Genomic DNA, 72089 nt, shown 5'->3' on the forward strand with positions numbered 1-72089 from the left:
TCTCCATACCGAGCAAAAATTTCTTCGAATAGAAAGTCTGACACAACTTGTTCTGTTGCTTTCACAACAGCCTTGTCCTCTACCCACTTTGTCACACAGTCCATGGAAACCAAAATGTGAACTTTCTGATCTGAAGGCAGATTGAATGACCCAACGAACTCAATAACCAATTTTTCTAAGGGCTCAAGAACTAGTTGAGGCTGTAGCAACATATCATCTTCCTGACCGAGCTAACCCATCCGTTGGAAACTATCGCACCCGTGAACATATTTCCTTGCATCACAAAAGATAGAGGGCCAATAGTACCCCATTTGTAACACCTTATGACCTGTCCTCTTATCTACAAAATGTCCCCCGTAGGGGCCATCATGAGCAACTTTCAGGACACCATAGATGTCATCCGCACTTATGCAGTGCCAAATTTGTTGGTTGGGTCCCATGTAAAATAGGTATCCTTCTATCCATTAATATCAGACGCTATGATGGATAATCCTTCATTTTTCTCTATAAGGTAAATGTAGAAATTGCAAAAATATGTTCATATGGAAAACTATCCTCTACATGGGTACCTTCATTACTAGTATCCATTCTAGATAGGAAATATGCAACCACATTATCTTTCCCTAGCTTATCTACAATGGTAATATCAAATTCTTGAATTAACAACAACCATCTTGTAATACGACTAGGGGTTATTGGTTTATTCATCAGATACCTGATAGCTGTATGATCAGTGTGCACAAAAATTAGGATACCATGTAATATAATGTTGAAACTTATTAATATCATAAATAACAACCAAGAACTCTTTTTCAGTTACTATATAGTTCAGTTCAACAGGAGTCAAGTTCTTGCTGACATAATAGATCGCATATAGTTTCTTATCCTCTTGTTGCCCCAGGACGGCCCCTACTATTGTTTGGGAAGAATTTGTAGAGATTTGAAATAGGAGCTTCCAGTCAGGACCTCGTAATATCAAAGATTTACAAAATAGTTCTTTGATTTATTTAAAGGCTGCTTCACATTCATCTTTCCACACAAACTCCGCATATTTAGGTAACAATTTAAAAAGTGGGAATATTATCTTAGAAAAAAATTCTTTAAACCCTCTATAATAGCCATCATAACCAATAAAGCTATGTACCTGTGTCAATGTCTTAGGTGTAGGAAAATTCAATATCACTTCTACCTTAGCAGGATCAACCTGAATTCCTGCAACTGAAAACAAGTGTCCCAACAATATTCCTTCCTCTGTCATCATATGACATTTTATTGTACTAAGAGAAACATGTGTCTGTATACATCTTTTAAGTACTTTCTCTAAGTTTTCTAGACCTTCTTCAAAAGAATCCCCATATGGGGTGAAGTCATCCATGTAAATTTCAACACTATCATTGATTAGATTAGAAAAAATTCCTACTATTTCCCTTTGAAAGGTAGCGAGTGCATTACAGAGACCAAATGGGAGGAATCGGTAGGAAAAGGTCCCCCAAGGACATGTGAAGGTGGTTTTATCCTGATCCTCAGGAGCTATTTGTATCTAGTTGTATCCATTGAATCCATCTAGAAAGGAGAAAAACTTCTTTCTAGCTAATGTATCAAGGACCTGGTCAATAAAGGGTAGGGGAAAATGATCTTTTAAAGTTGCTTTATTTAATTCCCTGTAATCCACACAAATATGCCACTTACCATTATTCTTGTGAACAATGATCATTGGGGAAACCTGTTGACTATCCAATATCGGATAAATGAAACACACATCTAATAGCTTTTGCAATTCATCTTTGACATTTTTTTAAGGAAGGATTCATTCTTCTCTAAGGATGCCTAACAGGTCAACATTCTTCTTTAATGTATATGTGATGATTTCATAAATCAGTGGGGATTCCTTTCATATCTATATACTCCCAAGAAAAGGCTCCTTTATGTTCCCGAAGGACCTTCAGTAACCGTTTAGTTTGGCAGGGAGAAAGGCCAGGATTAATATTCAATGTTTTCCCTTGTTCAATTTCTATAGAGATGTTATCACGAGGTACAATAATTACAGGAATATTTCCAACTTATGTTTCTGGTTCCATATTTTCCTAAACACCGCAAGTCATGACAAATTTGAATAGCTAGAGGGTTGGGTCAAACACAGATTTGGGACTACTGAGAAATGTGTTAATGGCTTCATTCTTCATTTCATCCTTGAAACAAAGAGACACTAATGGTAAGGATTGGTCTAACTTCTTCATTCTCGAATTCAGGCTCTTTCATAGGTAGAGATTTTTGCATCAAGGTAAATCCTGGTCTATCTGATGAACTTGGTTCAACAGAGGGGGTAGAGGATAATATTATTTATAACTTCTCCATTGGATAATACCATATTTCCAGACAGACAGCCAATGCAAGAATCTGTGGTTGCAAGCCAAGGTCTTCCTAAAATCAAAGGGTGTCCACTAGTTGGGGATTGAGTATGTAAAACCAAAATATCAACAGGGTATTTCCATGAGTCTACTGAAATGGTTATATCTTCCAGCTTCCCTACCGGTCTTATAGAAGACCGATCTGCCAAATTCTAGGATGGTGGGAGTTGGTTTAAGGTTCCACAAACCCAAGGTAATCATAGATGCAGAGGTTATAACGATAATTTCTACCCCCAAATCTACCAGTACATTTGGGATATCAACCTCATTAATCTGTACTATCAGAATCGAGTTCCATCAATCCCAATATTTAACAGGTATAGGCTTCCACAGCATTATGTCTTATAATTTTACCATAACGTGAATAGTGAGTGGATCCTTTGGTTTTCTACCAGGTTTCTTAGAGAAATATTATTTAATTGTTTTGGCATAGATCAGTATGTCCTTCATAGCTTGAAGTAACGAGATTTTGACAAATAAATTATGTAGCTCCCCTAAAAATCGAATTTAGGACGAGGACTTAGTTTTCTCAAGATAATCTCTTAGGATAGGGTGGACCAGTCTAACATCCTTTAGTAACAATCATTTGTGAAGGGGTTTCTTGTTTCATAGGAAATTATATTGACTCGTCCCTTGTTTTTCTAGTAGAATCTCTAGGTTCTGGTTCTGAGACTTCATTATCCATATGTTCTGTCAGACCAGGCAGTAACTCCTCAACCAAAATTGATTCGTGTTTATTCCTTCAGGTAGGTCTTCATTAAATACATGAGGGAGAGACTGTTCAGTTCATCTCCCGATGACTGTTCATATTACTTATTTATCTATTTACATTATATTCACCCAATCATGAGGATTAGGTGTCAACATTCCCCCCCTTAATCTGAAGGGATGTTAGTGAGTCCAAGCATCATTCTGAATCGTTCAATATTTTCTCTTCCAAGCGCTTTGGTGAAGATGTCTGCAATTTGATCATTTTTGGAACAATGATGGGGATGGATTGTTTTGGCCTCAACATGATGTCGAATCAAATGATATTTAGTATTGATGTGCTTCGTCTGATCATGGAACTTTGGGTTCTTGGCAAACTTTATTGCAGAGGTATTGTCAATCATAAGTGGAGTTCATTGTACTTGTTTTACCTACAAATCTTCAAGAATTTTCGTGAGCCACACAATTTCTTTTGCTGCTTCAGTTGCTGCCACGTATTCGGCTTCTGTTTTGGAATCTGCTGGAACTGATTGTTTGCATGATCTCCGGGAGACAACTCCTGATCCAAGACTCATAGCATATCCTAAAGTAGATACCCCAGCTTCTTTGTCTCCATCGAAGTCTGAATCAGAGTATCCAATCAAGCTGAAGTCGTCCACCTGTGTATACTTGATTCCAAAGTCTGGAGTTCCCTTCAAGTACCTTAGAACTCTTTTTGCAGCAGACCAATGTTCCTCACAAGGCTTTTGCATAAACCTGGAGAGGATTCCAACATCAAACGAAATGTCTGGTCTAGTGGTAGTTAGGTAGTTGAGACTTCCTACAAGCTGTCTATACTTTGTTGCATCCTCAAATTCTTTTCCTTCAATACATGTGAGCTTTAAGTTTTGTTCCATTGGAGTAGTAAGAGGATTGCACTCTGTCATGCCAAACCTGTTCAACAGATCTCCAATGTATTTCTTTTGAGAAAGAAATATGGACTTCGGATGTTGGGTTACTTCAATACCAAGATAGTAATGAACATAGCCCAAATCAGTCATTTCAAAACTTTTCCCCAATTCCTTCTTTATGGATCCAATGTAGCTTTCATTTTTCCCTGTCATCAAAAGATCATCTACATATACCACAAGATATACAACTGTTTTTCCAACTTTCTTGACAAATAAAGTTGCATCATCAAGATCATAATGTTTGAAATTGAGTTTCAGAAGATGCTCAGTTAGTTTTTCATACCAAGCTCGCAGTGCTTATTTGAGGCCATACAAGGACTTCACCAGTTTGCATACATTATGTTCATTTCCTTTCACAACAAATCCTTCAGGCTGGGACATAAAAACATTCTCTTTCAGATCTCCATTCAAGAAAGCAGTTTTTACATCCATTTGATGGACTTTCCAACCGTTCTGAGCTGCAAGGGCAAAGACTGTCCGGATGGTAGCATATTTTGTTGTGGGGGAAAAAGTCTCCTCATAATAGACCCCTTCCTTCTATGCAAAACCTTTTTCCACAAGCCTAGCTTTGTGCTTGTCAAGTGAGCCATCAGCTTTATACTTGTTCTTGTAGACCCACTTGCAGCCAATTGGTTTGGTTCCTAACGGAGGATCAACCAGCTTCCAAGTGTCGTTCTTTATGAGGGCATCATACTCCTTTTGCATTGCTTCTTTCCATTCATCATGAGAAGCAGCTTCTTTGAAGGAAGTTGGTTCAAAATATGTAGACAAGTTCAATTCGCAATCATAAGAAACATCCATATCAACAAGTGAATTAGAGTCATCCACATCACCTCCATTTTTCCGGTTTGAATTTCTAGTTCCTGTCTTTCCAACCTCATCAGGATGAACACTTTCAAGTGTCTTTGTCAGCCACTTTGGGGGGACCTTTCTCAGATAGTCTAAGATGCTCCGTTGATTGAATTGGGACTGAATCAATATTGAGTCTTTCAATTCTATCAATCACATCACTTAAAGCATCATTCGTTGTTGGAGTTTCATGTGGGGGAGACTGTTCTTCAGAAGAAGATTCCACATGTTGATCTAGTATAAGAATCCCCCCTTCAAGATGTGGAATCTGATTATCAAATTCTTGAAATGATTTTGCTTTTGTGAATCTATCCAAGCGATCAAGTTGCCACTCAACAACATTGTCAGTTTTTTATGATTCAAGAAAAATTACATCTCTAAATACAACAAACTTCTTATTTACTTCATCATAGAGACAGTATGCTTTGTGGGTGTTTGAATACCCCAGAAAGATACACTTATGACTTCTAGCACCAAGTTTGTTTCTATGTACCTTTGGTATCAAGGCATAACAGGTGGAACCAAAGACCCTAAGATGCTCTACCAAAGGAACATGTCCATACCACATTTCATATGGAGTCTTGTTTCTTATGCATTAGATGGACATATATTCTTTATATATGCAGCACATAGAACAACATCAGCCCAAAACATTATCTTTACATTTTTGAAGAAGAGCATGGATCGTACCATATTTAAGATTGTCCTATTCATTCTTTCAGCTACACCATTTTGTTGGGGATTATAAGGCATAGTTGTTTGATGTTTGATCCCATGTTGGCAAAGATAGTTTTCAAATTCATTTAATGTGTATTCTTTTCCATTATGAGTGTGATAAGACCCAATATGAGATTGTGCATCATTTTCAATCCATTTATGAAAATTCTTGAATGTTTGAAAAGCATCAGATTTGTTCTTCAATAAATAAACCGAACACGTTCTAGTGTAGTCATTAATAAATGTCATCATATATTTATTTCCATTTGCAGAAGGAACAGGAATTGGACCACATAAATCTGAATGAATGAGTTCAATTTTTCTATGTGCTCTTGAATGTGAATCGGGAAAAGACTGTTTGCTATGCTTTCCTAGAATATAAGCATCACATTGCTTAAATTTCCTAGGAATTGTAGGCAAACCAGCAACACCATTTTTCTTCAACAAGCAGAGGCTGTCATAGTTCAAATGTCCAAATATAGCATGCCATAATAAACTTGATGGAAGTGTACCTTCTTCATGATGAGAATTGTATGAGAAATGTTCTGCACAAGCAGAGGTTCCTTGCATCTTGAGAAGTCTTTCTTCTTCTATTCCCCTCATGACAAGTGAGTGGTCAGATGATTTTCTTACCTCAAGTTTGCCATCAAACATATGAATGGAGTGACCTTGCTGGCAGATGTGGACCAAGGACAACAAGTTTCTCTTGAGCTGTGGGAGATATAAAACATGATGCAGAAGAAAGTCTGTAAGACCAGGCAGTTTAAGCCTGATTGTGTCAAGCCCTGATGGCTTGATTTTTGATTAGTTTACAAAGTATACTGCTCCATCAACATTGTCAGTGAAATCTTAAAAAAAATATTTTCTATGAGTCATGTGGCAGGTTGCTCCTGAATCAAGCAACCAATCATTTTTCCAAGAAGAAAGTGATGCATTAAATAAATCTTCATTTACTCCAATGTTACATTGTGCCACAACATAGTGAGCAGATTTAGGTGCTTTACCTTTATCTGTATCACCAGTTTTGCCTTTCTATTGGTTTCTTTTCTACTCAATTTTGTCCCATGGTAGCTTGCATGTACAGGCATCATGTGAGCCATTTCTTTTGTAGCATATGCAGTGCAAATCTACCTTTTCTCCTTGAGAATGTCTACCCCCTTGCCTCTGAAATATCTTCCTCTTCCTCTTCGACCACCTCTTCCTCTTGTAGAATCTTGAGCAGGATGCTTTTCTTTATGAGCAAGGCACACAACCTCTTCAGAAGATTCAAGGGATGTCTTCTTTCCAAAAGCTTTCTCTCTTTTAGCAAACTTTTTCACAAGAGAGTCAAAGGTGATATCTTTGAGATTTCCATTTGCTTGCAATGACTCAAGATAATTGGAGTAAGTAGGATAAAGTGCCTTGAGAAAAGCGATAAGAGGAATATCCAATTCAAACTTAGTGGATTTGATATCATGCATTATAGACTTTACTTCAAATGCAAGAGCAAGAGGATCATTATTTTGTAGTTCAAGAGTGAAGAGTTTAATCATGAGTTGAACAACTTTAAGTGCAGAATGTGAGTCATAGAGTTCTTTCAGCTTTTGAAAGGCTTCAAAGGCAGTTGAATATGACGAAATATGGCGACTCACCTCTTCATTTACAGATGCTGTGATTAATGCATAAGCTTTGTTGTTCTTGTTTTCCCAATGACGAGCTCTTTGTCTGAGGTAGGTTGTACTGGTTCATTGTCGTCATCTCTGACACACACTCCTTTCCACAACTCATTGAAAATGAGGGTGTGTTTTATCATCCAGGAGCATTCAGGATAGTTCTCCTTGCCAGTGAGAACTATTCCCACCATGGATATGATTGAATGCATTCTATAAAAATTACTTCTACTGATAGAAAAATACTTCTGCTGGGAAAATGTGCTTCAAAAATAATACAGCCTTATTCTTCCTTCTTGAATTAATATACAAAGATCAAAACTATATTCTATGCATATAGAATATCACCATATTTTTTTATTTTTTATTTTTTTGCATTACAATATGGCTGCAATTACAAACTGGATTTTCTATAACAAGTGGTTGAGGTTGCTCAACAATGCTCCCTCGATCAAATGGCATAGATAATTCCCTCAAATCTTCTTCCTATGAACTTGCAATATCCAGTTCCTCAGATGATCTACTTGCTACTTCTTCTTCCATGAATTGCACTTCTGTTATTGGGGAAGGTTTTGGCTATGAAACTGATTTCCCTCCAAATCTCATATGAGATCTTACCCTAATAAAAACTCGCGACGATGCTCCTGAGTCAACTCTTGAAATGATCTCTTAGATGTAGGTTTTTCTTCCTAGATCTCTCCCTCTTCTTTTCGGGGGTCTTCCTCTGCCCATTTTATTTGTATCTCTGTTCATATAATCAGGAAATAGAAGGAAAACATTCAAGCAAATCGAAATCTCAAGACCTGGATTAGGGTACGAAACAAACTCCCCAAGACAAGAGAGTGGCCCTTGAAAAGAAAGAAGAAAAAATCAATCACAAAATTAAGCTCAGGACCTGAAACAGGGTGACATAAAAACTTCCTTTCCCAAGACGAGAGAGTGGTTCCTATGAAAAAGAAAACAAGATAATCAAAGAAACAAAAACAATCTAATGCTCAAGAGCTAGATCATGGTGAAAAATTCCCTCCCTAGGATGAGAGATCAGTCCTATGATCAATATTGGTCGTACTTGCACGCCCTTAATAGCCTCCCTGAAAACGTTGCCAAAATGTTGGTGTTTAGATATGAATCATGCAATTCACCCAATTCCACATTAATCGTGAACCCAGTGCTCTATGAGTTATTTCAAGGCTATCATGCAAAGTATATTCAAGCCACAGTTTCGCTACCCAGTATTGAAAATTCAACTATAAACTTAACAATGTGTGACAACAAGTGATAAATGTAACAACAAATAAGACTAACAACACTAATGACTATAACAACAACAAGAGTAACAACAAATTAGATTCACATCAACACACCGATAATGTGATGCAGGTAAATTATAAGTGCAGACACAAGCAATTCCCCTAGCCCGAGAGAGTGGGTCTAGTGACAAACAGACAATCTATGGAAGATTTCCTTAGACTAGAATCAATTAAGAGGGCCTACCTCTTAGAGCGCTATTTCGCTTGGTGATGATTCTGCTTCTTCATTCCAACTATCTTTCGTTTCCTTCCTTCGCACACCTGAAACAAGCAAACAATAAACGTAAGAGCATACAATATTGTATTCAACCTACTTAAGAGGTCAAGGAACATTAAGCCATAAAGATATAAAATGACACTTCATGTAGGAAATCAATTGATAGTTGCATTTATATAAATAAAAAAGAGATTACAACCGGTGCCTTGATGTTGTTGGTCTCCTCTGACATATCCAGGTTCCCACACTTCTGCTAGCACTTCATGGACAACCCCAACAATAGAGATTTTAAGGCCTCTTTCCCTCTAGTCTCAAATCACACCCAAGCACACTATTCTCCCTCAAACATACACTAAAAAACTTCAGACTATAGATGTCTTGCTGATTATTCTAACTCCAAACTAAAAACTAGCTTTTGCTTGGGAAAAAGAGAGGTTTTTATAGCTTGGATGGATGGGAGATGGTTCCTCTTCTCATGGGAGAAGGTTGTATCCATTGGACTAGTTCCATCCTAATAGGGGAAAGGAACCCAAATTGACCTCCTTGACTCCATCTGGCCTAACCATTTACCAGACTTCCATTACGAAGCTTCTAGAGGGTGAAGCTTCGGTTCCATATTTAAAAAACTTTCCAAAAGAGGATCGGTGCGACTGAGAAAGAGCTCAGTCGATCTGATCGATGCTAGGAACAGTTGTAATCTGTGCATATCGGTGCGAGGAGGACACAGGTCATTAGCACCAGTCTTTTAAACTTGGATAAACAGAAGATTTTTGGGAAATGATGCAAAAGGGAATTGTTTTGCTCATGAAGAGGGACACAATGGGAGTTTCTTCATGATAGGAAAGTATGTCAAGTACACTGTAGAGGTCCTCCAGGATCATGGAAGGGGAGTACAGGGACAGTGAGAAAATGTTGTGTAACAGATAATCATTCATAACGATAAATAAATTAACTAAAATAAACCTATGCACACATCTATCCAATAACACTTGGTCAGGAGAGTGCGCCCAACTCCCTGATCAAGGCTATAGCGAGGTCAAGAAGTCACGAAATGCTCAGAAGATCAGAATTTCATTAATCAAAAGGATAATACATAGTTGTTATAAACTCATAGTTAACATAATTCCTTGTGATCTTAACTATCGTCCTTCACAGCGTCGTAACTCTACTTATAAATTTGTTAACACTAACAACTCCTAGAATTATGGTAGTTGTCTGCTTACAACTACATAGTGATTTCTGAAGAGAAATAGAATCTAAAGATAGTAGTGCGTTGAATAAAATATTTTTCCACTGTTGCATCTGATGACTCAAGATAGCACTACCAGTTGGATGGTCACCATTGTAGAACCATAGTCTCGATCATACTTCCTCTAAATCTGCAAGAATAATCAAATTAGCAAGCCACTTAGGAAAAAATTGCCTATGACTATGCTTCATTGATTAATGATTCATAAAAACATGACAAGAGGTATATTTGTGCAGTTTAGAATGTAAATTGACCAACAATTGTGTAAAATGGATGCAAGAAACAAGGTAAAAAGGTGGGTAAAAACATGCAAATTTAGCCACCAACAGCAGGCACTATGATGGATAACCCTTCGCAGCTCTCTATATGGTAAGTGTTGAGGTACTTTTCCTGTAGCAAGATAGTTAGCAATATATGCATATCATGGAGTGTGAGTAGAAATTACAAAAATATGCTCATCTGGAAAACTATCCTCTACAGGTGCACCTTTATCAGTTCTATCCAGCCTAGATAGGAAATTTACAACTACATTATCTTTCCATAGCTTATCTACAATGGTAATATGAAATTATTGAATTAATAATAACCATCTCGTAATAAGACTAAGATTTATCCATTTATTTATTAGATAGCTTATGGTTGTATGATCAATGTGCACGAAAGTGGGATACCCTATCATGTAATGTCGAAACTTATTAATAGCATAAATAACAACCAAAAACTCTTTTTCAATTACTGTATAGTTCAGCTCATCAGGAGTAAAAGTCATGTTGATGTAATAAATTGTGTACGGTTTCTTGTCCTCTTGCTGTCCCAAGACTACCCCTACTACTATGTGAGAAGCACCTGTAGAGATATGAAACGGGAACTTCCAGTCAGGACCATGTAATATCGGAGCTTTGTAAACTAGTTGTTTGATTTTCACAAATGTTGTTTCACATTCATCTGTCCACACAAACTCTGCATCCTTAGGTAACAATTGAAAAAGTGGAAATGTTATCTTAGAATTTTTTTCCATAAAACGTCTATAGTAGCTAGCATAACTGATGAAAGTACGCACATGCGTCGGTTTATTAGGTGTAGGAAAATTTAATATCACCTCTACCTTGGTAGGATCAACTAGAATTCCTGCAACTGAAAGCAGATGTCCCAACACTATTCCTTCTTTCATCATTATATGGCATTTTATTGTACTAAGAGAAACATGTGTTTTCTTACATATTTTATGTACTTTCTCCAAGTTTTCTAGACCTTCCTCAAAAGAATCCCCATATGGGATGAAGTCATCCATATATATTTCAACACTATCATTGACTAGGTCAGAAAAAATTCCTAATATTTCCCGTTGAAAGGTAGTAGGTGCATTACAGAGACCAAATGGGAGGACTCAGTATGCAAAGGTTCCCCAAGGGCATGTGAAGGTAGTTTTATCTTGATCCTCGGGAGCTATTTGGATCTGGTTGTACCCACTAAATCTGTCCAGAAAGGAGAAGAACTTATTTCTGACTAATGTTTCAAGGACCTGGTCAATAAAAGGTAAGGGAAAATGATATTTTTGAGTTCCTTATTTAATTCCCTGCAATCAACACAAATCCACCACTTGCCATTCTTTTTTAGAATAATGACTAGTGGGGATACCCATTGACCATGCGAGATTGGGTAAATAAATCCGACATCTAATATTTTATGTAATTCATCTTTGGCAATGTTCTTTAAAGCAGGATTCATTCTTCTCTATGGTTGCCTAACATGTCAACATTCTTCTTTAATGTATACGTGATGAGTACATAAGTCAGCAGGGATTCCTTTCATATTTGTATATTTTCAAGTGAATGCTTCTTTTTCTTCCTCAATGACTTTCAATAACAGTTCATACTAGGAAGGTGAAAGGTCAAGATTAATGTTCAATTTTTTCCTTGGTTCAATTTCTACAGGAATACTATTACAGGGTACAATTACATGGACATTTTCAACTTTAGTCTTTAGTTCAATGGCTTCCTGAACATTGCAACTCATTAAAAATTCTAATAGTTAAAGGGTTGAATTAGAAACGGAGTTGGGGTTGCTGATAAAGGTACTAATGTCATCATCTTCTGTTTCATCCTTAAAACAAAGGACCACACCAATAATAAGAAATGGTATAATTTCTTCATTTTCAGGTTCGAGTCCTTTTGCAGGTAGAGATTTTGTATTAAGGTAAATCCTCATTTATTTGGTGAGCTCGGTTTTGTAGGGGGATAAAGGATAAGATTCTTTGTAACTTCCCCATTGTATATTACCATATTTCTCGATCGACACCCAATGTAAGCATCCATGGTCGCAAGCCAAAGTCCTCTTAAAATCAAAGGATGCCCACCGGATGGAGATTGTGTATGTAATACTAAAATATCGATAGGGTACTTCCATGAGTCTACTAAAATAGTTATATCTTCGAACTTCCATACCGGTCTTATACTAGACTGATCTACCAATTCTAGGAAGGTGGGAGTTGGTTTAAGGTTTCGTAGGCCCAAGGTAATCACAATTGCAAAAGTTATGACATTAATTTCTGCCCCCAAGTCTACTAGCTAATTTGGGATATCAACCCCATTAATCTGTACTGTAAGAATCAGGTTCCCTAGATCCCCATACTTAACAGGTGTAGACTTCCCCAACATTATATCTAAAATTTTTCCCATAACATGAATATTGAGTGGATCCTTTGATTTTCTTCTAGGTTTCTTAGAGCAATATTCTTTGATTGTTTTGGCATAAATCGATACATCCTTCATAGCCTGAAGTAACGAGATTTTGACAAATAAATTTTGCAATTCCCCTAAAAAGTCAAATTCAAGACGAGGATTCTGTTTTCTCAAGGATAGTCTCTCAAGATAAGGTGGACCAGTATGAAATCGTCTAGTAACAATTGTTTGAGAAGGGGGTTGTTGTTCCATAGGAGTTTATGTTGACTTGTCCCCATTTGTTGCAGCAAAATTCCTAGGTTCTGGTTCTGAGACTTCATCATCAGTGTGCTCAACAATTATTGGTGAAGTCTAAGTATTTACCACTCACTTAGACCGGAGATTTAATTCATTAAATTCCGCAGTGGAAATACTATATGCAGGAAGGTTAGGCGTATCAACCTCTTGAACCCCCCTATTATTTCGATTTGGGTTGGAACAATGTAAACTTTGAAACGGGAACTCATACTGTTACTCATTTCATAGAGATAGCAAAAAAGTGACCTGATTTTGAAAAGGGGTGATGCAGAACACACATGTTTTTTTTAGAGCATAGTTTTTGGCACTTTAATTTTTTTTATGTACATTGCATTTTAGAATGGTAGCAATTTTCATGCTGATTTAAAAAAGTGGTAATTCTGCATCAGACCCTTTTCTAAAAGACCTATTTTTTAACTTTAAATTTTCTAATGTATGAAATGTAAATAATTATTTTGTAATTTAATAATTTTTGAAGTGGTCATTTTCTTCATATTTTCTTGTTTTTATTTTAATTTTAATTTTTTTGTAGTGAGGTTTTTATTGTTTTGCATTTTTAAATTAGAAGGTCGATATTTTGAATTTTTAATATTCTACATATTTATACATCCTTAATTAATTTTTCAATCCACATGAAATAATTGTTTCTAAAAAACAATATTTTATAACAATGGACATAAAAATAACCATTTTTAACATAAATATAACTAAAAAACTACACGTTTTGATAATTTTTTGCTAGAATTGATATGTCAAAATCACAATTTTTATATGAAAAATTTAACTAAAAATGGTTAAATAATAGTTTTTTTTATGAATTTCAAGTCAAAAAATTATAATAATCACTTAAAAAAAAAATAATTAACTTAAAAATTAATGTGAAAATCACAGATTACAAATATTGAACGCATAACAGTATCAGTTTCCGTAATCAGAATCAAATAACCACCGCTCGACTACTCATGGGGGTGGCTATCCGATTCCAAGAATCGGATAGCCATCGCCCGCCACCCCCATGGGTAGCCGAGTGGTGGCCACTTGATTCTGAGAATCAGATAGCCACCGCCCGACCACCCCCACGGGTGGCTAGGCAGTGGCTATCCGATTCTGAGAATCGGATAGCCACCCCCATGGGCAACCGGGTGATGGCTATTTGATTCCGAAAATTTAATAGCCACCCCCACGGGTATCCGGGGGATGGCTATTCGATTCCGAGAATCGAATAGCCACCCCCACGGGTGGTCAGGCGATGGCTATTCGATTCCGAGAATCAGATAACCACCCCCAACGGCGGTTAGGCGATGGCTATCCGATTCTCGGAATTTGATAACTACCCCATGACTGCCCTTGAGGTGGATATCCGATTCTCAGAAGTGACCGAGCGGTGGCTATCCGATTCTGAGAATCAGATAACCACCACCCGGCCACCCCCACAGGCAGCTGAGTGGTGGCTATCCGATTCCGAGAATCGGATAGCCACCGCCCAACCGCTCGTGGGGGTGGCTAGGAAGTGGCTATTCGATTCTCGGAATCAAATAGCCACCGCCCGGCCACCCGTGGGGGTGGTGGCCGATAAAATTGTTTTTTTTTAATAAAAAATAAATTTTGTTAAATATGTTTATTGTATTTAATATATATACATATATATGTTAAATGTTTTTTTTTTTTTTCTATATATATATATTTGTAAAATATATATATTTTAAATATTTTAAATGTTATTTTAAAAAATATCAAAAATATATTTAGCTTTTTTTAATTTTAATGTTTTTATTTTTAAATTATTTTTTTTTAATCCAAATTTTAAATCATTTGTTGAATTGAGACTTCTGTGATCCATAACAGTTGTAAGAAGAGCTTCGGCGTAAATCACATATTGAAAGATCTTTGTCGACGCGTTTCGAACCAGCAAGTGTGGCTCATCATCAGGACAAGTTGAAGAAACAGATCCAGCTTTGCATGATAAATAGTCTGAGCAGGGCCTCCAACAGCTATCTAGATCAACGGCTAGCTATGACTTAGGGACAGTCAAAAAGTCAAATTGAATATTTTAAATCATTTTCAAATACAAATTCTAAATTTTTAATTTTTAATTTTTTAATATAAAATTTGAAATGTTTTTTTTAAATAATATATCTATATCTATATCTATATATATATATATATATATATATATATATATATATATATATTTGAAAATATGTATTTTTTTTTTAAATTTTAATTGTTTTCGGTTTTTTTATTTTATTTTTAATTTCAGCATATTTTTGTTTTTTAGGGTTTTTTGAAAATATTTTTAATTTTAATTTTTGTAGTTTTTTAATTTTTTTTCGTTTCTTTTTTGTTATTCTTCTATTTTTTTAATCTAGTTTGTTTTTAATTTTATTTTTTTTTAGTTTTTCTTAATGCTTTTTTAAAATTTCCTATTTTTACTTAATTTAATAGTTTTTTATTTATTTATTTTTTCCAAATTATTTTATGGTTTACCACATTAAAAAAAAATGTTATTTTTTTGAAAATATGTTTTTTTATTACTTATTTCTTTAATTTTTTTTAATTTTTTAATTCTTGTATTTTATAGATTAATTTTGTTGTTTTTTTTTTTTTACATTTTTATGATTGATCTTTTTTTTTAATATATATTTTTATTTACGTCTTGGTATTTTCTTTTTAATTTTTTTCATTGTTTTTATTTTTGTTTTTATTTTTAATTTTATGTTTTCATTATTTTTTTGAAATTTTAATGTTTTTCGGAGTCATAACAAAATCTTTTACACCATTATTTCAAAATGTTGAAAATTTACCCCCCCCCCCCCCCCCCCCAAAAAAAAAAAAAAAGTGTCATTCGAGCAACACTTTTTGTTTTGAGTGTGTTTTTTGCACAATTTTTGCACATAAAAATTCGGTTTTACTGGTATTTTTTAAAATGTTGAAAATTAACCCTAAACAAAAAAATCCATTATTCCATTATTAGCACTTTTCATTTTCAGACTGTTTTTTGCACAATTTTTGCACAAAAAATTCGTTCTCATTGCCATTTTTAAAACATGTTCACAATTGACCCTACAAAAAACCATCGTTCTAGTATACCCACCTTTCGTTTCTAGCACTGTTTTTCATGTTTTTTCGAGGTTTTTTGGGTAGAGTTCTTGTTTTGAGTTTATAGTTCCCGTTTCAAAGTTTACATTGTTTTGGATTGAATAGGCAGTTGTGGACGCAAAGGAGGAATACTAGTGGAGGCATTAGAGGGCACTTGTAACTACTGTTGTGGCATAGGCTAGGAGAACTATCCTGAAGGAGGAGGAGGTCCACGCCAATTATAAGACCATGAAAGCATTGGACCAGATTGAGGGAACCATGCAGGTTGTCATGGCATTGGATATTGACATGACTGCGACCATGAAGGTGACAAAGGTACACACTCACACCAAAAATTCAAATTATTAAAATACTAAGAAGGGTCTTGAGGCATACCTTGATTCATGTTATGTGGTCATGGTTGCCATGGTTTCCTTGATCCCATGAATTAAAACTAATCTACCTCTTCATTTTCTCCCTGAAAAACTACCTTCAAACCATGAAGAGATGGACAGGTGCTAGTTGAATGGATTTGTTCACATATCACACAGGTCTCGATAGTATTCAGTGGACATTCCTTCACCGGGTGATTATTGCTGCATTGAGCGCAAAAAATGGACATAGCCTTCTCTACTTCCATCTTCTTCTATTTCACCTATAAAAACGTTCAGTTGTGAGGATAGTGTGCTCAAGATATTAGTCCTCAAGTTGTCCAACAAGTTTCTAATTTCTACTTTCGTAACTCCATCGTTGGATGTCTTGAGGGTTTGGATCCCCTGCCTATGCCTCGATGATCCATGTGAACACTTAATGCACAATTTGCAGATGGTGTCGAATTATTCCTTTAATATATCTCCCTTTCCTACTACATTCGAAAGTTCCTGATCCGAGTTGACTCAACTCCCGGATTTAACCAAGATCTTTTACTTTCGTGATGTGATTAGAATTGCATTTAAAATAGCATAAAGGAACATATATGCATGTTGTAAAGAAGAATGAACATGACAATAATCAACAACATAAAACTCAAGACGTTGATAATGGAGTTTGTCCAGGAGGGACTACGTCTCCGGGCCCTAGTGTCAAGATGGTGTAGGCCATTGCATTAAGTGTTGTCAACAGTGATGATTTACATAAGAGGTGACATCGCTATCATACAAGGAAAATTCCCTCACGTAGGAGTGGCTCCACAAGATGTTACGCTATAGGAACTCTCAGTAAAAAAGGACTCCTATCAGTATGACATAAACTCATGCATGATGATAATGAGAATCCCGCCAACATGGCATCAAGGGATCTCAATGCAAACATACATGACGACACATGAGTATCTCGTCAACATGATGACAAAGGCATCTCAAATAAAACATGACAAATCGTGACATCAAGTACATCCCACAAATGATTTCGCGTCACATCAAGCTAGAATCATGAAACAAGTAAGAAAACAATATCCCACATCAAACATCAAACAGGGATCTCTGCAACACAATGCATCTCATAGCAAAACGAATTACATGAACATACTGAATATACCTCACATCCTGGGGCCATATGAAGAAAAGAATGTCAAACTATTGAATCTGGTTGTACCATCAATCTCGCGGCATCGAATCTCATGGAAATGACTGCTCGCACATTGAATGCTGACACCTACACTCCACTTTGAAAAGTGGCTGAAAAATAAAATGATCAAATGGAAAATCTGATTGTACCATCAGATTAATGGCATCGAATAGTGTAAAATCAACCGTCAAATTTCTGAGTTCTGAGAAAATGAAAATCTGGGGCTTAAGGAATCTCTTAGTTTCCCCCTAGATTCCTCAAAGATTCCCTCCTCCGAGTCATCTTAAAATCTATTGCTCAGATCAACTGACTGCACCATCAGGTTCGTGTCGCTGAGAGGTGTAGGATCGACATAAAGTTTTTCCTATTTGGACACTGGGAAAATTTTTCCCTCCTGAGAATTTTGCTCAATCATGGTTCTGCCTGTGTTTTTCCATAATCATGGTTCCACCTGCAAAACAATTAAAAAATAAAGTCTCAGTTTCTGTGCCACGCCCTTGACCTCCATAATGTGGCTTCGTTCCTCCGTTCTCAAATCCGCCTCCCCACACTGATAAAAATGGGTTTATGTATAAAAACGTGGGGAGAGTTTCTAAAGAAATCGTTGTGGCCTGTTGGAAAACTTGGCAATTTGTTAGTGGGAGGTCGGGGGATCAAATCCCGCCTCCCCATAAAACCCACATATACAAGTTTTATTTGGGCGCGGTTTGTGACCGTTTGATTTTTTTGAAACAAACCATTTCATTCATGGCACATTTTAGTTGGCGGTTTTGGGTTGTTGTATTAAACTTGGGTGCTGTATTAAATGGTGGGTGATTTATTTTTGGTCATGTTTAGTTTGGCACGGCGCCACATGGGGCCGCTGCGTGGGTAGGGCCGGTTGGAGCCATGGGTTCAACTCCAACCGGCTCCGTTCGTATGTATATGGTATTACGTTGGGGTGTTGGGATATGGGCCGGGTCCACCTGAGGTGGCCTGCCCACCCCATTAATACTTCTTATATGTGCTGCGGTGGTTGAGGGAGGGTTGGCAAGGGTCAAGGCTCATCGAACCATAATTAAAATTTTGATTTAATTATGTGTTGGTCATTGGGGAGTGGTGGGGTTGGTGGCCCACCACCCTAAAAATATATATATATTTTATTTTTTTTAACAACAAACACATTTTTCGAGTTTGTCTAATATGGGGGGTATTAGACAAATTAACGATCCAAAAAATTCTCCCACTTTTGGGTCCTAGGTTTCATGCCCCGGGGTCAGTCAAATTTTAGGACACTTAAACCTCGCCCACAATCCGACTTTGACCAAAACTTTGACTGCTCGTTCTCCCTCATACGATCTTGGATCGATGAACCGTTTGCACTGTTACAATCAAGACGACAAGATCTACGCTCTAGTCCTAGTTCGAAAGCATTCTAGTCACTTTGATTTTTGAGCTTCCATAAGCCCTCTTTGTCTTGTGTGTATCTCTGGAGCCACCTGGATCAATCCTCCCCACTAAGGAGCTTTTGGTCTTCCAAAAGCATGAAAAATAATCTGAAACTTCTCTGTACCTTGTCTGCATCACAAGCGTCCTTGAAAAGGTCTCGCTTCCATCTCCTTCACCTTTGTTCTTCGGAGCCTTAAGCGATGAGCCGACACCTACAACCTCTCCAACCTATAGTACATTGTTTTTTGCAAATTACATGCTTGTCTTACATGACCAACTAATGACCCAAGCATCCCACACTTGCCACGAGTTTATAACACATACTCAGTGGTCAAGTTTACATCGAAATGGAAACAATCCCCCAGCTAGGAAAACAAGGCCAAAATATCATTTTTTCTCCAACAAGTGATGGAAAACACATCATCATTGCAAAACATGATTTACAAAAATAAGGCCAAACACTATTTTTGTCTTGACAAGTGATGGAAACACAACATCACATTCATAGTGTAATATGTAACTCAAAATAAGACCAGACATCATTGTTGCTTAACAAGTGATGGAAAACACATCATCACTTTTACATTTTAAAATGCAACAAATGATTTAAAAAAGCATGACCATAACAAGCTAACATATCTAGAAACCATTTTTCACTTATCGATGTGAATAGGTCATCCTCCTGTGGTGGTTTTTCTTTTCAAACAATTGTTTCACCTGGTTCATGCACCGACACTTTGTCTTTAATGCGCTTCTCTGGATGGAGCCTCCAACATGTGGCTCTTTGATGGCCACTTCTATCGCAATGACTGCAATATGTCTTCTTCCTCCAGATCTGCTTTACCTGCTGCTAAGAGGGTCTTTCACACCTCATCCTTTTGTGTGTTGCTATTATTTTCCAACACTTAGAATATGTATGGTTATGTAATCCACAAAAGGTACATGTCTTTCGATTCCATGATTTATGTCCATGATTAACAACATGATTATAATTGAAATGAAAATTCGAATATCGATACTGGTTATACCTTTCCTTATTGCCTCTGGTGTCTTTATGGCGATGAGAGCTTGGGTCCGCCCTTTCCCTACAATGGGCACTGCCATCGGATGATGGGGATGTGTTCCCATCATTCTCTTTCCTCGACGATTTCAATGAGGTCTCGGAAGAATGTGACACCTTCAAGCATTCTCCTTTGGTGTATCCTAAGCCTGTAAATCGAGGTCTTTGCACAACCTCCAATGGTTGGGTTATGTCTTGGTTATTAAAACCAAGTTCTTCTTCCTCCTAATGCCTCGTCCTAGTAAGGAGCCTCATGTTTGTCCCTATAATTGGGATCTACAAATATCCAACAGAAATCATACTATGTGAAGTCAAAACTGAAAGGAAATCAACATCTTGTACCTTCCCTGTCGAGTTAGAAAGAAATGATGAGGGCTTCTCATCATCTGTTGTTGTTCATTCGCTAGCTATCTTGGCATATTCCCCAACTTTCTTTCTGACATACCCAAGTCTTGCCTGATGGGGTAATTCCTCTACCTTGATGGGGTTGACAATGCCTTGGAATTTAATGCCCAAGCCTTTTCCTTTGTACCCCATTTTATTCAACAGTTTGGAGCCAATTCCTATGGTATGATTTTCAAAAACAGTGAAATCATCATCAGGAAACATACATGAAGATGGAGAATTAATTTTTACCTCACATGGGTCATGCTGCAGCTTTTCCAAGGCCTTGTCCTTAGCTTGCAGCTGTTGTAGCAAACTCTGTTTTTCCTCTTTCTCTTAATGTAGAAGCATCTTCAAATCGATGTTCTCTGTTTGAAGATTCTTTTTGTTGTCCTTCAGTTCTTCTAGGGCCTCTTCCGTGGCTTGCAACTGAAGCTGCAATCGCTCCTTCTCCTCTGTCTCTTTTTGTAGAGCTTCATACATTATTTCCACCCTTTTGGAAATTTTGAGCATGGTCTCGTACATCGCTTTTTCATCCTTTGTCGCTTCACGTTCCATTGTTCACACTTGCAATTCACATCCACACAAAGACCGCTCCGATGCCAAACTTGATCTGAGTTGAATCAACTCCTGGATTTAACCAAGATCTTTTACTTTCGTGATGTGATTAGAATTGCATTTAAAATAGCATAAAGGAATAGATATGCATGCTGTAAAGAAGAAGGAACATGACAATAATCAGCAACATAAAACTCAAGACGTTGACAACAGAGTTCGTCCAGGAGGGACTGCGTCTCTAGGCCCCAGTGTCAAGATGGTGTAGGCCGCTGCGTCAAGTGCTGTCAATAGTGACGATGTACATAAGAGGTGACGTCGCTATCATACAAGGAAAATTCCCTCACGCAGGACTGGCTCCATGAGATGTTCCGCTACAGGAAATCTTAGTCAAAAAGGACTCCTATCAGTATGACATAAATTCATGCATGATGATAATGATAATCTCACCAACATGGCATCAAAGGGATCTCAATGCAAACATACATGAAGACACATGAGTATCTCGTCAACATGACAACAAAGAGATCTCAAACAAAACATGACAAATCATGACATCAAGTACATCTCACAAATGATTCCGCGTCACATCAAGAAGGAATCATGAAACAAGTAAGAAAACAAGATCCCACATCAAACATGAAATAGGGATCCATGCAGCACAATGCATCTCATAGAAAAAAGAAGTACATGAACACACTGCATATATCTCACATCATGGGGCCATCTGAAGAAAAGGATGTCAAAATGCTGACGCTGGTTGTACCATCAATCTCGTGGCATCGAATCTCATGGAAATGACTGCTCACACATTGAATGCTGACACCTGCACTCCACTTTGAAAAGTGGCTGAAAAATAAAATGATCAAATGGAAAATATGATTGCACCATCAGATTCGTGGCATCGAATAGTGTAAAATCGATTTTCAAATTTCTCAATTCTGAGAAAATGAAAATCTGGGGCTTAAGGAATCTTTTAGATTCCCCCTAGACTCCTCAAAGATTCCCTCCTCTGAGTCATCTGAAAATCTGTTGCTCAGATCGAAATTCTGACTGCGCCATCAAGTTGTGTCACTAAAAGGTGTAGGATCGACATAAAGTTTGTCCTATTTGGACACTGGGAAAATTTTTCCCTCTTGAGAATTTGTCTCAATCATAGTTTCGTCTGTGTTTTTCCAGAATCATGGTTCCACCTGCAAAACAATTAAAAAATATAGTCTCGGTTTCCATGTCGCGCCCTTGGTCTCCATAACGTGGCTTCGTTCCTCTATTCTCTAATCCGCCTCCCCGCACTGATAAAAAATGGGTTTATGTATAAAAACATGGGCAGAGTTTCTAAAGAAACCATTGTGGCATGTTGGCAAACTTGGCAATTTGTTAGTGGGAGGTCAGGGAATCAAATCCCGCCTCGCCATAAAATCCACATGTACAAGTTTTATTTGGGGGCTGTTTGTGACCGTTGGATTTTTTTGAAACACACTGTTTCATTCATGGCGCATTGTAGTTGGCAGTTTTGGGTTGTTGTATTAAACTTGGGCGCTGTATTAAATGGTGGGTTCCTTTTTTTTGTTGTGTTTAGTTTGCCACGACGCCACATGGGGCCTCCGCGTGGGCGGGGCCGGCAGGCCCGCCGGCCGTGGGTTCAACTCCCACTGACTATGTCCGTATGTATATGGTATTACGTTAGGGTGTTGGGGTGTGGGCTGGGTCCACCGGAGGTGGCCCGCTCACCCCATTAATATTGTTTATATGTGCTGCAATGGTTGAGGGAGGGCTGGCGGGGGTCATGGTCCGTTGGCCCATAGTTAAAATTTTGATTTAATTATGTGCTGGTTATTGGCGGGTGGCGGGGTTGGTGGCCCACCACCCTAAAAATATATTTTATAGATATATATACATATATACATATACATATATATATATATATATATATATATATATATATTTAACAACAAACACATTTTTCGAATTTGTCTAATATGGGGGATATTAGACAAATTAACGATCCAACAAATTCTCCCTCTTTCAAGTCCTAGGTTTCATGCCCTGGGGTCTGTCAAATTGTAGGACACTTAAACCTGGCCCACAGTCCAACTTTGACCAAAACTTTGACTGGCTCGTTCTCCCTCATATGAGCTCGGATCGATGAACCGTTTGCACCATTACGATCAGGACGACAAGGTCTACGCTTTGGTCCTAGTTTGAAAGCATTCTGATCATGTTGATTTTTGAGTTTCCATAAGCCCTCTTTGTCTTGTGTGTCTCTGGAGCCACCTGGATTAGTTCCAAAGGTTCTTCCCTTAGTGCTCGAAGAAAAATTATCTTCAAGATGTCCTTATCTAGATCACTATGGCCTGATCTCTACAAACTGTATTTGAAACGTTCCACAAAGTCCTCCATGTTCTCATCCTCTTTCTGCATAATCTTAAAGATTTCTTCCTTAACATCTCAGGATTTGCAGTAGTCTTGATACTTTTTGAGGAAAATCGTCTTCATATCATCCCATGTAGTAATATATTTCCCCCCTAAACCCATGAACCATCTCAAAGTTTTTCCCTTCAAAGTGGCAGGGAATATCTTCAATTTCTGGGCATCAGAAATATAGTCATACCCCCGACAGACAACGTCGAATTCAAACAAGCATGTGCCTGGATATTCAGAAGAGAGACCATGAAAGTTAGGTAATGTTGTCAAAGGAATAGGTGTCATAGGTGCATCACCCCTGATATCTCCAATTGGGAACTCGATCGAAGAAGTTGTAAGAGCCATGGATATCTTCCAATATTCTCTTGGAATCTCAACAAGTTCTAGTTCTTCTATAATGTGCAGTTGAGTCTTGTTAGAAAATTATATATTACGGAGCAATGGAACACATAAAATATTGTAGAAATATAAACACAGAAAACACATAAAACAAGAGAGACACAGATATATGTGGTTCACCCAGTTTGGGCTACGTCCATGGAGAAACAACCAGTCCTTCCTTTTATATTATCCAGCAAATTGAAGAGATACAACCTACAGTAGATCCGCTGTAACACCCTCTTTGCTCTCAATCCCCTCTCTCTTCTTCACTCAGAATACAGATATGCATAGACACAATACAATTCCCTCATATATAGTAAGGGGTTACCTTCTAGGGAAAAAAACTCTAAATTAAACATAACTTCTACCATCAGATCATCTGCCTAATGAACGGCCCAAATTGACTAGAAATTACTAGACTTTTACAGAGCAATTTTACATCTATTTTTAGCTTTTGGGGGTGTTGGCCACGAACCCCCGCCAGGGGACCGTTGGCCCCCGGATCCCTGCAGGGGGGACAAGTCCCCCCCGCACCCCCCCGCGTGGAGGGGTGTACAGTCTTCCTGGGGTATACATCTGGTTGAAACCATTGAATATAGAAGATAATCAGGCTCCACACCCAACAATCTCCCACTTGGAGACTGATTATAGCAACACCATCGCTGCTTCATTTGCTAGACAATAACTCAACTTTGGACCTGGCTGTCTCTTATATTCTTCATCATACTTGAAGACCAATTGAAACTGAGTAGATTCTCAATTTCTCCCTATTTACAACTTTTGTTAACATATCTGTAGGATTCTGGCTAGTGTGTATCTTTTCCAGCTTCAACTGTCCATATTCCGATGCTGACCGTATGAAATGGTACTTGAGCTGTATATGTTTAGTCTTGGAATGGAATGCAGAGTTCTTTGCAATATGTATGGCACTTTGGCTGTCACTGTATAACCTACCCAACTCCTACTTCTTTCCCAATTCATCCAGAAACCTTTGTAACCAAATCATTTCTTTACTAGCCTCTGTAGCAGCAACATACTCTGCTTCTGTTGTTGAAATTGCAACAACACTTTGGATTTTTGAAACCCAACTGACAGTTGTTCCACCTACAATAAACACATACCCTGTTGTGCTCCTCCTATTATCTCTATCACCTGCGATATCTGCATCAACATATCCCTGTAGAGCAATGTTTGAACCACCAAAGCATAATGCTTGATTTGTGGTAACTCTCAAATACTTGAGAATCCACTTCACTCCCATCGAATTTTCTTTTCCTGGATTGTTCATGTACCGGCTTACAAGTCCCACTGCATGTGCAATATCAGGCCTTGTGCAGACCATTGCATACATTAAGCTTCCAATTGTTGATGCATATGGAACTTTAGACATATGAGCCATTTCTTCTTGAGCCTTGGGACACGCCTCCTTACTTAATTTGAAATGGCTAGCCAAAGGTATACTAACTAGTTTTGCATTCTGCATATTAAACCTTTTCAACACCTTTTCTATGTACTCACTTTGAGACAATGTTAATTTGCGATTCTTCCCGTCTCTAGTTATTCTCATACAAAGGATTTGTTTTGTAGCACCCAAATCCTTCATTGCAAATGAGTTTGCCAATTTCCTTTTGAGCACATTTATTTCCTGCATGTTAGAACCTGCAACAAGCATGTCATCTACATACAATAACAATATAATATAGCTGCCATCATTTTTCCTTTTGAGATAAACACAATGATCAGAGTGACATCTAGTATAACCTTGTTCAGACATAAACTTGTCAAATTTTAGATACCACTGCCTTGGAGCCTGTTTTAAGCCATACAAGCTCTTCTTCAACCTGCACACTAGTTTCTCCTTCCCTTTTACCTCATATCCTTGTGGCTGCTGCATATATATCTCTTCCTCCAAATCCCCATGGAGAAAGGTTTTCTTTACATCTAACTGCTCAAGATGCAAATCTTCAGCTACTACTAGACTTAAAATAGTTCTTATTGAAGTCATTTTAACAATAGGAGAAAATATTTCATCAAAATAAATACCTTTCTTCTGTGCAAACCCCTTCACCACAAGTCTAGCTTTGTACCTCTGTTTTCCTTCATCTTCTTCCTTCAGCCTGTAAACCCATTTATTCTACAATGTTGTTTTCCCTGTAGGCAACCTGACTATGTCCCAAGTCTGGTTATGTGCTAAGGAGTCCATCTCTTCTTTCATGGCTTGCTCCCACTTCTTCCTGGTTTCTACCTACACTACTTCTTCATAACATTCTGGCTCACTAGAATCAGTCAACAATACATAATATAATGAAGGAGAGTATCGTTTAGGGGGTCTACTTATCCTGGTAGATCTTGTAACACCACTTTCAGGTGTTTGAAGTGCTTGTTGTTGTTGTGGTTGTTGTTCTAGCTGTTGATCATTATGATTTTCAGGCACCATCACTTTTCCTGTGATATCGTCAAGCACTGTCTATTCCATGTTTTCTTTTTCCTGTTTCTTTTCCTGCAACTGATTCCTATACAAGACCTTTTCATTGAATATTACATCTATGCTCTTAATGATTTTGTGATTTTCATAATCATATAAGCGATAACCAAAATCATTAACACCATATCTAATAAAGGTACATTTCTTTGATTTTGCCTCAAGCTTTGTTCTATTTTCTTTGTTAATGTGGACAAAGGCTTCACAACCAAAAGTCTTTAAAAATAAGTAGTTTACCATTTTACCTGTCCATGGTTCCTCTAGAATACCACCATCCAAGGAACTTGAAGGCCCTATGTTTATAAGATAAATAACAGTATCTACAACATCTGCCCAAAATTGTAAAGGCAATCCTGCATGCAATCTCATGCACCTTGCATGCTCCATGATTGTCCTATTCATCCTTTTTGACACACCATTTTCTTGTGGTGTCCCTGGAACTGTCTTCTCTCTGCAAATTCCATTCTCTGAACAATACCTATCCAACTCTTTGCTGCAATATTCACCTCCATTATCTGATCTGAGACACTTCAACCTTTTCCCTGTCTCATTTTCAACCAAAGCTTTCCATTTCTTGAAAGTATCAAATACATCATATTTATTTCGAATACAATAAATCCAGCTTTTTTTGGTTGCATCATCAATAAAAGTAACATAATAATGAGAGCCACCAAGAGATGATACCTAAGAAAGTCCCCATACATCTATATGCACAAGTTCTAATTTTTCGCTCTTCTTTTCTTTCCGAACTCTAAGGAATTTGACTCTCTTCTATTTTCCATAAACACAATTCTCACAGATTTTAAATCAACATGCTTCAAACCTGGTAACAAATTTCTTGAGTGAAGAATTTGCATCCCCTTCTCACTCATGTGCCCGAGCCTATGATGCCACAATGTCGTATCTTCTTCTATAGAGGTTAAAGCATTAACAAAATTAGAAATACCATTGCATAAATACAATGTACCAACCTTTTCTCCTTTCGTTATTACCAGGGATCTTTAGTAACCTTCCAGGTTTTATCTGTGAAAGTAGTTACGCAACCTTCACCTCCCAACTACCCTGTTGAAATCAGATTTTTCTTCAGATCTGGAACATGCCTTACCTTCTTCAATAGCCACTGATTTCCATTTTGATGTTTTATGAAAACTGTACCCATTCCAACGATTTTACAGGGTTTATCATCACGCAATCGAACTTGTCCAAAATCTCCTTGAACATAATCATGAAATTGTTTCTTATCAAGTGTGAGATGGAATGAGGCCCCTGAATCTATCACCCAGGCATCAATAATATTTTCTAATGAAAGAATCAAAGCATCTTGCAACACATCACCTGTTACATTCGCTTGATGATTAGTTTCTTGCTGCGCATCTCCTTCTTTTCCCTTCCGAGACTTGCAGTCTTTCTTTAGGTTTCCTTTCTTCCCGTATTTCCAACACACTATCCGCGATCTGGACTTGGATCTACCCTTTCTTGACTTACTACGACATCTTGGGCTCTTTCCTCTTTCCATTTTTCTTCCCCTAGTCTCTGCAATCAAAGCATTACCTGATGTCTCACCGGAGCTTTTCCGTCGCATTTCCTCACTAAGGATTGCACCAACAACATCATCAAACTTTAAAGTACTAGATCCAGAGACATAGTTACTAACGACCATAACTAAACCATTCCAACTTTCTGGCAATGAGCATAGAAATAACAGAGCCCTAACTTCATCATCAAAATTTACCCCTACAAAACTTAACTGACTTGTAACTATATTAAAATCATTTAAATTATCTGCAACAGATCCACCTTCTAACATCTTCATATTAAATAAACGCTTCATAAGAAATACCTTATTTGAGGTCGAGGGTTTTTCATATAGTTTGACCAATGCCGACATTAAACCCTATGTTGTCATTTCTTTTGAAATATTAAACGCTACCGACGCTGCTAGGCACAACTGTATTGTTCCAAGTGCCTTTCTATCCAAAATATCCCATTCTGTGTCTGTCATACTCATCGACTTCTTTGTCTTTCCGCTCAATGGTAGGTACAGATCTCTCTAATACAGATAATCTTCCATCTGCATCTTCCACAGTTGGTAGTTTTGGCCATTGAATTTTTCGACCCTAATCCTACCATCTTCCGCCATTGCTCCCACTCGAACTGGGAACCCTTCTCTCCTGCGAGTTTTTCAGCCAAATAGACCTTCGGCTCTGATACCAGTTGTTAGAAAATTATATATTACGGAGCAATGGAACACATAAAATATTGCAGAAATATAAACACAAAAAACGCATAAAACAAGAGAGACATAGATATACATGGTTCACCCAATTTGGGCTACGTCCACGGAGAAACAACCAGTCCTTCCTTTCATATTATCCAGCAAACTGAAGAGATACAACCTACAGTAAATCCGCTGTAACACCCTCTTTGCTCTCAATCTCCTCTCTCTTCTTCACTCAGAATACAGATATGCATAGATGCAATACAATTCCCTCATATATAATGAGGGATTGCATTCTAGGGCAAAAAACCCTAAATTAAACATAACTTCTACCATAAGAGCATCTGCCTAATGAATAACCCAAATTGACTAGAAATTACTAGACTTTTACAAGGCAATTTTACATCTATTTTTAGCTTCGGGGGTGATGCCCCCAAACCCCTTCCGAGGGACTGCTGGCCCTTGGACCCCACAGCTAGGGGGGATTAGCCCCCCCAAACCCCCGTGGGAGGGACAATTCCTCCCCACACTCCCCTGCCGTGGAGGGGTGTACAGTCTTCCTGGGGTATACATCTAGTTGAAACCTTTGAATACAGAAGATAATCAGGCTCCACACCCAACAAGTCTATTTAAAAACACTTCCTCAATGAAATGGTGCAGTGAATTCCCTCAAGTCTTCTTCTTCTTCTGAACTCATAGTGTTCAGTTCCCCCGATCCTTTGCATGCTACTTGTTCTTCTCTGAATTGTGATTCTATTATTTGGGGAGGTTCTGGTTGTGAAACTTGCTACCCTCTAGATCTCGTATGAGATCTCACCCAAACAGCAGCTTGCAACGACGCTCCCGATTCAACTTTTGAAATTATTTTTTGGATACAGGTAATTCTACCTAGATCTTTGCTTCCTCTTTTTGGGGTTCTTCCTCTACCCTATTATTTGTATCTCTGTTCATGCAATTAGAAAATAAAAGGAAAAAATTCAAGAAAATTGAAAGCTTAGGACATGTAGTAAGGTGAAAACTTCCCTCCCGAGGACAAGAGAGTGGCCCCTAAAAATAAAGCAAAAGAAGGAAAATAAAATAACCACAAAATTCTAAGCTCATGACCTGAAACAAGGTGAAAAAAATTCCCTTCCTAGGACAAGAGAGCAGTTCCTATGAAAGAAACAAAAAAATCTAATGTTTAGGACCTGGAGTAGGTGAAAACTTCCCTCCCCGGGATGAGAAAATGGTCCTATGGTCAATATTGGTCATACTTTCGCACCTTTGGTAGCCTCCCTGACAACGTTGCCAAAATGTTGGTTTTCAGATATGAATCATGAAATTCACCCACTTCCACATTAATTGTCAACTTGAGGCTCCACTGGTTATTTCATGGCTATCATGCAAGGTATATGCAGTCCATAGTTTCCCTACCCAACATTGAACATTTAATCATAACTTAACAATGTGTAACAACAAGTTATAATTGTAACAACAAGTTAAGAATCACAACAACACGGTGAAATCATTCCGCAGCAAAGAGATAACACAACAGAAAATAAACCTACACACACATCTAATCCAATAGTGCCTAGTCAGGAGAGTGGGCCCAACTCCCTGATCAGGGTTGTGGCAAGATCAAGATCTATAAAATACTCAAAAGATGAGCAACTATATTAATCAAAATATCATTATAGAGGTATGTTGTTACAACTCATAAATCTTCCATATCTCTTAGCGGTGGCTTGCCCAGCCCCGTTATCACTACTTATACATTTCATTAACAACTAATAGTGCCTAAGATTACGGCAATTGTCTGCCTGCAAATACAAATCAATTCTTGAGATATAACAGAATACAAAAATAACACTTGTGCTAGTCGATATGTTGAACTACTGTTGCAATTGATATCCAAACATAGTGCTACCAGCTCAATAGTCATCATATGTTGAATCATGCTTTTGATCATCATTCCTCCAAATCTACACGGAAACTTAAGTTAGCAAGTCGCTTTAGGCAGTGATCCCCTACGACTATGCTTCATTGATTAACAATTCACAAAGACATGGCAATAGGTGTACCTTTGTTGTTTAGAATACAATTCGAGCCACAAGGACATGAAATAAGTACAGGAAAGGGATAAAAAGGTATGTAAAAAGTGGGAAAATTTAGGAACCAACAACATTCACAATCACTAGACACCTGAATGCAAGAACCCTATGTGGGTATTGCAAGGAATAAATTAGAAAAAAATGCACGAAGTTAAATACCATTTTTCCCTATACTAAGATAATAATAAAAAATCACTATAGCTTCTAGGAGCATTCTCGAGTGATCATTGAGAGGTTATGTAGCTTGTTAGGCTGATGTTTCTTCCAAGAGGTGCAGAAATAGCCATGGTAGAAGGAAGAGTAGAATGAGCCATTCCTGTCATCTTGGGGATACAGTGGTTACCCTATAACCACCCTCCTCCAATCTTGTCCGTTGAATTGACCCTAAGAACTTTGGGTTGTCGATCTAAATGGGGTTATATTGCCAAGCAGCGAGCATATGAAGACCTCCGAGAGAATTCAATGGAAGGGAACTAATAAAGGGTTGGTAAATCTCTGTGCGTAATTGGAAAAAATCATTACCCTTTCGAATAACAACATCAATATTTAATTTCATTATTTACCAAAGGGAAAAGTCTCACACACACACACACATATACTTAAATTAGTACCATGGTAAATATTCTATGCAGTAAACACGTCGAAAAAAAATTCAATTTTTTTATTTTTTATTTTATTTTTCCTTGTCACCATATAGTTTTTATTAGAATTTATCTTCGAGATATGTTACATTTCCAAACCTACATCAAATATTTTTTATATGAAAAAAAAATATTAAAGTAAATTCGACTATATAAATGGCTTGTTTTCTCTTTATAATCTAATTTAAGTTTTTAAAGTTTTATTCTCACCATCATTTTCTATATTTTAACATGTAAATATAACCAAATTCAAATATGAATAATGTACATATAAATTTCTACTCTATTATTACATAATAACATATTTAATAAAATAAACACAAATAATAACATGCTTATTTATAGAAATAATAAATTTAAATAATATATATGTAAATTTTTATTTTATATGATAGTATATTTATTAATAAAAGATATGTTTAAATAATTCATTTTGGAACCATATGCATACAAATCAAGGTTTCTTCCCTTTGTTCATACATTTAAAAATATTATATGAGATAAATAAAAATTTTAAATTTTCCTTCACATGATTCTTTGTATGTCCTATTACATATTAAATTTATCCCTAACTGTTTGATATTCTTCTTTTAAACATGTGGATTCCTTTCACATGAAAAAATATGATTCTTATAAAAATTAAAAATACATATAAATTTGTTTTCTATTTGCTATTAGATGCTAAAGTTGTGTAAAATTGTAAGTGCCTTTGAGACATTATCAAATCAAACTTGCACTAGCATGGTTTCCATTTTATTAAATGTATTACCTATATTTAAACTAAGCATGAGGGACTAGTTCTAAAAGTAGTTAATGCTTTGGTGCTAGTTATTTATGTAATTTTAAAGATTATATAAATTAAGTTAAACCAACCTAGATCCATATTAACCCAGATCTATCAAGCATGAATAGGGGTCAAATCTCTCGATGTGAACTCCTTTCTTAAACCTCTTTACTGATTGCTTTGAGGAAATGTTTGCACCTTGAGAGATTTGATCCGTCTCTGCACTCGATATATTTAGAGTTAATATATTGACACACACAAAAATTACGGATAAAATTTACAATTTTGAAAGATGGATAAATGTAAATAGTTTACATTGTGATGAATCTTAATCTCTCTTCTTATGTTTTTCTCATAGTCACACCTACTACTTTTGCCATCTTTTGAATTATTTGCCTATAAAACACTCCAAACGCTAAGATGTTGTTGGAGGACAACAATACATAGAGGTATTTTTGATATGAGAACTTTCTTTTATTTACACAAACCATTCACAAAAGATTTAAAATATAATTTAAGGAAAGGAAATAGATAAAGAGAAAATATCGCTTCTTCTTCTTTTTTTAAATTAAGAAATTATAATTAAAAATGTTTTATAAAAAAATCCCTTTTTTTAAAAGCTTTCTTATAAGACTTTCATGTTGGAGGACAACAATAATTATACAAAAACAAAACCTATTTTTTTAGACATAAGGACCATTAGCAAAAACCTTTCAAGAAGGAAGTTAACAGACTTTAATAAAAACTCTCATACTAGAGGACAACAATAAATAGAGGTATGTTTAGTTTTAGGAATTATTTTTTTTTAAAGTAGTGTTTTTGGTTTGAGAAATATCTTTTACACAATGATAATTAATTATACAAAAATAAAACCAGAAATGTAAAATTCATTTAAAATAACATGATTCATATGAAATGAGTGTAATTATATAAAAACAAAGCATAAATTTTCAAACATAAAAACTATAAATACATATTTCAAAACCAATGAAATGAAGTTCCCTTTTTTTACTATAAAGCGCTCATACAAAAATAAATCTCTCATATGAGAGGACAACAATAAATAGAAATATTTTTAGTCTATGAAATTTCTTTTATTTAGACAAATAATGGCAAAAACTTTAAAATATAATTTAAAGAGAAAAATAAAAATAGAGAGAAAATAAATTTTGTTTTTATTTTTTGTTTTCTTAAATTAAGAAATTATAACGAAAAATGTTTTATGAAAATAATTTCCTTAATTTTTTCAAAAACTTTTTGTAACACACATAACATAAAATAAGAAAAATATTACTATAGTTAATATTTCTTTACACTTGACTTCAGTCGACATTATCATTCATATAAATGTTTGTGTTATTATTATTATAGTTGTTATAGTTGATATTTGACATTGTCATACGATAACATTGGCTTTTTAATTTAACTTGCGGTTATAGTTGTACACAACCTAAATACTAATCAAACTTTAATGTGATGATCTACTGACTTAACTTAGTTGTTCATTAGAGCTGAGTGTCACCGGGAGGAACATTCGCGAAGGGGTTATGACCTATAGTTGTCACCCCAAACTGACAGCCTTACGGAACGAGCAACAACCGTTTTAACCTAGGTAAGATCCCTGGTTGGTGACAATATTTTCTTTTTATCAGCTTAAATATGAAACATCTTATCGCTTAAATATGAAACATCTTTATCTTATCGCTTAAATATGAAACATCTGGCTTTTATCATGGTAGGGACTTTGTGTACAAAGGTGAACGCAGAGGAGGAAGGTAAAAGTTACTTTTTGAATTGGCTTGGAGGAATTATAGGTGTAAGGTCTCCCTAAAGGTCGAGGATCATACTCAGGTAGGTTCGAATCCTGTGTGTCATTAATGCGTTATTTTTTTTTTCCTTTTCTTGGTGCTTATCATTCTCAGGAAATAATCTTTCCCAATTTTGCTTGTAGGTGAGGGTTTGAAGTCATAATCCAGATTCAGAGATATATCCTTAGTGACATCACCAGGTTCTTCTGATAGAGTTTTTCTATTTCTTCTTGCTATTTTATTTGAATGTAGTTCCAGTTTGGCCAGCCTTACGACTATGGGTTCTTCCACCCGCCACTTGTCTGTAAGGGTTATCTGTTAGAGAGAAATTTTCTTAACCTTGTTGATTAAAAGGGCTTTTCTATCAACACTGTAGCTGTCGGTAGATGTCGGGGTTTTGTATTCTTCGTTTTTGAAGAAACATTTTGTTAAATACTTCAACAATAAATTGCACTTAAGTTAATATGGCTTATTTAGACAACCCAAAAGCAGGGTTTCACTGTATTATTGTTCCTTTCCAAATTTCATATCAGTAAGAATGGTGTGTTGCTGTTTTATTATGTCCCTTATTTCTTAAGATTCCTTTTCAGGGTTTTTGCTAAGTTGACTATGTTAGTTAACATAACCCACTATGGTATTTGTTTCATGCTCAACAAAATATTGTATTTTAATATAATTGTAGGGATAGAAGGGTTAAAGGGTAGGACATGACATAGGCTATCGGTTTCCGTCTTGCGGCCTAGGGCTAAACCTACCATACATTCTTATGAATTGAAATCAATTCGTATTCCAGTTCTCTACCGTAAATTAAATTCTCGTAAATTTTTATTTTCTTGGGTAAGTTTGTTCAGAGACCATTTTCTTCAAAGTGTATGAACATTTTCTTCAAAGCATTAACCACCGGGCAAAACACCGATCTGCTTCCACCGAGCAGATCACAGAGCTCTGATTCGCCACCACCGGGCAGGTCCGATCTGCTACCTCCGAGCAGATCACGGAACCCCAATTCGCCACCACCGGGCAGGTCCGATCCGAGCGGATCAAGGAACCTCAATTCGCCACCACCGGGCAAATCAAATCTGCTACCACCAAGCAGAAATCTCCACGTGCCACCACCGGGCAACTCCGATCTGCAACAAAAAATTGCAGATTTCCAGAGAGAAATAGGTTGGCTCTGTGGCGCTCTGAACAGCTACAAATCCGCGCCAATTGCTGAAAAGAAAAATTCACGGTGTCCACAGAAATTGGCACGCTTAACAGCCACGGATCCGTGCCAATTTAGTTATAATTTTACTGGCGCGCTTATCAGCCCCAAACCAGCGCCAATCTATTTTGTTCTGGATTGGCGCGACTGTCTTCAAAAAATCAGTGACAATTGCTCAACCTTTTCTCCAGCTCAGAGATGATCAGTCATCTAAGACCCTTCACTCCAGGTGTTACTGCAGTTCCACCTGATCACACAAATACATTTACATGCACTCCTAACACTACAGAAATGTAACTAATGATACATCCATAAAAAAAAAATGGGGCTATCTCTACCCTAATCTCTGATACCAAGATAAAAATTACACTTTGAATTAAATGAATGAGTTGCATCTCACAGGTGTGTACGGCACCTGGGAGACTGCACTCAAACAAAGAGGAGACTCTCTCTCACGTTCACTCTACTTTACATCAAATGAATATTACAATATTAAATACATCACTGAAAAATAGGTAGTTGTAAACAACATCCTAAACTCTAGGAACTAATCCTAAACTAAGGAGATATGTTACAACCATATAACCATTTCTCCATTATTTTTAACTTTCTTTTATGGAATTAACTTTGTATTTTCATGATTCTGGGAAAATGGTCCTCTCCGTTGGAGTTTTATCGTTTCTTTTTTTTACTATAGATCTTTACAAGGGGTCACAAGATATGCACTTTCCTAAGTGGACCTTTATCTTATCACTTAAATATGAAACATCTGACTATAGATCTTTACAAGGGCTCACAAGATATGCACTTTCCTAAGTGGACCTTTATCTTCTCGCTTAAATCTGAAACATCTGGCTTTTGTCATGGTAGGGACTTTGTGTACAAAGGTGAAGGTAGAGAGGGAAGGTAAAAGTTGCTTGGAGGAATTACAGGTGTAATGTCTTCCTAAAGTTCGAGGATCATACTCAGGTAGGTTCGAACCCTGTGTGTCATTAATGCGTTATTTTTTTTTCTTCTTTTCTTGGTGCTTATCATTCTCAGGAAATAATCTTTCCCAATTTTGCTTGTAGGCGAGGGTTTGAAGTCATAATCCAGATTCGAAATTATATCGTTCGTGACATCACCAGGTTCTTCTGATAGAGTTTTTCTATTTCTTCTTGCTATGGTTTTATTTGAATGTAGTTCCAGTTTGGACAGTCTTATGACTATGGGTTCTTCCACCTGCCACTGGTCTGTAAGGGTTATCTGTTAGAGAGAAATTTTCTTAACCTTGTTGATTAAAAGGGCTTTTCTATCAACACTGTAGCTGTCGGTCGATGTCGGGGTTTTGAATTTTTTTTTTGAAGAAACATTTTGTTAAATATTTCAACAATAAATTGGACTTAAGCTAATATGGCTTATTTAGACAACCCACAAGCAGGGTTTCACTGTATTATTGTTCCTTTCCAAATTTCATATTAGTAAGAATGGTGTGTTGTTGTTTTATTATGTCCCTTATTTCTTAAGATTCCTTTTCAGGGTTTTTGCTAAGTTGACTATGTTAGTTAACATAACCCACTATGGTATTTGTTTCATGCTCAACAAAATATTGTATTTTAATATAATTGTAAGGATAGAAGGGTTAAAGGGTAGGACATGACCTAGGCTGTCGGTTTCCGTCTTGTGGCCTAGGGCTGAACCTACCATGCACCCTTATGAATTGAAATCAATTGGTATTCCAATTCTCTACCGTAAATTAAATTCTTGTAAATTTTTATTTTCTTGGGTAAGTTTGTTCAAAGAACATTTTCTTCGAAGTGTATGAACTTGAAGTTCTTTTATGAAATTAACTTTGTATTTTCATATCTTTGGAGTTTTAGCATTTCTTTTTTTACTACAGATTTTTACAAGGGCTCACAAGATCTGCACTTTCCTAAGCAGACCTTTCTCAACCCACTGGTTACCCCTAAAACCGACAGATTCTGGACGGTTCCATGCTTGAGACTTGCCTCATAGTGGAACTGACCATCCTTCTTGTTACTTCTGCAAATCTCAGATTTCTTTCTTCAGGTCTTTTCTTTAATTTGGTTCGGAACTCGGGTAACAATTCCCATAATTCCCCACGCTAACAGGTTTAATATGACTGTAGTTGTAAATGTAGATATATATACACAATCTTTCTTGGGCCTACAACCCTCACAATTTCTTGTGACAATCATTTTTTTGTGACAATAATTTTTTTGTGACAATCACTTTTTTTTGAGTTTTGATTATTTCAGTTAAAAAAAACAGGTGGGAAGGACACAAGCTCTACACCAAAACCATTACATCAAGAAAACACAAAGTAGTTGCTACCAATTCTCATAAGCATTGGAATATAAAATTTCTTCCATTCCCTTTTCAGAAATTTCTCTATCATAACAGACTCCGGTATTAAGCAAAATTCGCATCAATTTGCATACAAAACTCATAACAGTCAATATCTATTATATTATTATTATTTTTTTAAGAAAAGAAACATTACAGTCTTGGGAAGGAATCACTTATATGTGGTTCATTTTACCTATGAATTCATATCATTATTATTTTTTTAAGAAAAGAAACATTCCAGTCTTGGGAAGGAATCACTTATATGTGGTTCATTTTATCTATGAATTCAACTGGGTAGATACCTCTCCACACAACCTTTGATAAAGGAAATTGTGTCCACTTCTCCCCCAAGCTTCCCACTCCACTCCAGAACAATAGATAACAATGACCAATTAGGATGAGTTCATAGGCATCAAGACCCACACAGTCCCACCTAGAACTTGCAGACTTCTTTCTGTATTGGAGTTCTCCATTACCTCTAGTGCAGCTCAGGACCCTCTCCATGGGAAGTGTCCTATTCAGGTTCACATACTTCCCTCTTCCTCTCTTTCTCAAGTTAGCTTTTGCTTTTCCTTCTTGGTTTTCCAAAAGAAACCCCGTTTTTCCCATTCGAGGTATTCTTTTATCTCGAGGGAAATGAGAGGGATAACGGTTTCTAATATCTCCAGGGAAATGAGAAGGATAACAGTTTCTAACTGTGTGGAGGTTGGAAATTTGTTTTGGGTCTGGAAATTTGTTTGGGTTTTTTCCTTGAATTCCAAGATTCTCATTAAATTATATAAACATTTACAAGCAATTAAATTTTTTTTACTAGACTTTCCCCTGAGCCTTTAATTACCAAAGTCAAATATTAAATTATTTAGGGTATTTATGGAAGCTCGGGGTGTTACACTTTTCCTATAATACAAAATAAATCCTAATTTATTAAACATAATGACTATAGACACATAAATTAAAATTAAGATTTTTAAAAAATAAATCTTAATTTTTCAGACATAAAGTCTATAGATACATAATCAAAGTCATTGAAATTGGCCTCCCAATTTTATTTTGAAAATTTTGCCTATAAGGAACTTTGATATGAGATTTTTTTTTTTTTTAATTTATATAAACCATTCACGAAATATTTAAAATATAGTTTAAAAAACATAAAATAAGGAGAAAATAAATCTTGTTTTATTTTATTTTTAAATTAAATTACATTGAAAAATGGTTTTATTAATTTTTTTTCTAATTTTTTCAAAAACTTTTCTTGTAAGATATTCTAATACAAAACTAAAACCTAACCTTCTTTATGGGTAGAAGGTTTACTTTTATTAATTATAGCTATTTGTAGAAGGTTTACTTTTACTAATTATAGCTACCGTGAGATTGACAACTGAAGGTCTTAATATCTAAATCACTTTATAAATATTTTGTGTCTATATATAATTCTCACACAAAAGGATTCCAATCTCAATTTTGGCACAACAAATTGACACTCTCATCGTCGAGGAAAACAATAATTACACAAAAAGTAAAGTCTAAGGAGTCTAATTTTTTAGACATAAGGACTGTAGATGCATAAATCAAAATCATTGATATCAAGTTCCTTAATTTCTTTTGAAAACATTGCCTCTAAGCCACTCTGATGCATGCAAAAATAAAGCCTAGTTTTCATATATAAGGATGATAGATACATGAATCAAAATCAATAAAGCCTCATTTTCATATATAAGGATGATAGATACATGAATCAAAATCATTGAAAAAATCACTATTGATTTTATTTTTTTAAATTAAGAAATTATAATGAAAAATAATTTATCAAAATTTCACCTTTTTTTAACTTCCTCTATAAGAGGCTTTGCTAGAGGACAATAATAAATATACAATAGTAAAACATAATTTTTTAGACATAAAGACGATATATACATAAATCAAACCATTGAAATAGGAGTCTGTTTTTTGAAAACTTTTCCTATAAGAAACTAGGATACAAAAATAAAGCCTAATTATTGAAAACTTTTCCTATAAGAAAGTAGGATGCAAAAATAAAACCTAATTCCCCTTTTGGAGGGGAAGACACATAAAGCAATACAAAAGGAAAGGCACATAAAGTGATATAAAAGGAAAACCTAAATTTGGTGTTTTGGACGGGAAGACAAATAAAGAATATAGATACATAAATCAAAATCATTAAAATGAGATTCTATAATTTTAAGGAAAACCTAAGGAAATGCACATAAAGTGAAACAAAAGGAAAACCTAAATTTGGTGTTTTAGAAGAATTTGGTGTTTTGGATGGGAAGACAAATAAAGAATATAGATACATATATCAAAATCATTGAAATGAGATTCCATAATTTTTTCGAAAACCTAAATTTAGTGTTTTGGACGGAAAACACATAAAGAATATAGATACATAAATCAAAATCCTTGAAATGAGATTCCATAATTTTTGAAATGAGATTCCATAATTTTAAGGAAAACCTAAATTTTGTGTTTTGGACTAGAAGACAAATAAAGAATATAGATACATAAATCAAAATCATTGAAATGAGATTCTCTAATTTTATTGAAAACTTTGTGTATGAGACATTCAGATATAAAAATAAAATTTAATTTGGTGTTGCAGGGAAAACTTACCTTTGTAATTAAATAATGGAAAACTTACCTTCGTAATTAAACAATGGTAATTTGGTGTCAAAAGTCAAAATACTTCACAATGGTATATTGATTATTTTATTTTAATTAAACAATTTTATTTATTTAATTTAATTTAATTTTTTAATTTTATTTTTATGTAATTTTATTTTTTATATAATTATACTGATTTAAAATGTTATATATATATATATATATATATATATATATATATATATATATATATATATATAATTTGTTTATTAAATTTTAAAATGTTATTTAGATTACAACATCTCTCCCATACTAGGGAGAGTTTTAAAATTTTATTTTATTTTTATTTTTATATAATCTGTCAAGACAAGACATTACAACAAAGCACACCCCTTGGCTCAATTATTCTCAAAATGTTTTCAAGTAGTTTGGTCGAAACCCTAACTATGACATATTTTGAAAAGAAATATAATTGTTATTATTTTTCAAACATTTGAAGTATATAAAATACATAAAATTTTAAGAAATTTATAATTTTTTAACAAGGACGGAGATCTCCCACCAACACCACCCAAACCCAATTGCATTTAGATAATATATAAATGTATTATACAAATATAACTACACATTTAAGATTTTTATATCTAACAACTAAATAAATTTACTTTTTACTAATAAATAAACCTATTTTATAAAAATAAAAATACAAATCAGGTATCAAACAAAACATAAAAGAAACCCCAAAAAAAAAACATTCCACTAATAAAAGCCTTTCGATTTGATTAACCTATCCCAGAGGTTCGTGTTTTACAAAGCACACCAAACACCAAGCGGGGTGCGCAAAACTTTAAGTCCAAGTGTACACAATGCAAAATTGCACAATGTGAATGGGATATAGGAAGGAACTTTTTTAACTAGTCATAAAACCCTGTGGGTGACTTTATGTGCCCCTTTCAGTCTCAACACTATAATGACATTCAACTTATCTTGAAGTTTCATCATGAATTTTTTTGTATTCTGAACGTTGCATAGTATGATGTTTATTATGTTTCTTCACTTTTATTTGAAATTTATTTATATATATGAAAGTTTTAAATTTATTTATTAAATCGACAGTTTTAAAAAATTAAATAAATATAATTATATGGCTAAATATGGTAACACTATGAAATAAGATAAATATGGTTAAAATACTCATCAAAATTAACTTCCAATTCTAGATAAATGAATTTAGTTGGCTCCTTAGTATTCTATATATTAATTATTTTAACAAATAGTTTTGAAAGAAAAGATTTGTAGAAGATGTTGTGAAAAGCGACATTGGGATTTTATTTTATAATATATTTTGTGGTATCCATGAGACAGTAGATATTAGGAGTCTTTTACCATGTAAACAGACGGGTTATTCATAAATATTTTGGAAAATTATGGCCAGTAACAACAACCACTTTCATAGAATGGATAATGGGGTCAGTCTATGCTTAATGCGATTAGTGTAACATAATTGTATAGGGTACTTTATTGTCTCACTCTAACTAATGCCATAAATTTGGGACAATTGTATGGGGAACTTATCGCGACTCACATTTTGCGGGTCATTGAGTTTCATTTCATACTGTTTTGGTACTTATAAATTGTCTAGTTTTTTTGTTTTGTTAAAATTCGCCAAAACCTTTTTTTTCAAGATGTTGTTTCTAAATTTGACAGAAAACACTTTTTAGGCAAAAGTAAAACTCATACTTTTTAGTAAAGATTATTAAAAAAGAAAACATTTTTAAATACCAATCCCCGGATTCATTTCTTCGACCCAAATCCTGAGAACACCTTGAAATACAAGTATGGGTAGAAAGCTCGCTAATACGGTGGATACACATATCACTACCTCGAATGTGAAATAAGCATAATATGAAAAGTCTAGAAGTAACAAACACATTTTCCTGAATCAATATATGTAGAAAGGTAGTTTTTATTTGAACTCTTTGGGTTGGCAAAGACTTTGAACCTTCCACAAGACTTTAAAATCTCAAATAGCTAAAATTTCATTGAAAAGAAACATGCCTAAAGACGAAATAATTAAAGGATGATGAGGGGGAGGATGATTAGGGGGAAAGCCATAAAACTTTGGTAGATAAAGGAGAATAAATATCATATATTCAAATAAAATGAAATAAAACGGTATGCTATGCTAATATTCATTAAAAAATGATATGGGTTATGCATTAAGAAAAGGACATGGGATATCTTGGGTTATGTTTTTAAGGTAAAGTAATATGTATTAAAATTTAGTGTTAAATTATTAGAGCTAGTAAGGATTTAGCTGCAGAATAATTGTATAAAATTGCTAGAATTGAGGAATTATCTATATTCAATAGTAATAAAAGAATCAATATATAAAGTAGATAAGTTAAGATTAACTGCATACAAGCACTAAAGTTAACTAAATCTAAGGGTGCTTTATGCTATGTTAATGTGCATGTACACCGCATGAAATCACTAAAGCTAACTAAATTTAAGTGTGTCTTATGCCATGTTAATGTGCATGTACACCAACAATGCCCCTTAAGTATAACTTAGGTGAGTATGATGCAAGATGGATGAGTCCTGACAATAAGGTCATTTTAGCTACTCATGTACAATGCACGAAAGACGAAAGAGGGAAAACCTAGTAGGAATAAAATCTCTGCTCAAAATACAATGCAAAAATAGAAAAGACAATTGCTAAGAAATTGTGTCCTTCACCCCGAGACAATCCCATGGAAAGTGAAATTTTTTCTTAGTGAAAGTCTTGGTGAATATGTCGATTGTCTGCTCAGAACTAGGACAATACTGCAAATCGATGATCTGATCATGAATCAATCCGATGATGTAAAACATGTGAATATTGATATGTTTGGTTTGTTGTCAAAGCACTAGATCTATGCAAAACTTCAGTGTACTCTGATTTTTTCACCATATGACAGTGGGATGATGGACAATGATACCAAGCTTGAGAAGGAAATGTTTCAACCAAATGGCCTCAATGGAAACATTGACTACTCCTATGTACTCAGCCTCTATTCATGATAAAGAAATGGAAACCTTCTACCTGCTTGACCAACAAATGGGGTCAGAACCCAAACTAAGTACATAGCTTGAGGTGGACTTGCGATCCACATTTCCACCAACCCAATCTAAATTTGTGAACCCAAAGAGATCTGAAGAAAAAATTAGTTCATAATTGTAAGAGTATTCTATTACTCACAATATTATGTAAAAGTACATAGAAGACCTCCATTATATAACTATGACAATTGGACAGATGTAAATCCCTATGTGAGCTTACAACTCACCATACTTAGCTCATAGGAAAATGAGGCATTGGAAAAACCAACTCTAACACCCCCCAAGCAAAATGTAAGGAGTAAATAAAGAAGAAAGAAACCAAAGAATGGGTCCCATCAACACAACCTTATTAGGTACCCATTTACAAACTCTCATAAGTGGATAAAAATAGAAAAACTCGTAGGAAAAAACTCCCCCCCAAAAGAGAGAAACATGTCAGTGCTCAAATTATCATGGAGTTGAAATTGTAGATCACATAACGATCCACTGAATGGAAAGAACATAGGCCACTCCAATCAAGAAGTATGAAATGCTGAAGTACCAAAACTCTGAAGATGAGAGCCGTGAAGCCTCAATGAGGTTGGTCGATCTCTGAGGTAAGATTGTTGCAATGACACAAGGATGGAAAACACTTTCAACTTCTCCCAAAACGCTTAAGAAAAAATGAACCAGGACAAGGCTTTAAACAAAAGCCACACCATCAACCAACAAACAAATAGTGAGGCCTATAAGTATGGAAAACTCAACTCAAACACCATAAAACAACACTCCTGAAGTTGTTTGAACACTGTCACCATCATACTGATCAAATATAAAAATTGATAACTTTCAACAAAGAAATGACAACAATATCTGTCACCATGTAACTACCCCCCCTAAGACACAACTGTGGAAGGAGAAAGAATCAATAGTATCTACTGTCAGCAAATTTGCCTCCCTAAAACACCACTGAGGGAATAAAGGAAATCAACAAAGAGAAACTAATGCAACATGATGATATGAATTTTGTAAGAATTGGTTCAATTGACACCATGACCATCCATCGATCCAACGAAAAATGATCTTGATGGTCGACTCTAGTCCATGATTCATTCTCTCATGTCTCTTATGTAACGGTATGAATGCAGGACTAGTAATTGGCGAAGAATGTTGATTCTTGGGTAATTTCTTCTGATGAGTATGTGGGGATGGTTCAGTTCTTGTAGAATCAAAGTTGAGAGAAACAACAATGTAATTTGGAATGACATTTGGAGCCATATCAACCATCTATTTATCACAATTAACAAGAGAGTTTTATTCAAACACCTCATAGTTGGATGTAGGTGATGATGCAAAAACGTGATTGTATTAAAGATCTTCTCTTGATGTCTGGACTACAGGGTTAATAGGAGAAACAATTCCCTGTCCATTCTTCCCAAGTCATCCTCTAGTATATCCCATTTTTCTCAGTAATCAAGACCTAATACCAGTGGTATGGTTTTTAAAAATGGGTGTGACAATAGCATGTGATGAGTCATGATCATCAACATCAGGCTTCTAGCATTCAACATCATCAAGTGTGGAAGAAGGAGAGCTTGGCACCTTAACATCAACTCTCTCCATCTCAAATTTTTGAAGATGACTAACTTCCAATTCAAGTTTTTGCTTCGCGTATTGCAGCTTTTGAATGACCTCATCCTTCTCAATTAGCTATTGAGACAAGGCATCATAATCTTGTCTCAAAATTTGATACTGTTACAACATTGTTTCCTTTAAACAATTAATCTTGATAACATGTGTATTATTTTTCTCTTCTCGCTGCTTCTTCAAATTTTTAGTTTTTGAGTCAAAAAAAGACTCAACATCCTCCTCCAAGTCATCAAGGAGGTCAATCTTCTCTTGGAATTCATTTGCAAGCATATGGAAATATTTCTCCATGGTTGAATCTACATGTTCAACCTTCATGATTTTTTCATCTATTGAAGTTTGCAACCTATTTTTAAGAGTTTCATTCCCTTCTTGCAATAGAATATTGTGACTCAAATATTTATTAATAACACATACTGCAATAATCGATACTGTAGCATAGAGGATGAAATTACATAACAGACTAGTCAAATAGATGTTGGAGAAGAAGTCGTGCACAATAAATGCCCAAAAAGCACTAAAACCAAAGACAAATTTCTGGTAGAAGAAGTTCAATACCAATATACCCAACCGCATCAAAAATTTGAATGTTCACTTTGCAAAATTGATGTTAGCAACCAGGTCACTCAAACAAGCCTGTGAAACCCATACATGGTGTCTCATTAAACAAAGCCAATAACAACCCTTTGGATGAGATTCTTGATATAAAGCTCAATTCCAACCAGAAAAAAAAACTAAAAGAAAGAATGATTTTTCATTTGAAGTGGCACATACATAGTTCATCTGATGGAAAATCAGTTGCCCTTGTCGAGTGTCGACATGAGAATTTCATTATAGGAAGCTCGGATGACCATTCCTAGTCCACAATGAACATGAGTTGAGACAGAGCAGTGGAGCGGAGTTCCACAATTTGCAACATATTCGACTGGTTGAACCACAAGACAAAAGTGAGTAATTCATCAGTGAGATTTAGCTCACTAACCATAACATTCTACAGGTGAAACCTATTAGTATCTTATAGTCATAGCAGTAAGAAAACAAGTTTTTTCTTTCAAATTATTTGGCAAATGTGTAAAATATTAGGCTTTTACCTTCTAGCGATCAAGATATTGGTCTTATTATAGAATAAAATTTCATTATTAAATGTAATTATGTCAAGAAGTGTGAAGGATCATGAAATAGTCATTTATATCCTAAGAGGTTGAGTTAAAACATTCTAGGGCCACGTTTCACCAAAATCATGAGTAAAGGTCTTGGTGTCATGTCTTACCATCATTGGCATAGATTTTTAGGGTCAATTGAGTTAGTTAGAATATAAAATGACAACTTTCCATGACATCATATTGGTACAACGGTTAGGAGGGTAACGTTCTGCTTCTGACAGTAGTTGCATTTTATGATTGAGGTTCAAAGATTGGCATCATCATTTTTGAAATCCGAATTTAGCCATCTTGGGAGTTTAAATGATTCGTTGACTTCCAAAAGCACCACAGAGTCATTCATTTTTCCATTGAAAGGTCATTGAGCATCACTTAAGGTTCGTTGAACAAAGGAGGCAGGGGAAGCATTGTGCTCATAGATAGGTGTTATGCGTTTGCTGCAAGAAGAAATTTTGAAGTTTGAAGGTTTGTTTTTAGCCTAGAATATCTCTCACATGTTTACAAAGTTGTATGGACCATTTCACACTAGCTCGTTGCTTTCAACATTTCAAAGGATGTTTGGCGGTAATATAAACTTGGAGCATTGCACTTTTGGAGAAACGTAGCAAATGCACTTGGCTTTAACACAGTCAACGAATTTTCACCATATATCTTAAACCTTGTACTTGTTTTCCATGAAATTTTTCTAGGAAATGCATGGGGGTCAGATGAATAAAACCAATTAAGTTCAGGTGAAAATTATTCACAGTTTTAGAGAAATAAGCCACCGCCATCTATAACCATTTTTAGATTTTCTTGAAAACCATGAGGTGGATTTATCCCATTTGTTTTGTGCAAAAGAGTTATAATGATATTAAATTTCTATAAAAATATCAACTAAATCTAGCACACCATTTAGGATATATTAAAAAAATATCAGTCGTTGCACTTCTACGCTACGTTTTCGTTGAACTAGGAGGTTCCGTAGCATCGACGTTGCACTTTCACACAATCAACCTTTTGACAAAAAATTATGTCCAAAAGCTATGTAATTTGTTTTTATGATATTTTTAATATTATGAGGCATATAAGGGCCTTGTATCTCGATTTAGGTTTTGAAATTAATCTAAATTTATTTTAGAAAGATTTGGTCAAACAATTCGTATTTTTCTGAAAAAATAGTTCTATTTTCAATGCATTAGGTAGAAATGGAAATCCTATTAGGGAATTCGGTTTCTGGAGGTGGGAACTGATTTTTTTTGTTCTATTTATATTATAATTGTAATGAAGCCAAGGGTGGGTCATGTTTTAGAATAAATAACAATGTCTGTATTGTACTTTTTTTATTTTCTAGTGAATGAAGAGACAGAGGCCAAATGTCCACGGATTCCTATGTCAGTTTCTTTGGATATGTGTTTCTTTGTTTTGTAAGTTATATTATGTTATCAATCATGCTTTGAAATGTATCTTCTTGTTTAGTTGAAAAAATATTTTTCTTAGAATTCACTTCAAAAAGTTCTTTGTTTCAGTTTATTAAACATTTATGTTTTCCACTTGAATGGAATTTAGAATTCATCCTGTTGTTTGATGCTATGCATGTCATTTTCTTCCCATTTTATACTCACCCTCCTACAACTAATTTGACTAAAAAACTCCAAAAAGACTACCCACCTTGCCATTGTAGAAGATCCTCTTTCTCTTCATCCTATCACTGGAAAATAATAAACTTATATGACCGTATTTCCAAATGGATCTATCTTCTCCCTTGCCAACAAACCTTTAAAATATATATCCCTAAGAGCACCATACCTAGCCTAATATCCAAGTAGTTGAACATTTCAGATGAAGAGAGCCCTCTTTGAAGTTCAAAGGGATAGATTGCAACTTCCATGTGGATTGTGGTTACCTTTGGGTTCCTCTTCTTAGGCTAGAGGGATTACAAAGAGCTAACACAAGGGCACCGTGGTTGGGGAGCGAAAGGTTCCATCTTCCATGGGAAATAACCTTAAATATCATATTTGAATTTTGATGGTGAACATAAGACAAACACATGAAGGCCATACCATTCACTTGATGAATCCAATCAAGTTTTAACTTGATCCAAAGACTCTAATTGTAGCAGGATCTAGAAATTAGGGTTTTACTCTGAACTCCACTAGCTCAAGATGAGTTCTATATGTGCAAGGTATGCTCCTTTAAAACGAGATCACATTCCAAGTTTTCCAAATCACATGCATCATGTAGATTGGAAAACTTATTTGCCAAAATTCAAAGATCAAGTAGGAGATGATGTTGCTCTTCATTTTCTGAAGTTTCACATGCATATGTGTAAGCTAAAGGTTGTTTTTCATGAATATTGTCTCATGAAGATGTTCATGGTTACCTTGGAGGGAAAGGAAATATCCTAGTGTTGTGGAGGTAAATCCTCTCTGCGGATAGAGACGATCCCTACTAGCCCAGACCGGGTCTAGCAACAATCAAACAATGCTATCACGCAAGTTCCTAATTGCAAATTAAAAGTGGGTGATGAGAACCTACTTGGATTCCAACGCTAATATTCATAGAAGAGACATTGCTCTCGTTCCTTTGCCTCGGCCGGTCACGATCCCCACGATATCTGTGATTGGACACCTGCACATGCAAAGAACAACACAAATACAAGCATAAAATCCAATAGATACAATTATATATCAGTCAGAAAAGATATAACTCAACATCAATCATTACAAAAGACAATGAGAGTGGAACCATAATGATAGTCATCTATTATTGATAAATAACAAAGAAGAATACAACCATTGTTCTGACGTCAAATCCTCCTTTGGCTGGGTAGTCAGCTACACAAGTCTTGCAAAGCTTGTTGGGATGGGAAAACAAGCCTCTATCTCCTTGGTGACAAGAGTCTCCTCACTTAGTTTTGGCCTTATGGATGCAAGGAAGGCTCTTGCAACTTCAAACTCTTGAACTCCGGGTATTCTCTATCACTATGCTGGAACTAGCTTGCTCAAGGCAAAAGAACAAGCTTTTATAGATAAAGGGGAAGGAGATAAGATCAATCATAATTTCCATGGGATTAGCTTTATCACTTAGAAGCTTCCATGAAAGGTGGCAAACCACTTCCCTTCTATGGAGATTCGAAGCCAAACCATCCTAACTCAACACGGATTCAGTTGGTGAATGGGTTAAGGAGAACCTTCGGAAGTTTGTTTGTTAAAAACTTTACCCAACTGGGTTGGCACGAGTGCGACTCTGAGACAGAGCACCAACTAGTGCGCCCTCTTTAGAGGATTTCCCTCATTGGCGCGAGTAGTACACTGTGGAACTGCGCCAATGCAAAAAGAGGTCTTTTTATGGGTATTCTGCAAGAGATGTCTTCAGGGCATATGAAGCTCATACTTAGAGGAATATAATGCAAGTGGTTCCAGGTCATGTCACTTCTCACAGGTCCCGGAATGAGTCCTCCAGTGTGTGGGAGAGGGGTAATAGGGATGGTGACAAACGGTGACAAATTACTGTGTAACAGATGCCCCCTAAAGCATGAGGCCTGAGTGAGAGAGGGGTGAAATGCTTTTACAAGAACATGCGTAACTGAAAACACTACCACCAGAGAGCCTGCGTAAAGAAGTACAACTGATATGTCAAGTACATGATATATGTGGTATGGGCGCAGCCATCCATAACATAGCACACAAGAATCTAGATCCAAGGTATGGGCGCAGCCATCCAGTGAGGATCGATAAATAGACTCAGGCATGGTCGCAGCCATCCAGTGAATGAGTCATGTAATGATCATAATAAGCCACAAATCGCAGTCTGGATTCCAATAAACAAAATCCAGGGTCTTGCGCTCCATCTCAACCCGAACAGAGTACAAGTTCAGGCATGCGAATACATGAGTTGGAGTCGAACATGCATGAACATCGTGTGATTACCAGCCAATAGTGAAAACTGTTAACAGACGCGAGAGGTACCACCAATAATGACAATGGTCCTCAAGGTACTATAGGTACAATCCACGGTGTGTGAATCAATGAGCTGGCGTCGAACACCTGTAGAATCATTCGATCGGAGGCCAATGATGAAAACCTCGCGTCGAACACGAAAAACCTGCCATTGAGGCATGCAGGCTCCAAGGTACCGGAAGGGAGTCTCTAGATCAACTTCCTGGATAATGAGCTGAGGTCGACAGGAAGTGACCTTGATCAAAGGCGGGCCATAGTGTTTCCCACATCATTGACACGAGACAGAGGAAGAATGCTGTGGTGAATCAGAATTATGTGAGGTATCAGAGGGAGGTTGTAATTCTACAGAGGTCAACTTCTCTTGAACATATCGGCGGCACGACAGTGGACTTGGCAGTATTGGACATTAAATGATCAAGGGTCATGGTGACAAGGCAATGAGCAGATGAGAGGTCAAACAGGATAACCCAAACCCACGAAGGCTAGTGTAAAGCGAGATGAGATGTCCCCACCTAGACACGAAAGCAGACAAGTGCCATGTTCAAGAGCGACATACTGCCGACACGACAATAATTATGGTTCCATTTTCCCCACCATTTCTAGTGAGTACCCCAGTTATTTTTATCAACAAGCTTGATGGGGATATCATATGCTTGTGAGCGTCACTCCGACGGGATCTGATGTCATCAGGTTTTAACGAGCCTGACAAAGGAAGAACTTGGCGTCTTTTCATGTTTAGAGAGTTTGAAAAGACAGCAGAAAAGAAAACTCCAGGGGGGTCCTTTTTCGTAGAGTTGTGTCTCTCGAGCCCGAAAAAGTATAAAACAATGCTTGAAAGAACCGCCCGATCATTACGATCGAGGAGTACTTTTCATGACTAGTGACTTCGACCTAAAAAGTAAAAAAGCAACCGAAATCACGTCGTTTCGTAACCATTAACGAACCTGAAACGACAAGGGTCCGAAAATCTTTTCGCATTTATACGGTCGGAAAAGAGCTTAAAGGCGACCACCTCTTATTCCATTTAACGAGTTAAAAGGGAAAACTCGGCAATCTTTTCATCTTTAAATGGCCGGAAAAGAGCTGAAAGCAGACCTCCATTTTTATTTTCTTTAACGAGTCAAAAAGGGAAAAATACTCGGAAATATTTTCATATTTTACGAGTCAGAAAAGAGCTTAAAGGCGACTCGTCCTAGAGGAACGAGTGGTATAAAGGGTAGCAACTGGTTTCGGCAATGGTGGAACTGCTCAAAACATGTAATGGTCAAGAGGCTGGCTAATAAAACCACTCATTGTTGTGGTTCCTCAGGGAAGGAAAAACAACCAAGTGAGAGCATATGATCGGCCAAAGAGATGGTGGCGATGGAATGAAACAACCAAGGCTCATCTAGGAGAATTTAGCGGATAACAACGGCAATCACGAGGTGTAAATCAGGTATGGGTTCATTTTTACACAAGCTTGAACCATGGAGAACTCTGCTTGTTATGAGTTCGCATGCCCCCAGCACAATGACACAAAACGAGGTACATGCCCCCCAAGCTTCATTGCATTCAACAAAGTGGATGGAATGAAGGTTCACTCTCGAGATTGATGAAAGACTCGACTTGGATTTTACAAGATCTTAATCAAAGACTCGATTTGGAAAAGGAGGAGTTGTTTCATTTTTTAATGAGGTTGACACAGTAAAAGAACTATCCTCAAAACCCTTGTTTCATTTTTTAACGAGCTTGACACAAGATCAGGAACTATGCTCGAACACCTTGTTTCATTTTTTAACGAGCTTGACACAAGATCAGGAACTATGCTCGACCAGACCAAACCTAGTTTCATTTTTTAAGGAGCTTGACATAGGAAAGGAACTATGCTCCGACCAGACCCAGTTTCATTTTTTAAGGAGCTTGACATAGGAAAGCGAACTATGCTCTGCCCGAACTTCATCATAATGAATAGGAAGTCGGGGCTTCCAAGAGTGCCACTCCCGGTGGAAGGACAACATCTCGGAAGTCAGGACCCAATGCCCCCAGGACACTATGCATGACAGCATCATTATCAGATACAGGCACGGGATAAGTGGCCACGTAGTTGATCTGTGGTGGGGCAGATACAACTGGTGGATGAAAACCAGGAGGGGGTGACAACTGCGCAGGAGGCACCTGGGGACGGACGAATGATAATTGATCTATCGTCACGATTCTTCCATCGTGTGGAAAGCAAACCACCTGAAAAAGTGAAGAGACCAGGCCCCCCATGGCATAAACATAGTCACGGCCAAGGAGAAGACTGAAGTCTAAAGCACCTTGGGTAACTGATACATCTATATAGACGGTCTTGCCTCCCAAAGTAACAGGGAACTATGGAAGGATCCCTAATGGTTGACTAGTTCCTCCGTCAAAAGCTGTCAGATTCGGTGCGGCTGGCACAAGCGGTGGGGAATCCAAGGCTCGCCAAGTAGTGGCAGGCATAAGACTAACCGATGCTCCCTCATCCAACACAGTGCCAGGTAGCGCCTTATTATAGGCATGTACCATGACCCAGAAAGGCACATGGGATGGAAGGGGGGAGGTAGTCAAACGACTCCAGTCGAAGGAAACAACTGAACTACTTGGTGGGGGAATCATATGATTGACCCCCTGCTCTAAAGGAACTGAAGCAGGACTCTCGGGAGCAGCTGGGATAGGAGAGTCATTTCCAGACTCAGGAGAATCTAAGGAGACGAGAAGAACATGGGAGTGATGCTCTTCCGAAACAGAGTGATCGACGGGTGGTGAACTCGAATCGACACTCTTTCCGACCAATGGTTGGTCTGGAACAGGCTGGGCACAGCCAGGTTCGGGAAGAGGAGGCTGGACAAGAGAAGAATATGAATCAATCTCTTTGTCAGCAGGGGAACGATCTGCGGCTACAGAGAGACGTTGATAACCAATGGGAAGTTGGGGTGAAGGAGCTGTAAGACTTTCCAAGACAACGGAGGCTTTATCCATGAGTGGACAAAGGTGAAGGGGATGATTGCCTTCACAAAGTCTATAGGGGATTTGAATCTTCCCTTTTCCCTTACCATTCCCAACTGATAAGGTAGCATCGCTGTGAGCTTCAGAGGACGATGGGGGGCGGGCCAGATCGCGAGGCCATACTTCTAATACCCTGGGAATGACAGGACAATCGCGAAGAAGATGGTCTTCCTTGCATAATCGACAAGGAAACTTGACCTTCCGCAGAGGAGCGGAAGGGGGCCCAACTTCAGGTGTACTTGAGGGGGTAGCTGCACTTGTAACCTCTCCCTTAGGAGCCTTCTTCTTCTTCATCATCTTCTTCTTCTTCTTCTTAGCCACCTGGTTACTCGAATCGAGACTTTCACCAGGTGAAGTGGAAGATGAGGATGTAGAAGTGGGCGTAGAAGGGGAGAGATCCACCTTAGAATCAACATGATGTTGTTCAGGTGGAGGGATGGATTGACTAGACGGTGAGACGGCAGGGACCAAAGAGGTTGAGAACAACCAGACCGGCAACCCAACAATTAACCCTGGGAGGGACAACGTCGCCATATAAGGAGCACCAACATTTCCAAAAGGAGCGAAATGACCAGGGCTCCCGTCAGAGGGGATCCCTGGGTTGGTGAACCCCGGAAAAGTTGCCATCGAGAACGAAAAGAAGCCTACTCAAGCTAACGCAAACAAGATCTAACCAGGTAAATGTGAACGCGGCCGAATAAATTTTAAGACAAAGGAACTGAACTTGACCTTTTCATGTTTTAAGAGTCGAGAAAAGGACAAAAAGGTGACTCTAGTCGCCTTCGAATGTTTTGTGAGCCCGAAGTGACAAGTGCTCAAGTGAGCCTTTTCTTTTAAGGAGTCCGAAAAGGATCAAAAGTGACTACTCTGGAGAAACTAGGCAAAGGGTTTACCAAACAAATCCGTAAAACTGCATATACACCTTGGCAGTCATATGAAAACCAAGGACTTCCCGTACGGTAGTCAATCTTCCTGAATGTTGTGTTCGGTGCGTTACGGCTTGTAAGGCGGCAGACACGGCTTCCTGTGGATAAAGGATGATAACCTAGTGGGGTCTCCCCTATATACGCAATGGTACGTGGGAGCTCAAGTCCGTGCTAGACCACTATCGAGTCACAAAAGGAGGAATCACCCAATCGTAATGTGAAACAACAGTGACTAGGTTTAACGACGCCATAGCACATCTCTAGCCTAGACCTCTAAATAGTGAGCGTTATGTTCCAATGCGTTTTTAAGTTCATTCAGTTCATTTTATGGTTGATCTTTGATTAGGTTTCGATTTCCAGGTCCTACCGTATGTAATCTCTCACAATTCCCTAAATGCAAGCTATATGCCAAAGAATATCATTTCGTTCGATGAACACTAACTACGAGAGAGTTGAGAGTTTTTTCAATCAAACAAAATGACCACAAACAATCAAGAACCACTCTAATGTAGCTAATGGCAATAAACGAAACTTTTTTTTTTTTGTTTTAAGATCACTAAACAATGAAAACCTCTAATTCCATTAACTAATTCAATGCAAAAGAGACTTGTTCGTTTTCCTTTCAATGGAAAAGTGCACTAAACAAATTTTGAGAGACAATAACACCGAGTAAAAAGACAAATTTCACTCAATGAGAACGCAATCAAATCCCCAAAACACCAAAACAGTCCTTCAAACCAAGAAAAAAGCACAAAGACCTCTATGAGCTATGTGATCTAAGCCCAAACGAAGCTAAGCGAAACCCAAGCGAAAAAGAAGCAAATCACTTGAATAACAAGAAAAAGCTTTGACTATTACTAAGCAAATGCCAAAGGATAATCACAAAGTTGACTGGATGATCAAAGAACCCGAGACTCCTATGGAAGGCTTGATACACAAGGCCACTAGATGGCCTAGGGTTAAAATGTGAAATCGATAGAAAGAGGCAAACACCCGAAGGATGGAGGTCTAAAACTAGTCAAACAAGGATCAAACACACTCCAGTAACTGAAAAAGACACAGCAAGATACAAATCCAAGCTCAGAGGGCTCGAAAACAAGCAAACTGGAAAAGTTGACAGGCCTGGCGCGACTGTCAGGCTGTAACTCGCGCTTTTAAGGGATTGGCGCGGGTTGTCTTAGAGCAACATGCGCCAATTGGCGCGACTGTCAGGCTAAAAAGCGCGCTAATCAAGCTTGCTAGGCCAAAAATAAAAACGAGTAGTTCAGGGCTTGGTTAACAGTATCCAGGTAGACCAAGAAGCAAGAGACAGCAAGAAATCCAACCCAGAAAGCTATCTAAGCAATCAAACAAGAGAACCAAAGAGACAAGACTAACTCCCCAGCGGAGTCGCCAAATTGTTGTGGAGGTAAATCCTCTCTGCGGATAGAGACGATCCCTACTAGCCCAGACCGGGTCTAGCAACAATCAAACAATGCTATCACGCAAGTTCCTAATTGCAAATTAAAAGTGGATGATGAGAACCTACTTGGATTCCAACGCTAATATTCGTAGAAGAGACGTCGCTCTCATTCCTTTGCCTCGGTCGGTCACGATCCCCACGATCTCCATGATTGGACACCTACACATGTAAAGAACAACACAAATCAAAGCATAAAATCCAATAGATGCAATTATATATCAGTCAGAAAAGATATAACTCAACATCAATCATTACAAAAGACAATGAGAGTGGAACCATAATGATAGTCATCTATTATTGATAAATAACAAAGAAGAATACAACCATTGTTCTGACGTCAAATCCTCCTTTGGCTGGGTAGTCAGCTACACAAGTCTTGCAAAGCTTGTTGGGATGGGAAAACAAGCCTCTCTCTCCTTGGTGACAAGAGTCTCCTCACTTAGATTTGGCCTTATGGATGCAAAGAAGGCTCTTGCAACTTCAAACTCTTGAACTCCGGGTATTCTCTATCACTATGCTGGAACTAGCTTGCTCAAGGCAAAAGAACAAGCTTTTATAGATAAAGGGGAAGGAGATAAGATCAATCATAATTTCCATGGGATTAGCTTTATCACTTAGAAGCTTCCATGAAAGGTGGCAAACCACTTCCCTTCTATGGAGATTCGAAGCCAAACCATCCTAACTCAACACAGATTCAGTTGGTGAATGGGTTAAGGAGAACCTTCGGAACTTTGTTAGTTACAAACTTTACCCAACTGGGTTGGTGCGAGTGCGACTCTGAGACAGAGCGCAAACTGGCGCGCCCTCTTTAGAGGATTTCCCCCATTGGCGCGAGCAGTACACTGTGGAACCGCGCCAATGCAAAAAGAGGTCTTTTTATGGGTATTCTGCAGGAGATGTCTTCAGGGCCTATGAAGCTCATACTTAGAGGAATATAATGCAAGTGGTTCCAGGTCATGTCACTTCTCACAGGTCCCGGAATGAGTCCTCCAGTGTGCGGGAGAGGGGTAACAGGGACGGTGACAAACGGTGACAAATTACTGTGTAACACCTAGTATGAAGGATTTCCATTTGCTAGTCTATATCCCCTTAAAGTTTTTCATTTACTATTTTTTGATAAATACAAAGAATCTAATCCCTCTTTGTCATTGCTTGAGAATTGTAGTGACCATTTTGAGGATTTCATTCAAAATCTAGAAAACTATTATGGAAATAAAGAGTTCATGGATGAAGAAATCATGGAGGCTTTGTATGAGAACCATTTTCATCACCAAGAAGAAATGGTAGCTTCTCTCCTTGATGAAAATGAAACCGAGAAATATTTTAATGATGATAGTCATGTTCCATCCTTTGAAGTTGATGATAATTTGCAGCAGTCTTGTCAGTATTTTTGTGAACAAAAGTATGAAGATAGTCATTCATATGTTTCCTCTGATTGTTCATTTCCTGAATCTTTGATTCAAGAACAAATTGATCGAACTCATTTTTTTGAAGCAGCAAGTGTAGAAGCTTTAGACACTCAAACATCACATATCATAAAGCTTCAAGAAAGTAACAACCAATTATATGGAGCTCTTCAAACAGAAACATATGAAGATAATGAATATCATAAACTACAAATTCAATCAAATATGCTATTTTTTCAGGTTTATGATTAGTCTCAGAAAATGTTATGAAACTAGCTCACAAAAAGATAGAAAAGATATATCAATGCCTTAGAAATAAGCCTCTTCGAGGGGCCAACCTCCTTTACATTACACAAATGAACAATTTTTGGATGATACAAATGACAAGACCTCCTTTCTATATATAGGAGTCGAACGGGTCATAATATAATTAGATCCGACCTAACAATAATAATGTAAGGGCACAATAATAACAATATGGGGACTACATGGGAACAACAATATAATAAAGGGGTTGTACTAATAACAATAAGGGGTTACACTGGAAATATAAGGACCTAACATGCCCCTCTCCTTCAAAAAGTGTTGTCCTCAACGCTTGAGTAGTTCTTGATGCTTCTGTATAAAATTCTTGTCCTCCCATGTGGAATATTCAGCGGGTAAGTTCTTGCACTTGATGAGATACTCTGAAATTGATCGATTTCATAGCTGTTTGGTTCTTTTTTTTGTGACTGCTCCAGGTTCCAATATGATTTTTCCTTCCTCATCAAGTTTTGGCAATATTGTTTGAACTGGGATCTTATGCAACTTTTGAATCAGTGGCCACACTTCTTCGTCCTTCTTCCATTGATCCCTTGCTTCATTTATCCAATTTGGTTGGATAATAGAAATAGCACAAAACAATGCTTCCACATCCTCATCCTTTCTTGAGAGTGCATCTGCAACAACATTTCTCTTCCATTTTTTGTAGATGATTTCAAAGTCATAACACAACATATTTGTGACCAATTTTTTCTGTTCTTCTAAAGATAATCTTTGTTCTAAAAAGTATTTGAGACTATCATGATCCATTTTTACCTTGAAGTGTCTTCTGATTAGGTAAGGTTGCCATTTCTTAAGTGCATGTAGTATTTCCAACATTTCCTTCTCATAAATAGCTTGCTTGATATGTAGCTGTAAAAATACCTAATCGCCTACACCAAAACTTCTTTCACTGCGATGTTGATCTGCCTGTTGTTTCATTCGATTTCACACCAAAGTGGCATTATCTTTTAAAAGTTGGAGAACTTATTGTTGATGCTCGATGTGATATTTCACTGATTGAATCTTTTTCTTCTTGATATGTCCTTCTATATTGAGAGTTTAAGGAGTGGAAATTTCTTCCAATGCATTACATGATATGGTCGGATTCATTTCTTGATGCTCGATGTGATCTTTCACTTCTTGAACATTTTTCTTCTTGATATGTTCTTCTATCTTGATAGTTTGAAGAGTGGTAATTCCAGCCATTGAATTACATGATATGGTCAAATTCATTTATTCTTTCTCGATGTGATCTTTCACTTCTTGAACCTTTTTCTTCTTGATATGTCCTTCTGTGTTGAGATTTTGAGGAGTGGTAATTCTTGCCAATGCTTTACAAGATATGGTCGAATTAATTTATTCTTTCTCTGGGGTTGGTTCCTGCTGTATATCCTCTTCTTTTGATATTTTTTGATCCTTTTCTTCCTCCTCTTCATAATCTATGTAAAATAATTTCTTCTCGGCACACTTATGACCTTTAGTGTATTTGCTATCACAATTGTAACAAAGCTATTTTTCTCTTTTTTCTTCCAATTGTTGTCATGTAAACCTTATAGGTTGTGGAAGGCTGGGATAAAAAACACTTCCATAATTATAGTCATGAGTGGTGGGATTCCTTGTTTCCATAATTTCGCTTTCAATTTTTCTTGCCAACCTGAATGCCTTCTCCAATGAATTAAGTTCCCAAAGACGAACCTCATGTTGAATTTTATCCTTTAAAGTCCCTATGAAGACATCAATCCATTGCTTCTCTGGAGTATCATTTACCCTTATATTCAATTTTTGAAAGTCCTTAATGTGCTCTACCATTGAACCCTATTGTTCGAGATTTATCAATTGGCTAAAGAAGGTGTTACTCTTTGTATCCTCATAATGTGCTATTATTTCTTCTGTGAAAATTGACCATGTGACAAGTGGTTTACAAGAACAAAGCCCTTTATACCATAAAAATTGATTCGGTTCTAAATAATTATATGCAATATGTACCTTTTGTAACAGTGGTACACCATGTAGATCAAAATATTTCTCCATCTATAGTATCCAATTTACCAGATCCTTGCCATCAAACATCCTCATCTCACTTTTTCTTGATTTTAGGAACTCGATCTTGAAATGACAGTAACTCTGTAGTTTCATATCTTTAAGTTCTAAAATTTCATCCTGTAATAGTGCTCTGAATCCTCTTTCTAACTCCGTAAGTCTGGTCGCAATTGGATTCCCGAAGAATTATTTATTCCCAATCTCCCGCAATGACCTAATTATAGACTAGTTTAGTAGAGTGAACTTGTACGACATGCCACGTGTCACTGTCGCAACCTTAGGTTCTACAAATTATACCCAAACAAGATACAGTCCATCATCTTTCTGCAACTTCTTACAAAATTTCAATCTGATGCTCAGAACAAAAGTTATGACGACGGATTGTATCTTTGAGTGAGATTTCATCTCAAATGGTTTTTTTTAGATTCTGAAACATCACAGAAATTTTTTTTATAGCGAAAATACTTCGATGACCTGTTTGGAGTAGCGAAACCCTAGAATCCAAAGCTTTGATACCAAATGTTATGAAAACATCTTATAGAAAGATAGAAACGATAGATCATTGCCTTAGAAATAAGCCTCTTCGAGGGGGCAACCTCCTTTACATTACACAAATGAACAATTCTTGGATGATACAAATGACAAGACCTCCTTTCTATATACAGGAGTCTAAGGGGTCATAATATAATCAGAGCCGACCTAACAATAATAATGTAAGGTCACAATAATAACAATAGTGGGCTTCTATGGGGCACAATAATAAGAATATGGGGACTGCATGGGCACAACAATATAATAAGGGGGTTCTACTAATAACAATAAGGGGTTACACTAGTAATATAGGGACCTAACATGCCCCTCTCCTTCAAAAAGTGTTGTCGTCAATGCTTGAGTAGTTCTTGATGTTTTCATATAAAATTATTGTCCTCCCATGTGGAATCTTCAGCGGGTAAATTCTTCCACTTGATGAGATACTCTGAAATTGATCGATTCCATCGCTGTCGGGTTCTTTTTTTTGTGGCTACTTCAGGGTCTAATATGATTTTTCCTTCCGAGTCAAGTTCTGGCAATAATGTTTGAACTGGGATATTATGCAACTTTTGAATTAGTGGCCACAATTCTTCGTCCTTCTTCCATTGATCCCTTGATTCGTTTATCCAATTTGGTTGGATAATAGAAATAGCACAACACAATGCTTCCACATCCTCATCCTTTCTTGAGAGTGCATCTACAACAACATTTTTCTTCCCTTTTTTGTAGGTGATTTCAAAGTCATAACCCAACATATTTGTGACCCATTTTTCTATTCTTCTAAAAATAATATTTTTTCTAAAAAGTATTTAAGACTATCATGATCTATTTTTACCTTGAAGTATCTTATGATTAGGTAAGGTTTCCATTTCTTAAGTGCATGTAGTATTGCCAACATTTTCTTCTCATAAATAGCTTGCCTGGGATGTAGTCATAAAAATACCCAATCACCTACATCAAAACTTCTTTCACTGTGATGTTGATTTGTTTGTTGTTTCATTCGATTCTGCACCAAAGTGGTGTTATCCTTTAAAAGTTGGATAACTTTTTGTTGATGCTCAATGTGATCTTTCATTGATTGAATCTTTTTCGTCTTGATATGTCCTTCTATCTTGAGAGTTTGAGGAGTGGAAATTTCTTCCAATGCATTACACGATATGGTCGGATTCATTTCTTGATGCTCGATGTGATATTTCACTTCTTGAACATTTTTCTTCTTGATATGTTCTTCTATCTTGATAGTTTGAGGAGTGGTAATTACGGCCAATGCATTACAAGATATGGGCATATTCATTTCTTCTTTCTCAATGTGATATTTCAGTTCTTGAACCTTTTTCTTCTTGATATGTCCTTCTATCTTGAGATTTTGAGGAGTGGTAATTCTTCCCAATGCTTTACAAGATATGGTCGGATTCATTTATTCTTTTTTTGTGGTTGGTTCCTGGTGTATATCCTCTTCTTTTGATGTTTCTTGATCCTTTTATTCCTCCTCTTCATAATCTATGTAAAATAATTTCTTCTTGGCACACTTATGACCTTTAGTGTATTTTCTATCACAACTGTAACAAAGACCTTTATCTCTTTTTTCTTTCAATTGTTGTTGCTAAACCTTGTAGGTTGTCGAAGGATGGGAGAAAAAACACTTCCATATATATAGTCGTGAGTGGTGGGATTCCTTGTTTCCATAATTTTGATTTCAATTTTTCTTGCCAACGTGAATGCCTTCTCCAATGAATCAGGTTCCCAAGGACAAACCTCATGTTGAATGTTATCCTTTAAAGTCCCTATGAAGATATCAATCCATTCTTTTTCTGTAGTATCATTTACCCTTATATTCAATTTTTGAAAGTCTTCAATGTGCTATGCCATTGAACCCTTTTGTTCAAGATTTATCAATTTTCTAAAGACGATGTTACTTTTTGTATCCTCATAATGTGCTATCATTTTGTTTGTGAAAATTGACCACGTGACAAGTGGTTTACGAGAAAAAATACCTTTATACCATAAAAATTAATTCGGTTCTAAATAATAAATGCAATACGTACCTTTTGTAACAGTGGTACACCATGTAGATCAAAATTTTTCTCCATCTGTAGTATCCAATTTACCGGATCCTTGCCATCAAAATTCTTCATCTCGTTTTTTCTTGATTTTAGGAGCTCGATATTGAAATGACTATAACTCTGTAATTTCGGATCTTTAAGTTTTGAAATTTCGGCTTGTAATAGCCCTCTGAGTCCTCTTTCTAACTCCGTAAGTCTGATCAGAATTGGATTCCTGAAGCAAGATTTATTCCCAATCTCCTGCGATGACCTAATTATAGAGTAGTTTAGTAGAGTGAACTTGTACGACGTGCCATGTGTCACTGTTGCAACCTCAGGTTCTGCAAATTATACCCAAACAAGATACAGTTTTTCATCTTTCTACAACTTCTTACGAAATTTCAAACTGATGCTCAGAAAAAAAGTTATGGCGACACACTGTATCTTTGAGCGAGATTTCATCTCAAATGGGTTTTTTTTAGCTTCTGAAATGTCGCAGAAAAAGAAATTATAGCGAAAATACCATGATGACTTGTTTGGAGCAGCGAAACCCTAGAATCCAAAGCTTTGATACCAAATGTTATGAAACCAGCTCACAAAAAGATATAAAAGATAGATCAACGCCTTAGAAATAAGCCTCTTCGAGGGGGAAACCTCCTTTACATTACAGAAATGAACAATTCTTGGATGATACAAATGACAAGACCTCCTTTCTATATATAGGAGTCTAAGGGGTCATAATATAATGAGAGTCGACCTAACAATAATAACGTAAGGGCACAATAATAACAATAGTGGGCTTCTATGGGGCACAACAATAACAATATGGGGACTACATGGGCACAAAAATATAATAAGGGGGTTGTACTAATAACAATAAGGGGTTACACTATTTATATAGGGACCTAACAGAAAAAACATTAAATTTACTTTAAATAAAGAGCTCATGCCCACGCATGACAACTGTGGTTTAGAACTTGGGAGAAATAATGAGGAAGAAAGGGTTGTTTTAAATCCCTTTGAAAATGAATATATTATTCAAGATTATACATTCTTTGAATTGATAAGTTCTCAGATTTTGAAAAAGAAAATTGATATCCCTGATGACTTGAATGAGGAAATAAACATACGGGATATAGTTGTTTGATTAAAGTTTTTCATGAGTATTCAAAGCGTTTAATTGTGGATAATATGAATGAAGATTCTATCAAACAATTGGTTATCTTTTATTTTTTGAATGATTTTGGGTTTCATAATAAAAGGAGTGAGAATGCAGGAAAATCCATTCAAGGATTAGAAAATGAGAATTCTAATGGAGAAGAATAATTAATCATTATACTTGAAGGTTGCTCCCTCCTTTTTGTTGATCATCAAGAAAGGGTAAGCATTTATTATTTTCAAGATCCTCCTTCCAGTTTTTCATATTCATCAATGAAGGTAGATTTTACAACATTCTTGTACCAAGAATATCAGTCTCAGTTACAATTTGAGTTTCCATTCTCTTATTTTTTCTACATGCTCAAGGAAAGTGTGAGAAAAATTCAAGTAAGTGGCCATCTTCTTTCATGGTTACACTGGATATTTGAATTTACATGAATGAGCATCCCATGTTTCGATTTAGTAAGTGGGTGTGAATAAACAATGTGCAATCAGTATTAGCATTTTGTTTTCAGTCTTTCAATATTTTTTATAAGTCAATCTTCAACTTTGAGCTTGCAGTTTCAATATGGATTTGCAGTGTGAGTATTTTCAGTTCAGGTTTGTGTGCAGTATTGAATTGGCTTTAGTTACGAGATAGAGAAGGTTTCAGGACAAAAATAGGTACAAGTTTGTGAAATTGAGGTTGGGTTTACCCCAATGGTCAGGGACATGGTCTACGGTGTTCTTGGAACCTCACAGGGAGGATGCCATCACCATTGGAGCCATTGGAGTCATAGTAGTCAGAAAACAAGTTTTGTCTTTCCAATTATTTGGAAAATGTGTAAAGGGTTAGGATTTGATCTTCTAGAGATCAATTTATTAGTCTTATTATAGAATATATTTTCATTATTAAATGTAATTATCTCAAGAAGTGTGAAGGATCATGAAATAGTCATTGATATCTTAAGAGGTTGAGTTAAAAGAGTCTAGGGTCATGTTTCACCAAAAGATCATGAGTAAAGGTCTTGTTGTCATGTCTTACCATCATTGGCACAAATATTTAGGGTCACTTGATTCAGTTAGAATATCAAATCACAACTTTCCATGATATCATATTGGTACAACAGTTAGGAGGATAGCGTTGCGATTCTAACAGCTATTGTGTTTTATGATTGAGGTTCAAAGAATTCCATCATCATTTTTGAAATATGAATTTAGCCATATTTGGAGTTCAAATGCTTGTTTAACTTACAAAAGCACCAAAAATTCATCCATTTGTCCAATGAAATGTCCTTGAGAATCTCTTAAGGTTTTTTGTGGAAACGAGACAGGGAAACGCTACACTCACAGACATGTGTTGCGCTTTTGCTGCAAGATTAGATTTTGAAGTTTCAAGGTTTGTGTTTGGCCTAGAAGGTTTCTGATGGGTTTATAATGTTGTATGGACCATTTCACACCATCTCAATGCTTTCAGCAATTCAGAGGATGGTTGTCTGTGGTATAAACTTAGAGTTTTGTGCGTTTGGAGAAGCACATCGAATGCACTGCGCTTTCACACAGTCAACATATTTTCACCATATATCTTAAAGCCTGTACCCATTTTCCATGAAATATTAATAGGAGATGCATGGGGGTCAGATGAATAAACCCACTTAATTTTAGGTCAAAATTCTTTATGGTTTTCAAAATTGCATGCCACCATCATCTACAACCATTTTTGGATTTTCTTCAAAACTATGAGGCGGATTTAGCCCAATTATTTTGTGTAGAAGAGCTATAATGATATTAACATTTTCTCAATAAATCAATGGAATTTGGCTCACCGTTTAGGATATGTTTGAAAAATATCAGTCGTTGCACCTCTATGTTGCGTTTTTGCCGAACTAGGAGGTTGCGCAGCGCCGATGCTGCGCTTTCAGATAGTTAACCTTTTGACTGAGAATTTTATGTCGAAAAGATATCTAATTTGTTTTTATGATCTTGGTTAATATTATGAGGCATATAAGGGCCTTGGAGCTTGATTTAGTCTTTAAAATTAATGTAAATTTATTTTAGAAAGCTTTGGTCACACAATTCTTATTTTTCTGAAAAAGCAGTTCTATTTTCACTGCATTAGGTAGAAACAAAAATCCTATTATGGAATTTAGTTCCTAGAGGTGTGAACTGATTTGGTTTTTTATATTTTTCTTGTAATTTTAATGAAGCAGAGGGTGGGTAAGGTTTGAGAAGAAATAACACTATGTGTATTGTATTTTGTTGATTTTTCGGTAAATAAAAAGACATATACTGAAATTTACAGGGATTCTCATGTTAGTTTTTTTGGAGATGTGCTTCTTGGTTTTGTAAGTTATCTTTTGTTATCAATCGTGCTTTGAAATGTATCTTCTTGTTTAGTTGAACAAATATTTGTCTCAGAATTCGCTTCAAAAAGTGATATGTTTCAGTTTGTTAAACATTTACATTTTCCACTTGAATGACATTTAGAATTCATCCTATTGTTTGATGTTTTGTATGTCATTTTCCTCCAATCTTCTACTCACCTCCCTACAATGAATTTGACTAAAAAACTCTAAAAATACTACCAACCTTGACCCTGTAGAAGATCCCTCTTTCTCTTCAACCTATCACTAGAAAAGAATCAACCTATATTACCATATTGTCCAATGGATCTATCTTGTCCCCTGCTAAAATACATTTAAAATCTATATCCCTCTAAGCACCATACCTTTCCTAATATCCAAGTAATTTAACTTTTGAAATGGAGAGAGGCATCTCTGAGGTTGGAATGGCTAGATTCCAGCTTCCAAGTGGATTGTGGTTACCTTTGGGTTCCTCTTCTCAGCTTGGAGAAATTACAGAGAGCTAACAAAACCTTGGCTGGTGAGGATGCAACTCCAAGAATTTGACGAACAACGTGATGGAGAGGAAGGCCAACAGAGCCTACAGAAGTCTGTTGAAGCACAAGTCTTATTTTTCTACGAGATTTGATCCCTCTTCATTTGAATTCACAGATTAATCGCCCACATGCGGTTCTACAATAAATGCGGCAAATTGCAACATACTAGCATGTCCAATAATTTATAGGCATTTAATGCCAGGGTTTTGGGTCTATGGAATAAATCCTATGTGAATCCTTCTATCTTCAATCCAATCGATATCAGGCTATAGGGAAGGGGGAGACTAAATCCAACAAAATCAATTTAGAATTTAATCAAATTATTCTCGTCCTTCGAGATCTACTAGAGGGGAAAAAATATAGAAAAGAACTTACAACTTGTGGTACGCTGCCTTGGTTTACAACCTCATCGTCGTAATATCTCAATTGGTAGGTACAGTCAGGGGCACATTGGAATCTATGTCTTCATTTAAAATGAGTATTCACTACCAAGTCAACCGATCTATGTAGTGAATTTGGCCATGCCACCACCGTATGATCTTGCAAAGACTGTTTATTCAAAAGCCCAAAAGAACAATTTCTATATAGATCATAAAACAACTCGCAAATCGATTATGTTGAGATTAGGAGTATATCTGCAACTACACTTTTCAGTATATCAACAAATGAATGAAAAAAAATCCATAGATTATCTGTTCCAACCAATGGCTCCACATACCCATGAGTAGGTCCTACAGTCACCGAACGGAAGCTCTACATATTACCTGGCATAGATCTGAAACACAACCTCTCTGAAAACCATAAACCCATCACATTAGTGAGATCCCATTCAAAATTGATAGATTGAAACCATTATCATTGAGATAGATATGTAGATCTCAAAATAAAATTAGTAGAACTCACTAAAATAGAAACTCCATTCAGATAAAACAAAAAAAATATTAAGAAACTAAAAAATAATTAAGAAGGGTAGGAATCACCTGCTCTGATACCATATAAGAGTATTCTATTACTCACAATGTTACGTAAAATTACATATAGTACCTCCATTATACAACAATGAAGGATTCTTAGTGTCGGTTAAGGATAACTACGCCAATTGGAGAGATGCAAGTCCCTATGTGATATTACAACTCACCATACTTAGCTCATACAGAAATGAGGCATTGGAAAATCCAACTCTAATAATAATTAATCCCATAGGTGATTGTACCCTAGACATATGGAAGAATTCACTTTGTAGAATGCTAATGTAACTCATGTGGCTTCTGCATGAATCTAGAAATTTCTTCTACAACATATGAGAGATCAAGACAAGAGTGAGTGAGATAAAGAAGACTCTCCACAAGATGACAATACAATGTGCAAGCAACCAATGGTGTGTCTTTGCCATGCTTAAGATTTATCCTTGATAAGACAGGTGTGGCTATTGGCTTGTAGTCACTCATGTGAAATTGTGTCAAAACATCTCTAGCATTCATTAGTTGAGAAATGGTAATCCCATAAACATTATAATTGATCTCTAGTCTAAGGAAAAAATTAAGCAGGCCCATTTCTATCACAAAACATTCTCATGTAATGCAATTTTAATATCAACAATTGCATAAACTAAACTACATGTTATCAAAATCTAATCTATGTAGAGTATTATGATCAACAAGGAATCAATTTTCTTCAAAACATTGGAATCAAATTTGCAGTGTACAAAATTTTGAGATAACATATAGGAATTCATCTTTGCATACTAAGCTCTACGTGATTGCTTGAGGCCATAGAGAGATTTCTTTAGTTTTCATACCATAAATAAATTTTACGTATATCCCAACGACTACTCCATGTTTATTTTCTCCTCATGATCACTATGAATAAATGAAAGTAATTATTCACATCCATATGATACACCTCCCACCATCTTGCTACTTCAATGGAGAGAACTAGCCAAATATAATCCATTTTTCCACTAGATCAAAAGTCTAATCATAGTCAACACCATGTACCTACTAAAAACCTTCGTCCACCAACCTTGCTTTATATCAAATAACTTGGACATTTGTTTATTTCTTGATCTGGTAAACCCACTTGCACCTAACAAGTTTATAATTGGAAGGTAGAGGAACCAAGTCCTAAGTCTAGTTCTCAATGAGAGAGTTGTATTCCTCATCCATAGTTGCTTCCCATGCAAGATGCCCAACTACTTTTGCATAATTTCGTGGATCAGATGCATGCATAATATAAGCATGCATGGGCATGCATGGCTCCATAGATGAGAATACTTATGGAGCTTCCTTGAACTAAGATCTTGTGGTAGGATCATCTAAGAATTCACTCATGTTGCACCATTTTTTCTGCTGAAGGTGGTCGAGAATATTCAAAATTGCATGAGGAATTATTATCTCGATGTTGAAAAACCAGTGGTCTAAAATGTGTCACATAAAAAGGCTCATCTAGATCAACAATATGACCTAAAGTATCACATACATACTCATCAACTAGTTGTGAGGGTCACTTTGTAACAGGTTCATCTAGTGGTGGATGCAAATGATCTTCTTCTAACTTTATACTTTTTTCAATAAAGAGGATTTTAGTGTTAATATCAAGAAATATATACCCTTTAAATCCATCAACTATCTAATGAACATGTATTCTTTTCAATGATGATCAAAATACTTTCTATTCTTTGTAGTAATGTCATCCCATTCTTGATATCCAAAAATGTAGAAATGATTGACTTCAGGTTACCCATCAGTCCAAGCCTCAAAAGGTGTTTTTCTATTAAACTATTTATGAGGAGATCTATTCTAGATGTATGAAGCACAATTGATAGCTCCATCCCACAATTTTGATGGAAAAGATCTTACATGAATAGGAAACGGGTCATCTCTTAAAAAAAAAGCTTCCTCTCAGCCACCCTGTTTGGCTGCAGAGTTGAAGGAACAATATGCTACAATGTATCCCTACTTCATTACAAAGGTTATAGATATATTGTTGACATATTCCTAATTCCCATTATCTATGCAGAGGATATTGATGTGTTTTTTGAACTGATTTTCCACATGTTCTTTGAAAATATTTAAATGATGAAAAACTTCATACTTGAGTTTCAAAAAGTAAACCCAAGTGAATCTCGTGTAATCATCTATAAATGTCAACACATATCTTGCTCTTCTCATTGAAGGTTCTGCAAATGGGCCCATGAGATCACTATGTACAAGCTCCAAAGGTGAAGAGGGGATTTGTGCATGCCCCTTCTCAAACTTGTTTTCTGTATGTTTTCCAAGAGCACATCCATTGAAACGCCTTAAAAATTCAATGTCCAGTAGTAGTTTAACAACCCCTTGCTATCCAAGTTACTACATATATTTGAAATTCAAGTGTCCAAATATCCTGTGCCAAATCCTAATTCTTCATTTGAATGCATCAGTAGAAAAACAGAATCTAAGTGAGGAATAAAATCCAAAAAAGGAATACAGACAAGACTAATCATTTACCTTACCGAATGAAATCTTCGAAATGATTTGCATGTCATAAAGGCTCATGGACTTTGAGGTAAATTTAACTTTCCTTTTGGCGCTAGTCTACATCATCTAATACATTGAAAGAAGATTTATAAAAAGCCTAAAAAATGCAAGACATTCTCAAACCATCCATTTTCAAACTACACTCTTCCTTGTTGAGTTGCTTCAACTACATAATTGTCTCCCAAAAGAATAGGAGGGCCCAAGTATGATTGTAGAGAAGAAAGAAATACCTTTCAAGAAGCCATATGATGCAAAGCTCGTAAATTGATGATTCATTCTTGCAACATAGAATGCAGAGAAATCAAAGAATGACCATTACCCATTGTTTTTTATGGTTTTTCTTTTGTCTTCTTCTTAGCAACTTTTGGAACGTGATGGCCGAGATTATTCTTTTGACGATTTTTTTCCATCAAATCAATAGTCTTTTGCATGCAAGAGGATTCGAGACGATAGTCTCTATTATAATAAGGAATGTTGGAGTTTCATTTCTTTCCTTTCTTACCCTTGGAGTTGGAAGAGTCATCTCGAGGTTTTGGATTTCCTCCCATTCTTGGATGTAGATGTTTTTCCTTTCCTTTGCCTTTTAATTGTTGATTTCGTTTCGAGTTGGACTGTCCTTTTTCATGCATGGAAAGTGCATGTGCATTTGAAGAATTTAATGGACCCATATTAATGAGCTTATCTTTCTCATGAACAAGAGACTCAACAAATGCATCAAGGTTGGGCATTTTCCATTTATCTCCAGTTGCAAGTCTAACTATATTAAATGTAGAAACAAAAAATTCATATTCGAGACATAATTTAGACAAAATGGAAAGTATAAACTGACTTTCCTAATTGAATTTATCGATCCAGAAATCTTGTAATTGAAGAAGTAATGATTTGAATTTCATAAAGAAATCCTAAATTTTCTCAAAGTTTCTCGGCTCTGAGGAATTTATCACATTTTCAAGAAGATGAGCTTCCATCTCATCCTACTTTGGAAAAAATTTATCCAAGGTTTTCTAGACTTCATTCGAAGTGGTGCATGCGTCAACTTGGAAACACAATGTTGGAGATATGGTGATAAATATAAGACCAAAAGCCTCGTCCATCCTATTGAATTCTTTGGATTATTCAATAGTAGAATTGGGTTTATTTTTCATCTCCATAACTATCTTATACAAGCATTTGCCTCTGAGATGAAGCAAAATCTTTGAATTCCATTGGAAGTAGTTATATGGAGTGATAATAGTTGAATATGGGAACTCTATTCTTTCACCTTATGAATGTTTTAACAGTTATCCAATGTTTTAATCCACAAATCAAATGTTCATGCATATTTTACAAGCCCCTCATTACTATGATACCATGTTAAATTATTAGGGATTGCACAAGTAAGGACCTCAGTGGATAATAATTCCATAAGGCTTGCTAGAAATCAGAAAAAAAAATGGAAGAGAGAATGGATTCTATATATTAAATAGCAATGAAAGAATAGATACATAAAATAGTTAAGTTAAGCTTAACTACATGCAAGCACTAATTATAACTAAAGCTAAATGTTTGTTATGCTATGTTAATGTGCATTTACACCAACAATTAGAATTTGGCGAGGGTATTTAATAGGTATAGATTAATTGGTTTGTGTAGGGTCTAGTTTACTAGTTCAAATTTCATGGGAAAAGGGTGAGGATGGAAACTACTTATGGGGATAAAAACTATCTTAAAAGGCAATATAAACCTAGCCTCGCAAATGGATAGATCGATGGATAAATGTTCCAATCCAAAAAGTGGATAGATCATTGTTCCAATCCAACATTAGGATTGCTCTATCTTAAACTCAACCTAATTACCAAAATGAAGAAGAAAAAGATAAATAAAAAGAAAAAACTAGATGAGGATATATCCTATGTGATGTAATAGAGTGTTATCAAGATTATTCTGTTGAAGATTATTTTCCATCAAATCAATAGTTTTTTGCATGCAAGAGGATTTGAGATGATATTGCAATAAGGAAGATTGGAGTTTAATTTTTTTCCCTTATTACCCTTGGAGTTGGAAGAGTCATCTCGAGGTTTTGGATTTCCTCCCTTTCTTGGATCCGGATATTTTTCCTTTCCTTTTCCTTTTAATTGTTGATTTGGTTTCAAGTTGGACTTTCCTTTTTCATGAATGGAAAGTGCATGTGCATTTAAAGACTAATGGACCCATATTAATGAGCTTATCCTTCTCATGAATGAGAAACTCACCAAATGCATCAATGTTGGGCATTTATCATTTATCTCCAGTTGGCAGCAATTCTAACTATATGAAATGTAGAAACAAAAACTTCATATTCAAGACATAATTTAGACAAAATGCAAAGTGTCAACTGGCTTTCCTAATCGGATTTATTGATCCCGCAATCTTGTAATTGAAGACGTAATGATCTAAATTTCATAAAGAAATCCTAAATTTTCTCAAGTTGCCTGGATCTAAGGAATTTAGCTAATTTTCAAGAATATGAACTTGCATCTCATCCTACTTTCAAAATAATTTCTCCAAGGTTGTCTAGACTTCATTCGAAGTGGTGCATGTGTTGACATGGAAACACAATGCTAGAGATATGGTGATAAATATAAGACAAACATCCAAGTTCATCCTATTGAAGTATTTTGATTCTTCAATGGAAGAATTGGGTTCGGGTTTCGTCTCCATAACTATCTGATACAAGAATTTGCCTCTGACATGAAGAAAAATATTTGAATTCCATTGGAACTAGTTATACGGAGTGAGAATAGTTGAAGATCGAAAAATATATTCTTTCACCTTATAAATGTTGTAGCAGCTCTCCAATACTCTAATATAGAAATCAAATGTTCATGTACCTTTTCCAAGCCCCTCATCACTCGGATACCAT

The sequence above is a fragment of the Pinus tabuliformis genome, chromosome 8, assembly GCF_031772625.1.
Source record: "Pinus tabuliformis cultivar Carrire ecotype Pingquan chromosome 8, CPIR1, whole genome shotgun sequence".
In the NCBI taxonomy this organism is placed as follows: domain Eukaryota; kingdom Viridiplantae; phylum Streptophyta; class Pinopsida; order Pinales; family Pinaceae; genus Pinus; species Pinus tabuliformis.